We start from the raw sequence: 60,948 nt of genomic DNA on the forward strand, positions 1-60,948 counted from the left end.
GTCCACAGCCCATGAAGCTGGATGACATTCAGTCCAGGAATCCGGGGCTTGCCAAGGAGGCAAGGAGCCAAGGAGGTCCTCTGGAACCTGTGTGCACCAGCTCAGAGTGGGGGCTCCCTTGGGAACCTGTGTGCACCAGCTCAGAGTTTGCAATGGGGACCCCTTGGGAGGGGTCTGGAGCCCCTACCCCACCCTGTCTTGCTCAGTTCAGGGACAGCCAGCTTGCAGCCTGAGTAGACCTGCATCTGCTGGGACTGGCAGTAAACCTTGGAGTGGTAAGTCAGGAAAACATCTGTTTATTCCAAAAAATGCCAAGTTGTAGTGGCTCCTCCTCTGTCCTCACCAGGGGCAAGCTGGGAGAGGGGCCAGGGCTGTGGAGGGTCTTCCTCTCTCTGTAACCCCCCAGCTCCACCATGGCCTTTCAGCCAGAGAGAGTGCAAGGGGGCTCCCGCGTGTGTGCTGCACGGTGGCTTGTGTGTTAAGAGGCAGGGCCCAGCTCTGGAAGCATAGAGGGGGCACAGGGGTGGCACCTGCGTGTGGCTCCACCCTCAGACCTCTCGCACTATGGCTTGTTTGAGCGAGGGGCTTCAGGCCCCGGGCTCAGGCATTCTATGCTGAGTGAGGGCTGGGCTGGGTCTCCAGGGACGAGGAGCCCAGACTGCAAGAATAAATGGAGGGGCATAAGAAGGCCAGAAGGCAGTGAGCCCTCAACCGGGAGGCTGGAAAAAGCCTAGCGCTGGGTGGGGTGGTGAGCAGCCAGGGCCCCTGGCTCCCCTTGGGGGCAGAGGATCACCTGTGCCTAGCGCCCTGGCTAAGGGGGCTCCGGGGCGAGGCTGTAAGCACTGGGGTGGAACTAGCGTGGGGTGGGGCAGGGCCCCCAACAAGACAGGATGAACTACAGTGCCAGTAACAGGAAGACATGAGAGGGAGGGGTGGCCTGGGGGAGGGAGAGGCCCCCACCTTGCCTGGAGGCTAGGGCAGGGGCGTGTAGCCCTTTAAGAGTAGGGGAGCGGCCACCCCACAGCATGGCTATGTACAGACGGTTCTGGGGTAGGTGGTGGTGCGCCTCTGGGCCCCAGGCACTAACAGGGGCTGCTCACGGCTGTGCCTGGGCCAGTCCAGGGGTCAGGGAGGCCCCCAGAGGGGTGTGAGCTGTCCGTCCTTCCTGCAGGCCCAGGGTCTCTGAGGGCCTGGGGCAGAGGCATCGGCCAAGGCTGGAAAGCCTCCCTCTGGAGCACATGAGAGGTGGCTGGGTTGACCCTGTAACCGAACAGGTGGCCGGGCCAGGGGCAGCGATATCAGAATGGCCTGGATGACCTCACCAGGGTATGACTGGGAACCAGTCCAGCAGCCTGGAGTGAGGCAGTGACATCAGGAAGGGCCAGAGTGGGAGGGGTCATCAGAGAGGGGACAGCTGACCCACCCTCGTCCACTCTGTGGGTGTTGTGCTCATTCCCTAAGGGAATGGTTGTAAGCGCCGGGCAGCCCCAGGGGACAGTCCAGAAGCTGGGGCCCAGGGGGTGATGGCAGATCACCCGATGGTGATGTGGATCCTGGCAAGTGATGGCATGGTGGGAGTGGGTTCTGGGTGTGACACCATAAGGAGATGGACCCTGGGACGTGCTGGCACCATGGCTGTCATTCCATGGCAGGTGTCCTAGGTCCTTGGGGTGAGGAAGTCACTGGCTCTCAGAGCCCAGATGGGCTGAACTGGGTCCTGGTGGACCCTGGGACATCCAGACACGGGAGTGCAGAGGATCTGGGGGATTGCGGGAGACAGTGGGTTCTGGGTAATGACATCGCTGGTCCTGGTGGAAGCCGGGAAGTGCTGGCTCCACCAGCTGCAGCGCACACTGCGTGATGACTGGGAACTGGAAGACGGTGACATCACGGCTGTGGGAGACGCCGGGGGAAGGTGAGGTTCTGAGTCACGGTGCACCCTGCAAGAGGCCCAGAGCCGAGCGCAGTGGGTGCCAGGCAGTGGCGTAGTTAGCACTCGACCCCAGGCGCTAGGCAGAGAGGAAGGACAGACTGTGGTACTGACTAGGATGTCAACGAGGCCGCTGGCACACCCCCCCCTCCGTCCCCCCTCCGTCCCCCCCAGGAGGCCAGGGTCTGCTGCAGGAGGTGATGGCACACACCCCCCGGGGGCCAGGGTCTGCTGCTGGAGGTGATGTCTCCAATATGGCAGAAAGGAGTGATGCAGGTTGAGGGCTGCTGGAGCCTCATGGGCCAGAGTGGCTTCATGTAGCAGGGCACCCCATTAGTCACTGCACTGCGCTGGACCAAAGGCCCCAGCTTCCTGGAGGGGGTCAGGCGGAGATCCTGGGGACACGAGGCAGTAACTGGTGACGTCCCCCAATGCTGGCCACCCCGACCCTCTGGAGGGGTTCTCAGGGCACTTCCTGGGTCCCTGCCCTCTGCGGGCCGTGCTTTCTCACACTGGCAATACGAGGGAGGGGCCTCCTGACACCCTCTCTGAGCAGGTGGTGTCTGCAGTGACCGAGCAGAAGGGACTCCGCCTGGACCTGGCTGTCAGGGACGAGACGGAGCGCCACGGCCACGGTGGGAAGGGGTCCCGGGGGATGACTGGGAGGACGGAGCAGGGGGAGATTTCCCCTTGGGGACGAGGCCTGGGGGCTACAGGTGCCATCCCAAGGTGAGCCTTGTGTCTGCAGGGCCACGGCAGGGAGGAAGGCCGTGGCGATGTCACGGGCAGACCCTCACAGGCAGGCCCCTTCCTCTGTGATGACCTCATGGGAAGGAGGTTGCGCCTGTGATGAAGTGACAGCACAGCCATTTCGCTAGCGATGACCCCATGGGTGGGCCCCTTCCTCTGTGATGACATCATGGGAAGGCAGCCTTGGCTCCAACAGTGACGTGACGGGAGAGGAGGGGCACGTCCCCGGAAGGCGGCTTTGCTTCCTCAAGCGCCCTGGGCCGTGCGCGCCCGAGTTCTGGGTTCCGGGGATGGGGGCCCGGGAGGCCGCAGCCCCCAGCCCCCGCCCGGCCTCAGACCGTCACCTCGTTCTTGCTGGCGGTGCGCAGGTGCTGGGGCAGGTGGTGGCCTGGGATGAACTGCAGCTGCTCCAGCGTGCCCTGGCGCTGGAAGGGCGGCCTGCGGGCCAGCGTGCCCCCACCCCCGCCGGCGTCCGCCATCCAGGCGGGCTGAGGCGAGCCGTGCAGGGCGTGATGGTGGTGAGCGTGCAGGCCCGGCGGCGGCAGCCCGTGAAGCGGCGTGGGAGGCCCCCCAGGCCCCAGAAGCAGGTTGGTGTGCGAGGCGGCCAGGCTGGCCCGGGCGGTGGGCTCGGGGGGCAGCGCGGGGCTCCGCGGAGGCGACAGCAGGTGTTCGCGACTCTGGCGCAGGGCCTCGGGCGACGAGAGCAGCAGGTGCTCCTGCGACACGAGGCGCGCGCGCGGCAGTGTGAACTCGTAGCGCGAGGCGCGGCCGTCGCCCAGCAGGTGTTCCTGGGACATGACCCGCCGCGGGTTAGGCGCGGGTGCCAGGCCCAGCTCCTCCGGGCTGCCCCAGGCGTCCGTGCGGTAGCCGCCCCCGGTGCCCGGCCGCCGCAGTGCGTGCAGCGGCAGCGTCCCTCGGGGTATCTCAGCCAGGTGCCTGCGGTTCAGGTAGGCCTCGTCCAGGTCCTTCTCGGCTGCGGGGAGAAGGCAGAAGGCCACCAAGGTGGGTGTCCTGCCTCCCCTCTTGCCCAGAACCCCCACGCGAGCTGTCAGCACAGCTCCCAGAGCTTTCGCGGCACCAAAATACAACACGTGTGCTCGGGAGGCCACGCGCTGTGCGGAGGGCCTGGGGTTCGAGTCCTGCCTCCGGGAGGCAGTGGCGGTGAGGGTGCAGGTTGCTGGGTCCCTGGCACCCGCAGGTTGGCGTCCAGGCTCGTGTCTTGGGCTTGACCGGCCCGGCTGTTGCAGACATTTGGAGAGTGTTTTTTGTTTTTATTTTTTTGTTTCTCTCTCTCTCTGCATCTCCTCACCTCAAAAACAAAAAATTATTTGTGTATTTATTTGAGAGTTACGAGGAGGGAAGGAGAAATGAAGACACCTTCTATCCACTCATTCATTCCCCAAGTGGCTGCAACAGCTTTTCTGGGGCTCCCGTGCAGGTGCAGGGTCCCAAGCACGCGGCCATCCTCCACTGCTTTCCCAAGGGCCTTAGCAGGGAGCAGGTGGGACCTGCCTGTGTGGGAGGGTGGGAGCTGGCAGCACCAGCCAGCAGGGGCCAGATGGCCACGCCTGGACACAGCCAGAGAAGCAGCTCAAGTTCAGCCAAGGTCAAGTCAGAAAACACCCGCCAGGGGATTCTGACCCAGCAGTCACCTCAGCTAGCTCTAAAGAAGCTGCTGGAGGAAACCCGGAGACGGACCCTTTTCCGGCCCTGTCCACGGTCCTGACCGCTCGCCCCGGGACTCACCCAGCCGCTTGAGGGAGGAGTACCGGCTCAGCTCCGACTTCACGGCGGCCTCGTAGGACGGGGGCAGGTGCGACAGGTTGTGGAAGGACCGGGAGCAGGACAGTGTGGAGTAGTGCAAGGAGGGGCTGGGTGGGGGCATGGCCCGCCAGTCTGTGGGGGAGAGCAGGTCATTCCCCCGTCCACCACCCCCAGCCAGGGGTCCAGCCCCCCTTCCTTCAGACCAGGGGTCCAGCCCAGCCCCTCCTCCTCACACCCAGGGGTCCAGCCCAGCCTTCCTCCCTCACACCCAGGGGTCCAGCCCAGACCCTCCTCCCTCACACCCAGGGGTCCAGCCCCTCCTCCCTCACACCCAGGGGTCCAGCCCAGACCCTCCTCCCTCACATCCAGGGGTCCAGCCCCTCCTCCCTCACACCCAGGGGTCCAGCCACTCCTCCCTCACACCCAGGGGTCCAGCCCAGCCTTCCTCCCTCACACCCAGGGGTCCAGCCCAGACCCTCCTCCCTCACACCCAGGGGTCCAGCCCCTCCTCCCTCACACCAGGGGTCCAGCCCAGACCCTCCTCCCTCACATCCAGGGGTCCAGCCCCTCCTCCCTCACACCCAGGGGTCCAGCCACTCCTCCCTCACACCCAGGGGTCCAGCCCAGCCTTCCTCCCTCACACCCAGGGGTCCAGCCCAGACCCTCCTCCCTCACACCCAGGGGTCCAGCCCCTCCTCCCTCACACCCAGGGGTCCAGCCCAGACCCTCCTCCCTCACACCCAGGGGTCCAGCCCAGACCCTCCTCCCTCACATCCAGGGGTCCAGCCCAGCCCCTCTGAGTGTTAGACATTTGGCTTCACAATCCTTCAGAATTCCCACAGGAAATTCCCACAGTAGCAGCTTCCTGCTGATGGCAGATCCCAGGGGTGGCAGTGGTGACTCAAGTCACGGGGACCCTGCCACATGAGGGAGTCTCGGACTCAGCCCAGCTGCTGTGGGTATTCGGGTGAGTGGCGCCCTCTTTGGGAACCCTCTCTCTCTTCAGCACCTCAAGCTCCCTCCAGGATGGGGCCACAGGCATGGGTCAGTGCACCAGCGCCCGGTCGTGCTTTCAGCACTAACCTGGGCACCCTCAGACCATGGGGGTCATGAAGACCAGGCCGCCCTGGCACCTGGCCAGGGAGAGGAGTCCTGCTCCCTGGTCCGTGCCCAGCATGGCAGCGTGTGCAGGTTGTCTGGGGGGACCGGGAAGGGGGGAGTCATCACTGGTAGAGAGTGCTCCCACCCTCATGTCTCAGAGGGACCCTGGGGGGCCCCTCAGCCTGGTCCTTCACACTCGGGGCCTCATCAGAGCCTGGAGCTGACCATGATGGCCACCTGAGGAGCTGAGGCTGGGCACCGCAAGGACAGAGGGTGGGTAAGGCTCCTGCCAGGGAAGTGAGCACCCCAGCCCCGGGCAGAGTTCTGCTGCCTCTCCCCACCTGGCCCTACCTGACCCCCGACTGCCTGCTCTGGCCCGGCCTTTCCTTCTCCGATCGTGGATTCAGATTTCAGCCTTGGACCGAACTGTTCCAAGGTCAGCTGTAGCAACGCAGCTGCCTTCTCCCCTGGCTTACCAGCCCCCACAGGTCAGTCACATGGAAGTGACCACAGAGGCTGGTCAGTATCTTCAGCTCATGTCCGTTCCCCGCTCCCACACGGATCCCCCTGCCACACGGATCCCCCTGCCACACGGATCCCCATGCCCCAGCCAGCCCTGGTGGGCCTGCCACAGGACGGTCTTACCTGCTTGTGCCTTGTCTTCCCACAGCACAGAGCTCTTGTCCCCGCTCCCTGACCCCGTCCCCCGCCATGCCCCATCCCGGGGATGCTTCTCCCTCTCACTTCTGTCCAGCACCGGTCCTGGGCAGCGGGAGGCAGGGCTGCCAGGGGAGGGTGTGGCCAGAGGCGGAGGCCCACTCACCAAGGTCGGAGGGTTTCACCGTGCTGTAGAGGTTCTTGGGCGTCCTGGGGGGCATGCTGTCAGCAACCCCGATCCCCGGGGTCAGGGAGCTGCTTCGGGCCCGGTCTGGGCGGGTCCCGGGCCCCGCCTGGTGCCTCAGAATGTCCACCAGAGCCCTGGAGACCACAGACGGATGGTCAGCAGCCGGCCGGGCTCGGCTGGTGTATCTGGCCTCTCCCTTGAGGAGACTCCGACCCCCTTAAGTCAGCTTGCGCCAGTGGCCACGCCCCCTCCACTGCACCTGTCCTGGTTCTGCACTGTCCCTCCACACTCCACACTCCACACTCGCAGCCGGAAGCGCCCACTATCTTGGCTCCTTTGCCCCCTCCACGCCCCTCACCCTGGCCCTGGGACTCCCCATACCCCACCGCCCAGGCCTTTTGGCTTTGGTCCAGGCTGTGCTTAAAGCCGCCGCTCCCCACACCTGTACGCACACCGCACCTGGTGCAAACCGGGCCCCCGCCTGCCCCTCCTGCGCTCCTCGTCCCCCTCGCTCACCGCCCTCGTTCCATCGCAGGGTTAGGGTTAGCCTCACTGCACGTGCCGCACGTGCTGTGCCCTGGCCGGGAGCACACCGCCCCTCCCTGCGCAGCCCGCCCCTCCCTGCGCAGCCCCTGATCCGCAGCAGCCGCCGCCTCGCGCACCTGTTGGTGGGCTTACTGACTCCGCCGCTAACGTTTTGTGAGCATTGAGCCAGGACTCTGCAAGAATCAATGCAGTTAAACTCTCACCACAACCCCGGGTGACGGGGACGCCCCCTCAGCCTCACAGGGAAACTGAGGCAGGGGGCTTCCCTCATGGCCAGCGGCTCAGGCCTGCCCAGCTCTGTCCTCTGGGAGTCCCGCCCTCCCCGAGGACCCCACCTCCCGCGCCCAGGTCCCGCCCCAACGCACACATACCTGGGCACGTTGATCTCCCGGTGCGCCCTGGGTGCGCGCGACGCCTTGCTGAAGGCCACTTTGGCTCCAACGCCCACGGCCAGGGCGAAGCTGATGACCCCGCACACCACGTAGGCCGTGCTGCCCCCGGGGCCCTCGCCCCCACGCACCCCGGCGCCCCCCGTCCGGCCCCCTTCCAGCCACCCAGCCTGGCCGGGCCCCAGTCCCCCACCCGCACCCCCAACGCCCCCGGCGCCCCCGGCTAGCGGCGGCGGCGTGGTGGCCCAGCGCGGCGTGTCGTAGTTTGAGCAGGAGGCCTGCGCCAGGCGCATGTGGCGGTGCTCGCAGCAGAAGCGGTAGTGGCAGGTGCCGCAGCAGAAGCGGTAGGAGCCGGTGCTGCAGTTGAAGGTGGCGTCGTACTGGCCCATGACGTCGTAGTAGCCGTGGCACAGCTCGGCTGGAGGCGGCGCCCGGGCCGCTGCGCCGGGGCTGCCCGCGGGGCTGCTCCTTGTGCCATTGACACCCGTCGCGGCCGCGGCCCCGCCGCCACCTGTCAGCGCCCCGGTCAGGCGTCGCAGGTGCGCCAGCAGCGCGGGCAGCGGGCCCGGCGGCTCGGCGCCAGTGGCGTTGGACGGGCGCGCCCCGGCCTGACCCGAGGCGGAGGCCAGGAGCACCAGGGTCCCGAGGAACAGCAGGGCCGGCATGGCGAGTGCAGGAGGTTGGACTGGTCGCCAGGCTGGGTAGGTGAGCAGGAGAACGGAGGAGTGGAGCGGAGGGCGGAGGGATGGAGAACGAAGGCACAGGGGAGAGGCGCCCGCACGTGGCAGTGCAAGAGCCAGGGACAGCGAGAAAGGGCCAAGGTGAGCGATGGACCCAGGAGGAAGGCCAGAAGCCGTGGAGGACACGGAGGAGGGAAGATGAAGCAGGGGTGGGTGTGATGGCGGGGGGCCGGGAGGAAGGCAGACAGATGGGGGAGGCATCGGATGGGAGGGGGTCAGGCATCGGATGGGAGAGGGAGAGTGAAGAAGGTGAGGGAGGGGAGAGAGAGAGAGAGAGGAGATCCAAGTTGAGACGCAGAGTTTGTGCACCTGCCGGTGGTGGAGCAGACCCACCAGGGTCCTGGCCGTCTTTGGGGGCTAGTCTGACTTTGTTCCCAGGCAGCAGCCCCTCCCGCCAAGTGGCCCAGGGCCTATTTCTTGCAGTTCAGATTCCAGAGTTGAAGGCTCCGGGGTCAGCCTGTCACACACTCTCCCAGTCAGGGGCTACAGTGTCTCCCAGGGTGGCCTGTCCCCTACCTCAGGCTCCTGTGTGTCAGTGCAGGGAAGATGGGGCAGTGACCACATAAGGGCAGGTAGCAGTCACCTGTAACCCCTTGGCTGCTCCCCCAGGGGACACAAGGAAGTGCCCGCCTGCCTCTGCTGTCACTGGGCGGCGTGGGAGGCCCAGCCAGCCTCTCAGAGCATGGAGTGGCAGCCAGCATTGCTATAGCAATTATACACCCAGGCCCCACCCACCCTGCACTGGACGCAGCAGGGGAGGGAGAGGGCCAAGGGTAGCTGGCCTCAGGTCTGGGAGGGGGAGCCACAGCTGAGTGACTTGGAGTGGGCTCTGGGTGGCCCCCGCCCCTGCCCCTACTCTCCCTTCTGCAGGGCAGTGACCCCAGAGAGCTGCCCACAGGACATGGGTTGCTGTGACATGCCCGTCACCAACTTCTGGCCCCATGCTCTGGTCGGGGGAGAGGGGCATTGGGTGCAGACACGGGTGCCACATCTCACAGACCACTGTGGGGAGGTGGGAGCCGTGGGAGACGGGTGGCCGGCGGGATGGGGACTGGGCCTGGAGGCTGACACCTGCAGGGGGCCTCCACTCCTCCCAGCTCCTGCTGGAGTCACCCCACCTGGGTCTCACAACCCCTGCCATCGCCCCCTCCCCAGGCCAGGGCAGTGGAACGCAGAATCCCCCCTCCCAAAATGTCTCAGATGTCATGGAGTCCGAGAGCCCCCTTCCTCGTGGCCCCTGCGGGGGGGGGGGGCACAGACTGTTCTGGAAGTAGATAGCGGGGGTGGCTACGTGTCGTAATGAAAACGGGAGGCTGCTGAGTCACGTCACTTCCTCTTCCCACCCAGCCCTCACCTTCCCCGTGGCCCTCGGTGGAGTGAACCAGCGGACAGGTCCTCGTCTCCCAAACAAATGCATTAAACAGATGGTTTTTCACAGTGGTTAGATAATGAATGCCGTACGTGTTTTCCCACCATTAAGAAAAATGGTTGGGTGTTTGGCACGGCTGCTGAGACAGCACTTGGGGCCCCTGCGTTCCAGGGCTGCACAGTGCCTGGTTCAGCATCAGCTGCTGCCCTGTCGGGGTGGAGGTCCACACCCGAGCCAGCAGCCCCGGCCTGGCTGCTCCCCTCCCTTATGTAGGTGTCGCTCACTGTCCTGGCCGCTGCAGCGGGGTCACGCTGCAGCCCTCAGCTGTTGCTCCAGGAGTCTTCACGGCCTCCCTCCCCCTGCCAGGTCACTGGACGTGACCCTATCGTGTGCCTTCCCTGCCCGTGACACATACTAGGTACTCAGTACTTGCTGGGTGTTCCTCCACCTCTTCCTTCCTTGCTCCAAGGGGAAGGTCCCATCATCTGTGCGAGCCTCTCGCTGCACGGAGGCCCTGCCCTTGGGTGTCCAGGCCTCACTGCCAGTAGGACAGAGTCCACCCGCACACAGACACATCCCAGCACGGAGTGACATGCTCACGAGAGTGCCGTGCACCTGCCAAGCATCACTGCATCGCTGGGGGGCCGGGATCGACCGAGTGGCTCTCCTCTCACCAACAGAAGCCTGTTGCATTGCTCCACCACACAGGTGTGCACGCCTTGGGGAACATGACCCCTGACAGCGCTGGGGATGTGGCCCCCAAGGCCAGAGAGACACACACCCAGTACACACAGGCTGACCACAAGCATAGGCTGGGATGGGCCCAGCCCTGGCCTGGCACAGAGCCATGCCCAGCCACACCAACAGCACAGGACGCCCAGAGGAGGTCCCCAACTCCACACATGAGAGCCCGTGGGGTTTTTCTCCCAGCCTCCCATCACACACAGCCACCTGACACAGGCCACCTCATTCTGCCCTGGGGAGTCCGGGAGCAGCCTTGGCACCCCCACACCCTTCCTGCCTCCACAGCTCAGGAGCCCCAGTTCCTGGTTCCACAGCCACCTGAGCTCAGCACAGATACCAGGGGGAAGCAGAGAGGGGGCCCGGCCTGCACCGGGCCACTGCCCAGCCCTGTGCAACCCTAATCCTGTGCGCTGGGCGAGAATGGCAGCAGGAAGGTGTCCAGGTGCTGATGTCCAAGCAGGGAGACCCAGAGGAAGAGGAGAGGGGAGACCAGACTGGGGGGTAGGAGACCGAGACCCTGTGCGGGGGCAGGCAGGGGTGTGGGTAAGACAGGGCAGAGGGAGGAAGAGAGAGAGGAGGTGCAGAGACCCAGGGAGGGAGATGCAGCAGGTCCGGCGGCAGTCCTGTGTGTGGGGGGTGGGGGCGCGGGGTCTGAGCCCGCAGAATTCCCGCAGCAGGTGCGGGAGCGCAGAAGAGGAAGGGGCGGGCCCGGGGGCGGCGGCACGTGGAGATGCGGAGGCTGCTGCCCTGGGCTGGGAGGGGAAGGAGGAGAGCCTGCATCTTGGGCCTGAGCACCCCTCCCCAGGCCCCCTGCCCGGCTCCATGGGCAGCTGCTCTCGGACTCCGGCCGGGGGCTCTGTGCTCCCTGTGCGGCCAAGACTTAGGGTTTTGGTGTCTGCACTCCGCTGTACACCCGAATGGCCCCCCACAACCCGGCGCGGACCCCACGCCCCCGACCCGACCCCCGTCTCGCTCCGCCCGGTGGGGGCGGGGGCGCTGCGGCGGGAGCTGCGTGTTCCCAGCGCAAAATAGATTCCCGTTGCCATGGCGACTCGAGAGCGGCCTCCGAGACGCTGTGCAGCGGGCTGGGGGGCGACACCTGCATCCGGAAGGCGGGGGCTGGGGGTGCCAACGCCTGGGCCCAGGGGCTCCCGGGGGAAGGGGGCCTGGGCGCGCAGGGTCGGCGTTGGGGGTGCGCTACCTGCCCGAGGCGGGGCGGCCTGGCCCATGAGAGGGGGTCTCTGACACCTGCATCCCTGGGACCCCCCAGGCTAGGGACGCAGCAAGGGCTGGGGGTCGCGGAGCTCCAACTCCCAGCCTTCCGAGGGGGGCTGCAGAAACCTCGGCGCCCCGTGCTGGCCTTCGGACCCTGCCTTCGAGGAAGCGCAGTCTGCGCGCTCCAGCAGCTGTCCATCCTTGCGTCCGTCCACACGCCTCCTCCCCTTCTCCGCATCCCCGTGCCTCAGTTTCCCCCACCCTCCTGCAACCGGGGTGCGGTCGCGCTCACCTCGCTTTCCGGCTGCGGGCCGCTGGGGGAGTCGGGGGCGGCGGCGGAGCGGCTGCGAGCCCGCGGGGCTGGGCGCGCGCGCGGCGCCGGGGGCGGCCGGAGCGAGTCGGGCGACCCCGGCCGGCGGCGCTCCTCGGTGCAGCTGTGGCCGCCGGCTCTCGGCCCAGCCTAGGCGCCGCCCCCTCCCCACCTGCGGGGACCCCCGGTCGCCCCCGGGACACCCCCGCCCAGCCCAAGAATGGTGCGGTCCACGGCCACAGCAGCGTTTATTCTGCGAGATCGGGTCTCGCAGTCGGCCCCTTCCCCACCTGCCCCTCCCTTCCCGCCCCGTGCAGGGGCCCCGGGCCGAGCCCCGCCCCCGCGGCGCTCGCAGCCAACTCCCGGCCGGCTTCCAGGAGCCGCATTTGCATTTCCGGGAGCGTCTGGCCAATGGAAAGGCGGAGCCCCGCCTCCCTCCCCAAGGAGGCGGGACTCCGGGTGGACTGCACCACTCCTGGGATGCAGGGATGGGGGAAGAAAGCGCTTCCACCAGTGCAGACGACTGGAGGGTGGTCTCCTTTGGAGGCAGCGCCAGGAGATCAGCGGAAGAGGGGGTTCTGGCCTTGGAAGAGGCCCAGCAGCCCGCTGTCCGGGGCGGGTTCCTTGATGATCTTTTGGATCTATGGCAGATGACACATCCAATGGACACCTTCCCCAGAGCCTCTGGCCAGCGGCTGACCCAAGCGTCCCTGGGGCTTCCCTTCCACCTGCCTGCCTGGTTCAGCTCCCAGTCAGCTGGCATCCCGGTCTGCCCTGCTGGCCTGGACCAAGGCTGGGGAGCTGTATGATGGGGCTTCCTGGGTTACCTCCCTCCCTCAGCTCCCTGGTCCAACTCAGCTCTGGCCCGTTTCAGGACCGGTGACTGCCAGGTGTCTGCCATGGCCTTACCCTCCCACACCGGCTAGGGGGCCAATGGGTTCCCTCTGCTGGCCGGCAGCCCCTGGGACTGGGGATCCATCTCCGAGCAGCCGTCCCAGCTCCTGAGCCCAGCACTGGGAGTACCCCACTAGACTGGAGGAGCGGGTGCTGCAGCCTGACCTGGCTGAGGAACAGGGGCGGGTGTGGGGTGCTAAGGGCGGCCTTTCTCTTTCCGAGAATCCTTGCTAAAGCCGCCTGCTCCAGGAAGCACCCAGGCCGTTCTCTCTGCAGGGTGTGGGGGTCTCTGTGGGGCTGGGACCTACCTCCTTGAACCGGGGGTGGGCGGCATCCCCCACCAGCTGCAGGATGAGCGCCTCACTCGTGGACAGGAAAGCTCCACTCTGCCGCATGCGGGCCAGTGCCACCAGCCGGTCCACCTGGCTGCGGGCGAGGGGCATGTGTCCGTCATATTTGCCAGGAACGTGGGTGCGCCCACAGGCCCCTCCCCGAGCTCACCTGCGGGAGGAACAGGCATCCACCACCACGTGGACCTGCAGCCCCCGGTCCAGGAGGTCCAGGGCTGTGTTCTGGGGGCACAAGATCAGGACCAACCCCAGGAGGGAGAAGGGAGCCAGGTGAGGAAGCAGCAAGCATGGACTCCGGGTGAGGATGGGGTCGGGGAGCCAGACCTCCGCATGGGGAGCCCCTGGTGCTCACCAGGATGCACGCCTGGGTCTCGATGCCGCAGAGCAGCACGGACTGCACCTGAGGCCGGCTGTCCAGCTCCTGCCGCACCACGGGCACCATGCTGAAGCAGGTTTTTGTCACGGGCTGCAGGCACTCTGCCCCCAACTCTGGCACCGTGTGGCCCAGGCCCTGTGGGTACTGCTCCGTCAGCACAGCTGGCACCTCCAGCAGCTGGGCCACCTGCACAGGGTAGTAAGACAGGCCTGGATCTGTAGGAAGATGGACTTGGACCCCTGGGTGTGAGGGAGGAGGGGCTGGACCCCTGGGTGTGAGGGAGGAGGGCCGGGCCGGACCCCTGGTCTGAGGGAGGAGGGCCGGGCTGGACCCTGGTCTGAGGGAGGAGGGCTGGGCTGGACCCCTGGTCTGAGGGAGGAGGGCCGGGCTGGACCCCTGGTCTGAGGAAGGAGGACCGGGCTGGACCCTGGTCTGAGGGAGGAGGCCCACACCCTGAGCATGCGTGCAGCCACAGCGACGATCTGTGGGAAGTAGCTGACACTGCTGCGGAACTTTTCCTGCATGTCACACAGGAACAGGATGGAGGATCCAGGGAGCACTCGGCCCAGCCCAGGCCTCGCAGCTGCCGCCATCACCTAAGGGGACAGCAGGGAAGCTCCGGGAGGTGTCCCCCTCCGCCCCACTGCATCCCCCACCTGGCCAGGGCCTGTGCACCGGGCACTCCGGCTCCCTGGCCTGGAGCCCGCTCCATCCACTCCATCCCGGGACACTGAGCTGTGCTCCCAGTGTCTGCCTGTCCATCTTGCTGCGTCCCCGGTGGCCGGGTCCATCCGCACTGCCCAGGGATAGCTAGGCCTGAGCACGGGCCTGGAGCCCGCATGTGACATATGTGTGTCCCCCTTGCCCATGGGGACTGCGAAGCCCTGAGGGTCTTCACCACTGAGCCCCCCTTGACTCCTGCACCCACACCTCCACCTGAGCTGCCCGGTCTGGGAGGAACAAGCTCGGGGGGCCCACACCTGCACAGCCACCCGCAGAGGGGACCGTGGTTGGGAATGCACACGTGTGAGCGGATGACAAGAGCGGCAGCAGGCGGGTTTCAGGTGGCAAGGCGTGTGGAGTGCAGGGTTCTCTGGGGGATACTGGGCAAACTGCCATGGAGACCTGTGTTCACACCCCGCCTGCTGTGCACTCGGATTCACTCATGTGAAAGGCAGAGAGGCAGAGAAGCATCTTCCATCCACTGGTTCACTGCCCAGATGCCTCACCAGCTAGGGCCGGGCTGGGCTGCAGTCAGGGTCTCTCACCCAGGGGACTTGGGCATCTCAGGGGTCACACTGGCATGGCGCTGGAGGAACTAGAGCCGGGACTCAAACCCAGGCGCCATGCTGAAGGTGTGCCCTCAAGAGAGTAGATTGCATTGTTTTGTGTCCCAGCAGAAGCAGGCCTGCACCCTGACTGGCCGCTGTTCCCGTGAGCCCTCTTAGAACAGGGCCCAGCACCCACAGGACAGGTCGGCATATCCCGCCCGCCGGAACGGAAGGCTGCAAGGGCGAGTGGACTGTGGGCCGGGCAGAGGAGCAGTCCCAGCACGCGAGCGGGCAGCCCGTGCCCTGATCAGCCCTGCAGCCACAGAACCCCACGGCCGGGCTCTGCTGGCCGTCCCGGGAGCAGGAAGCACTGAAGTGGTGAAGGCCTGTGACGCTCGGTCTTTCTTTTTCAAGTCCACTGGTCAGCCATAAACATTCTTTATAAAGGGCCGATGCCAGCTGGAAACCAGCCGAGCAAATGTGTGGAGTAAGAGCTCAGAGCCCCGGCCAAGTCCAAGCCACTGCCGGCATCCCACATGGTCCCCTGGCTCGTGTCTCGGCTGCCCCACTTCCCACCCAGCTCCCTGCCTGTGGCCTGGGAAAGCAGGACAGGACAATCCCAAAGCCTTGGGCCCCTGCACCCGCACTGGAGACCCGGAAGAGGCTCCGGGCTCCTGGCTTCCGATCGGCTGTTGCAGCCACTTGCAGCAGAGGGAAGATCCTTCTTTGAGTATCGTGCGTGGCGTGTGCGGGGTCCACCGGCCACAGGTCAAAGGGAGCGGGCACGACGGCAGGGCTGGGGTCCCCGAGCCCTGTGTCCGCTCGGGTGCCGGAGCGGGCAGGGGGTGCTCCTCGCGGGGCCGGGGCCAGGGGTCCCACGTCCTTCCCCCTGCGCGGCTCCGGGTCCCGGGCGCGGACTTACCCCGGGGCTCCGGGCGCCGACACGTCCCGCCGAGCGTCCGCACTCCGGAAGCCCGTCCGGCCCTCCCGGGACCGGGCAAGGTCACCGTTAGGCTGCGTGCGGCCACGGCCCACCGAACCCTCCAATCGGCGCTCGCCTCGCTCTGCCCGCCTCGCTCTGCCCTTCCCTCTCGGCCAATCCAGACGCAGAACTGCTTCGCGCTCAGGGTCTGGTCCCGTCCTCCTGGGCAGAGCAACCCAATCAGCGCCTTCCAGTTTTGCCTTCCGGCCAATCGTTCACGCTCTTTCAAAGTGCTTCGCGGGGCTGGCCCGACCGCCCATTCTAAGGACGCGATTGGTCTGCGGCAGGGGGCGGGAGCGCAGTTGACCAATGGGGAGTCGCGCAGGGCGTGACTGGCCGGAGGCAGTGGGTTCAAGCTGGGGACGGCAGGTAGCTCGGGTCCCACGGTGCTGACCGGAAAGGACGTGAGGAAGGGGGCGGGCGGCGTGTCCGCGTCGGGGCAGGGCCTGGGGCCTGAAGCCTGGCGCTGTTCGGATTCTGAGCTTGGAAATGGGGGTGGGGGAGAGAGAGGAAAAGCCCCAAATCCCCCCCCATCTTGGAACAATATCGACACCGGGACCTGCCTTTGACTAACGCCTGGCCCCTGTGCCCGCCTCTGGGCCTCCTTCTGGAACCTTCTCGCGGACGCTTCTTGGCCAGAGAGGCCTGCCCCTGTCCCCGGCTGTCCACGGCCCCTCCAGCAGCTCACGGTGTAATGCCTTCCCAGCTCTCGCTACCATCTGAAACCCTTCATTGTCGTGTACCCCTTTATTGAGTTGCTCTCCCGGCCGACAGTGGTGAGCGCCGCGGGGCTGGTCCCTGCACGGTGCTCAGCCGGCGTGAGGGAGTGGACACTGGGCAGCAGAGCCAGGGTAAGACGGGGGAGATGGGAGCCAGGACGCTGGCCTGGGGGCAGCAGCAGCAGCTGCGGGTGTGCTACCAGCAGGGAGTGGGTGGGCCAGGCCTCCTCCTGGGCCTGGGCTGGGCTGTAACCAGCTATCACGGGGAGCAGGCCCCCCAGCCCTCAGGAGATTCCCGGGCCCAGGGAACTTCCCAGCTGTCCTCCCAGGCCCAGCCAGAAGCCCCGACATCAGGCCCGCTCCCCGGGGCCTGCAGGGCAGGGGTCAGGGCGCTGGGGCAGTGCGCCACCTGCATCAGGTCCGGCTGGCCCAGGGTGCCCTGGGTAGGAGCTGCTGCCAGCAGCCTCGGGGCAGGGGCATTGGCGGGCACCCAGGGATCCTCGGGCGTGAGAGTGATGTCCTCGAAGAGGTCGAGGGTGGAGCTGTCCAATGCAGCGAGGCTCAGGCTGCGGCCGGCGTGGGGCCCCTCCGAGGGCGCCAAGGCGCGGGCCACCCCCAGGAAAGGGGATGGCGGCGGCGGAGGAGGCCTCAGGGGCTGCGGTCTCCGTGGAGGCACCTCCTGTGACAGGATGGACAGGGCCAGGCGCTGGGTGGCCGCTTCGATCTGGGCGAACTGCCTACAGAGACACGGGAGCTGGCTGGGTGACCGTGGAGGGGCACCCCGCTTTGTCCCTTCCCACCTCCGCCTCTGGTCAGGAGTCTGGGTGGCCCGGGTGTGCTCTGTGTCTGCTCTGGCCGGCCGCTGGCGTTGCACCTCAACAGGCTGCACATTTCCGAGGCCACAGGTTGATGGTCATGGCTGGGGAGCTGTGGGTCGGCGGTGGACCTGCATCGTCCACAAGCAACGGGAGCCACTTGTCCGGCTGCTGCGGAGTCTGCCCACCTCTGGGCATCCTTGCTGGCCTTGGCTGCCCTGGGGATGACCTTGAGGGTGACACCTATGGGGCTCCCCAACCCCATACGCCCAGCTTCAGGCGCTCCTGCCCCAGCCAGCAGCATTAAAGAGGAAGTTGGTGGAACTCCGTGTAGAGGCATGCGTGTGTGCGGGTGTGTGTCTGAAGGTATGCATGTGTGTGCGTGTTAATCTCCCAGGAAAGGTACCCTCAGCTGTGCTGTGGGAGAGGGGACAGTTAGGACAGCACCGCCTTCCCAGGCTGGCCAGGTGGAGGGCACAGAGGGGTTTAACCTCAAGGCCAGCCAGTGCTGACGGTGACCCCTGCCGGAGCCCGAGTACAGTGCCTGGCACACACAGGGCGGTCCAGAACACTGGCAGAGAACACGACTGCACGGTGTGCCTTTCCTTATCCGCCTGTTCCACACTCTGAAGGCCCTTCATGTCAAGGGCCCTGTAGCAGTTAGCTTCCTTCGTCACTGTCACACTCACCGCCATCCTTGTGTCCGCTGTCATCCACCCCCACCAATGTCATCCCCTCAGCACAGTCACTGGGCCAACACACCAAACCTCTCTGACCCTCGCCAGCCTGTGGTGGCACCATGCCAGCCTGTCAGGAGCGTCCGGTGACATGCCGATCTGAAGGCCTCAGCAGGTGGCCTGGCCCGATGGGGAGTGAGGACGGGGCCGGGCAGGAGGGAGGCTGGCGTAGGAGGGCACTGGAAGGTCCCAGAGGCCAGTGAGGGATCCTGCCAGTGATGCAGGCCTCTGGCAGGGTGCGGGGGAGCCACAGAGGGTGCTGGCACAAGCCAGGCATTGGTGGGGGCTGCCACCCCGCCTTCCCCATCCACGCACTGCCCCAGGCTCTCTCCCGGCCCCAGGGAAGAGCAGTACTTGGGGCTGGTCTGAGTTTCACTTCGGGGGGCTTCAGGGCGGAACCTGTGGGACCCTCATCACCCACACAACCTGATGGCCCCAAGCACCAAGCCCGGCTGTCTGACTCAGCATGCAGCTCCACTGTTGAGGTCAGACCCCTGTCCCCCAGCTCCTCCCAGCCCTGCCCGCGGGGCCCTCGGAGGCCTGCCCGCGGTGGGGTCCTAGCACTGGCCTCACACCACACACCCTCTGCTTGTGGATCAGGGTTCTGTCTCATCTGACTTGGGTTACAGTGGGCACTGAGGAAATGCTTACAGCTCCACGAGGGCTCACGCACCCCGCCTGGGGGCTCACATACCCCACCTGGGGGTTCACACACACCATCTGGGGGCTCACGCATCCCGCCTGGGGGTTCACACACACCACCTGGGGACTCACACACCCTGCCTGGGGGCTCACACACACCACCTGGGGGCTCAGGCATCCTGCCTGGGGGCTCACGCATCCCGCCTGGGGGCTCACTCACCCCGCCTGGGGACTCACACACACCACCTGGGGACTCACACACACCACCTGGGGACTCACCCCGCCTGGGGGCTCACTCACCCCACCTGGGGGTTCACACACACCACCTGGGGACTCACTCACCCCGCCTGGGGGCTCACACACACCACCCTGGGGTTCTCACACACCACCTGGGGGCTCAGGCATCCTGCCTGGGGGCTCACGCATCCCGCCTGGGGGCTCACACACACCACCCCGGGGTTCACACACACCACGTGGGGGCTCACTCACCCCGCCTGGGGGCTCACACACCCCGCCTGGGGGCTCACACACACCACCTGAAGGCTCACACACACCACCTGGGGACTCACGCACCCCACCTGGGGGCTCACACATCCTGCCTGGGGACTCACGCGCCCCACCTAGGGGTTCACGCACCCCACCTGGGGGCTCCCCCAGACCGAACCCCAGCTTCCCTCTCCCTTCACCTGCAGATCTGGTTGTGCAGGAAGCGCCTGTGGTTGGGTCTCCTCTTGGGGGGCCGGAGGCGCCGGGGGTGCAGGGCCCGCAGCATGTGGGCCGCGGCGCCCCTCACGAAGGCACACAGCTCGTGGGGGCTTGGCTCAGAGACCCCAGGGGCTGTGGGGCTGCCGGGGTGCATGGCTCGGTGATCCCACAGTGCTGCTGCCACGGAGGGCAGCACTGGCCCAAGCCTGTCCCTCTGTCTCCCCCGCCACAGCAGGTGAGGGGCTGATATAGGCAGTCGTGGGGCCGTGAGAGGAGGGCGCTTTCCGCCCCAGGTTGCCTTCCCTCCCTGTGCCCAATTAGCACATAGCTGGACCTGGGATCCACGGTACCTGGGGCTGGTGGGAGGGTGCGCCTGGAGATAGCCAATTAAGGGGACAATGGCCTCGGCTGGCAGGCGAGTGGCAGGCGAGGCTGAGGCCCGCAGAGCCGTGTCAACCGCCGCGATTAGCCCTGAGGGCCTTTAATTGGAGTCCTCAGGAGAGGCTCCCCGGATGGAGTGGACGTCCACCTGCGCCTGTAATTTCCCCTGGCTCCAGACCTGGCATCTCCCTGGGACAAACTGAGTTTCTGTGTAGAGGGGGTGCTGTCATGTCCCCAAGGTCTGTCGTCCAAGGAGAGGAGCTGTGCCAGGAGCCGGGATCGCATTGTCCCCAGGGACACTACAGAGGGACCTGGGCACCCCACCCCACCCCCAGGGTCAGGGGCTGGTGGCAGCAATGTCAGGGACTGCGAGCCACCTCCCGGGGTCTCCAGTACTGTGGTGACTGCGGGACCATCACCCTGGCACCCCTCCTGGACTGCACCCCATCCACTCTTCATGTCCCTCTGGACTCCACCCACTGGCAGGTCTCTCAGGCTCCGTGTGTGTCCTGGACAAACCCCAGACGTCCAAGACCAAGAGAGGGCAGCTGGCTCAGGCTGCCTTGGCACGGGGCCAGAGGAGTGGGCCCCGCAGCGCCCGCCGGCAAGGGCCTGGTGCCCTGTGTGGCTGGAGCACCTGCCACTCCCAGCAAAAGCCCAGAGCCATACTTGGGGGGGGTCCCACAGCCGGTGGGTGCTGACCTCCACCTGCCCCACCAGAGGGCATTGAAACCCTCCTGCAGCCGGGCTGCCAGGCCCTGTGCTGCATGTGCCAACAGGTCACCTGTTCCCCAGGCTCCTGCCACCTCACCCTGCTGTTGCACACTGACTGAGCGCCTGCTGTATTCGGCGGGAGGATGCAGTGGTGGCCAAATCAGCTCAGGCTCTGACGGGGGCAGGGACCCCGAGGGTGCAGCAGGAGCAATGGGGCATCAGGGAGACCCAAGGGAAGGGCCAGTGCCAAACTCCCAGCCTTCTTCCTATTTAAAACAAATTTTAAGGATTCTTTTTTTTTGTTTTTTAAGCAGAGTTGCAGAGTCAGAGAGGAGAGGTATTTTTTTACCCACTGGTGCAATCCCCAAATGGCCACAGTGGCCAGAGCTGGTCCAGTTCGAAGCCAGGAGCTGCTGCTGGGTCTCCCACGGGGGTGCAGCCTGACCACTCGGGCCATCCTAACTCCCTGCGGGATGTTCTGCTATGCCACAGCTCCAGCCCCACCCTTCTTGCAGGCATTTCTGTGTGTTTTTCTGGCCACGGGATCCTGCGAGAAGCCCCCGTGTCCCCGTCCTCCCATGGCAGGGCTGCACACAGGGCCCACGCACACACAGACACCGGGGCCTACACACTCACACACAGGGGCCTACATACACACACACAAGGGCCTACACACTCACACACAGGGGCCTACATACACACACACACACACACACACACACACGCGCGCACGCGCACTCGTGCACTGTCATGGGATCTCTGTCCACATCCCTGGGACTGCTTGGGGCCTGGACTGAGCTGGACACCGTGCTGGCCCGAGGCGTCATCCCAAGGGCCCTGGCACCTGCTTGTCCCCCACTGCCTTGGGGCAAGCTGGGCAGCAGGGGTGCCGCTGTGACAGGAGTGAAGAGGGTCCACCTGCAGGCCAGGGTCTGTCCTACAGGGCAGGGACCTGTGAAAACCGCTGTAAGAACCGCTCACGGGCCAAGGCCTCGGGGTTGGAGGCAGGAGGTCTGGCTGGCAAGGGCAGACCTCCTTCTTGCTGCCCGGAAAGCGGGGTTCCCAGGTCAGTTTATTTTGCTTGCAGCAAAATAAATAAATTATTGCAACCCTCGTGTGCCAGTCTTCCAGGAGCGCGCGGAGCCGGTGAGGGGAAGGCCGCGGGAAGGGGCCGCGCGGTGGGGAGGGCCAGGGCCGCGTCAAGGACGCCCCCCACCCCCGGGTCCCCAGTAAGGCCAGGCGCCTGGGGGGAACACTCAGCCCCGGGCGGGGCGCGCCGGGAAACTACAACTCCCAGGCTGCCCCGCGGCGCCGGCGCCCGCGGCCAGCCCAGGGCGCGGCCCCCGCGTGCGTGCGTGCGTGCGTCCTGACGCACGACGGCGACGCCGGGGTTTGTGTGCGCGAGAGGCCGCCGGTAAAGGTTGGGTGCCGCGCGCCGGGGGCCGCCGGGAGGGAGCGCCCCCGCCCCTCCCCGGCCCCCCGTCCCGCTCCGCCGCACCGGGGCACCGCCTTCCCGCCAGCCCCCGCGGGGACGCCCCGGGCGCCCCGTCCTCGCTCCCCGGGCCGGGGCCGCAGGTGAGACCGAGGGCGGGCTGGGGGAGGGGCGGGGCGGCGACGTCGGGGGACCGGGAGCGTGAGACCGGAAGGGGCGCCTTAAAGGGGAGGGCGCCTTTCCAGCCCCCCGACTTGTGCCCGCCGGGCCGGCTCCGCCCTCTTAAAGGGCAGGACGCGCGGCCCGCCCGCCTCCCGCCTCCCGCCGCAAGGGAACCCGAGTCCCGGGCGCTCCCGAGGGCTCGCCGGTTGAACCCACCCAGGTGCCCCGTCTGAAAGGGGCCGTCAGCCCGCGACGGGGCGTGGGCCGGCTTGGGGGCTGCCTGGGCAGCCCTGGTGGGCGGCCGTGCGCGCCCGAAGTGTGGACACCCGGCCGCGCTCACGCCTAGCCTGCATGCTGCCATGACGCGGGTCGCCGCTCTGGGAGGCGTGCAGAGTCAGTGGGACGGAAGTGCAGGAGGCAGGAGTCCCCGGCGCTGGCAGAACAAGCAGCAGAGCATGGGGGGTGTGGGAAGGCGTGGCAGCGGGTGCCACCGGGTGCCCCCAGGGCGAGGCGGGCGCCCCCGGAAGGCAGGGTGGCACAGTGGTGGAAGCCAGCACAGTCAGGAGGGGGAGCCGCTGGAGGCCTTATTTATTAAAGTTGTAAAAAGGTTCATTTATCATTTATTTGAAAGACGAGGGACTCTTTGATCCACTGCTTCTCCCCGACCCCCCCTATTATAGTCACCATGGCCTGTGCCATGGAACCCCGCGCTGCAGGCAGGGCTCCCCGACAGGTGCAGGGTCCCAGGCTAGGGGCCGTCCTGCACTGCTTTCCCAGGCCACAGGCAGGGAGCTGGATGGAAGTGGAGCAGCCGGGACACGAACCGGTGCCCACATGGGATGTCAGGGCTGGGGTGACCTTGCTGCTGAGGGTCCCTAGAGCTGCACCGTCAGGGACCGCGGGGTTGGGAGAGGGCCGGAGCCGAGGTGGGAGCTGGCAGGCACCGGCTGTCAGGGCGCGGAGGCTGTGGGCCGAGTCCGGCTGGAGTCCAGGTGGCAGGTCCCTGCACGCTGTCTGGCAGGGGCCTCGCGAGTTGAAAGGGAGGTCCCCAGTGGGACCTGGAGCAGGTGCTGGGCAGGCTGGGTGTGGATGGAAGTAGTTGCCCTGTGCTGAGCGGTGGGTAGAGGCCCACGCACAGTGCTTTGTGTTCTAGAAGTGTGGGAATAAGGACCGGTGGGAGCCCCAACGGGGTCAAGCCTGGGTGTATGCAAAGATTGGTGGTGTGGGCAACGGGCCAGGCAGGTGACAGCTCTGAGCCCGAGACTGCCCCACCAGACAAGATCCTGCTCAGCTGTGGGCCTGTCCTGTGCCCCGTGGGCCTGTCCTGTGCCCCGTGGGCCTGTCCTGTGCCCTGTGGGTATGTCCTGTGCCCTGTGGGTCCACCCTGTGGGCCTGTCCTGTGCCCTGTGGGTATGTCCTGTGCCCCGTGGGCCTGTCCTGTGCCCCGTGGGCCTGTCCTGTGCCCTGTGGGTATGTCCTGTGCCCTGTGGGTCCACCCTGTGGGCCTGTCCTGTGCCCTGTGGGTATGTCCTGTGCCCTGTGGGTATGTCCTGTGCCCCGTGGGCCTGTCCTGTGCCCTGTGCGTATGTCCTGTGCCCCGTGGGTCCACCCTGTGGGCCTGTCCTGTGCCCTGTGGGTCTGCCTTGTGCCCCGTGGGTATGTCCTGTGCCCCGTGGGTTCACCCTGTGGGCCTGCCCTTTACCCCGTGGGTCTGCCCCGTGCCCCGTGGGTCTGTCCTGTGGGCCTGCCCTGTGCCCCGTGGGTGGTAGTGAGAAGAGTCCCTGGCCTCTGCCACTGGAGCCTGCCCCCGCAGCTGACCGACACCCCTGGGTTCTCAGCTGAGAGTTCCCTGTGTGGTTGAGTTGCTTTCGTTTTCTCAGGAACTGGCATGATCAGGCCGGAGGGAGGGGCCGCGGGATATTTGGTGGGAAGAGAAACTGCGAGTACCGCAGGGTGGGCGTGCGCAGAGGGGATGCTTGCGGGCCTGTGCACGCTGGGGGAGCGGGCTGCTGGCCCGGGTGTGCGCAGTGGGCCTCCCGGCTCCGGGCACGCAGGGAGGGTGGTCAGCTTTATGCGGAGGGAGACGGGAGCGCGGGCACCGTGCTGGCGGCAGCAGTGCTCGCAGCAAACAGTATTTAGGGTGAGCTAGAAGGCAGGGTGGTGGCGGCCACGGCCCTGAGGGGCTGGAGTCGGAGTCAAGGGTGGGAGGAACGCAGCGTGGGCAGCGCAGGCGGGAAGGAAGCAGGGTCGCAGAGGTCTCTGGCTGGTCTCCGCAAGGAGGGAGCACAGCCCCGAGGGCTCCCGGGAGGAGGCCAGAGCTTCTGAGCAACTAGCCACCTGCCCCGCCCGGCCAGTGGTCCCTTCCCCGGCACAGCTGGCCACTGGAAGCTTGAAATCCGAGGGCGGTGGTCCACCCGGAAAGCTGGCCAGCGAGGTTCTGGGCTGAGCAGCTTGTGGGGGTAGGCGGGCCTGTGCCCCAGCGTCCCCCTGACTCCGGATCCCTCCACCAGGTGTGATGGTCGGCTCCCACGCGGACATGGCGCCTGCCTCTACCACGGAGGGCGCGGGCGAGAAGCCGGGCCCCGCGGCCCCCGCCCCCGCGGCTCAGTATGAGTGCGGGGAGTGCGGCAAGTCGTTCCGGTGGTCCTCCCGCCTCCTGCACCACCAGCGCACGCACACGGGCGAGCGGCCCTACAAATGCCCGGACTGCCCCAAGGCCTTCAAGGGCTCCTCTGCGTTGCTCTACCACCAGCGGGACCACACGGGCGAGCGGCCGTACGCCTGCCCGGACTGCCCCAAGGCCTTCAAGCGCTCCTCGCTGCTGCAGATCCACCGCAGCGTGCACACCGGGCTGCGCGCCTTCACGTGCGCCCAGTGCGGCCTGGCCTTCAAGTGGTCCTCGCACTACCAGTACCACCTGCGGCAGCACACGGGCGAGCGGCCCTACGCGTGCGGGGAGTGCGGCAAGGCCTTCAAGAATTCGTCCAGCCTGCGGCGCCACCGCCACGTGCACACGGGGGAGCGGCCCTACGCCTGCAGCGTGTGCGGCAAGAGCTTCACGCAGAGCACCAACCTGCGGCAGCACCAGCGCGTGCACACGGGCGAGCGGCCCTTCCGCTGCCCGCTCTGCCCCAAGACCTTCACGCACTCCTCCAACCTGCTGCTGCACCAGCGCACGCACGGCCCCGCGCCCGCTGCCCCGGCCCCCGCGCAGCCCCCGCCGCCGCCCCCGCCGCCCTGTGAGCCCTGCGGCGGCAAGGTCTTGGTGACAGACGCTTACCTGCCGCCGTCCCTGCAGCCCCACAGCCCGCCCGTGCCCCCGCCGCCGCCGCCGCCCCCGCCGGTGGTGCCCGAGCTGTTCCTGGCCGCGGCCGAGACCACGGTGGAGCTGGTGTACCGCTGCGCCGGCTGTGAGCAGGCCTTCTGCAGCGAGGAGCTGCTCCTGGAGCACCAGCCGTGCCCGGGGCCCGAGGCGGCGCCGCCACCGCAGGACTCCCCTCCCGAGCCGCCCAAGGCCGACCCGCCCGCGGTGCCCGCGCTGCCCCAGCCGCCCGCCGCCGGCGTCTCTGGCTTCGCCTGTCTGCCCTGCGGGAAGGCCTTCCGGACAGTGGCTGGCCTCTCTCGCCACCAGCACAGCCACGGGACCGCCGCCGGGCAGGCGTTCCGTTGCGGCAGCTGCGATGGCGCCTTCCCCCAGCTTTCCAGCCTCCTGGCGCACCAGCAGTGCCACGTGGAGGAAGCGGCGGCGGGGCGCCCGCCCCCCCAGGCTGAGGCGGCTGAGGTCACTTGTCCCCAGGAGCCGCTGGTCCCTGCCACCCCTGCCCCGCCACAGCCCCCGCCTGCCCCGGCCTCTGCCGAGCGGCCCTACAAGTGTGCCGAGTGCGGCAAGGCCTTCAAGGGCTCCTCGGGGCTGCGGTACCACCTGCGGGACCACACGGGCGAGCGGCCGTACCAGTGTGGCGAGTGCGGCAAGGCCTTCAAGCGCTCCTCGCTGCTGGCCATCCACCAGCGTGTGCACACCGGGCTGCGCGCCTTCACCTGCGGCCAGTGCGGCCTCACCTTCAAGTGGTCCTCGCACTACCAGTACCACCTGCGGCTGCACTCGGGCGAGCGGCCCTACGCGTGCGGGGAGTGCGGCAAGGCCTTCCGCAACACGTCGTGCCTGCGGCGCCACCGCCACGTGCACACGGGGGAGCGGCCCCACGCCTGCAGCGTGTGCGGCAAGAGCTTCGCGCAGACCTCCAACCTGCGGCAGCACCAGCGCGTGCACACGGGCGAGCGGCCCTTCCGCTGCCCGCTCTGCCCCAAGACCTTCACGCACTCCTCCAACCTGCTGCTGCACCAGCGCACGCACTCGGCGGAGCGCCCCTTCGCCTGCCCCGTGTGCGGCCGCGGCTTCGTCATGGCCGCCTACCTGCAGCGCCACATGAGGACGCACGCCCCTGCCAATGCGGCCGCTGGCTCCTCGGCCCCTGCCGCCCCCCACCCGCCTGCCCCGCTGGCCGCCGCCCCGGCCCCGCTCGCCACCCAGGATGTCCATGTTCTCCCACACCTCCAGGCCACGCTGTCCCTGGAGGTGGCCGGCGGCACGGCCCAGGCCCCGGGCCCAGCGGCCCCCAACTCCCAGACTTTCCTGTTGGTGCAGTCGGCCCAGGGCCTACAGCTGATCCCCAGTAGCGTCCAGCCGCCTGCGCCCCCAACGCCGCCGGCGCCCCCCAAACTGCTCCTGCTGCCCTCCAGTGCTGGCGGTGGGGGCAGCCGCGCGAAGCAGTGTCCCCGGGCAGAGGGGAAAACCAGTCAGGGGCCCGGTGTGGTGTGGCTGCCGGGCCCTGGTGGACTCGGGGGACAGGGTGGAAGCGGTGCAGGGACCAGCACGACTGGGCAGAGTCTCATTGTCCTGCAGAACGTGGGGGCCGGGGAGGCAGGGCCACAGGAAGTGAGCGGGGTTCAACTGCAGCCAGCCCAGGAGGTGACCACCGTCCAGCTCCAGCCAGCCCAGGAGGTGACCACCGTCCAGCTCCAGCCTGTGGCAGGACAGCTCTCCAGTGCCAGTGGGGGAACTGTGACCACCGAGGCCCCTAACCTGCTGGTGGTTGAGAGTGGCGCGGCGGAGGAGGCAGGGGCTGGGGAGGCCAGCCCTGGAGTGGTCCAGGATGTGCTGCTGGAGACACTGCAGACGGAGGAGGGGCTGCAGAGTGTGCTGGTGCTGAGCGGGGCCGACGGGGAGCAGACCCGGCTCTGTGTGCAGGACCTGGAGCCCCTGCCCGCCCCCTGCCCGCCTGGCCAGAAACTTCTCATCATTCGCAGCTCCCCCGCCACCGAGCTGCTGGACAGCGGCGGGGCGGCCACGCTGCAGCTCTTGGCCCCGCCGGCCCCGCCCGGCCCGGCACCGGCCCCTGCCGCACTCCCCGCTTCCCAGATGGTACAGGTGGTCCCCACGGGCACGGCCCCGCAGGGCCTGCCCTCCATCCAAATCGTGCAGACTTTGCCCTCGGTGCAGCTGGTGCACACGTTCTGACGCCCCGCGGGCGCCTCTGGGCCGCCCCCCAAACCCCGCTCGCTGGCTGGCTGGGCTAGGGGCGTCGGGTGTGGCAATAAAGACCTAGGATCTGTGCTCTCTCCTCTTCCTTGGGGTGCTAAGGGGGTGCCGGGTGGGAGGAGAGGCGGGGCTCTCAGTCCTGGTCATTGGCGGGCCAGGAGGCCCAGCTGGAGAGAGCGCGGGCTGCGGGCGAGGGCTCCCCGGGGACGGCGGGTGCGCCGGCCAGCCCGGCTGCCACCCCTCCCGCGAGGGCGCGGGCGCCAATGGGCGTGCGCCCGCAGCCGTCACCGCCCTCCCGCGCCCGGTTGCCGGGCGACGCGGGGACGTCGCGCGGGGGCGCACTCGGCCGTGCCGGTCTCTCCGCCGCTGCTTCTCCGCTGGGGGCCGGGGGTCACGCGGCGGGGTCACGGCTCCGGCCTGCGCGTGCCCCCTGCCCGCTGCTCCCGGGGAGCTCGGCCACGGCGGCTCGAGGCCAGGAGCCCGCTCCTCCCCTCACCCCTGCGCGAATCTGACGCCACTTCCGCTCGCGACCCCTGCCCGACCCCGCTGCCCCGCACCTGGTCGCAGCGCGTCGCAGCAGGTGCTCGCGGCTCCGTGACGCTGTGGGGGCGGGAGGCGAGCCGGGGACAGCCCCCGTGCTGGGACTGCCCAGACGCATGCGGGACCCGAGCAGTCGCCCGGGGGAGGGGGCCTCAGCGCCCTGGGGACACGCTGCGATGGCTCTGCACCCCGGGGTGGGACGGGGAGCACGGGCTGCCTCCCCTCTCCCCTCGCGCTGACCTCCATGTGATCTTGCCAGGTGCACGAAACCAGCTCCCTCGTGGGGTGGTGGGCGCTTGGAGGGCTGCCATGGCGCCCGGCCACCTGTCAGTACGAGAGATGAGAGAGGATGAGAAGCCCCTGGTCCTGGAGATGCTGAAGGTGAGCCCTGGGGGCGCGTGCTGGGGACACCGAGGCCTCTGGCACTCCCCAAGAGGTGTCCTGGCTGGGACTTGTCGCACCAGCGGTTGGAGCTGGGTTCCCATGCCCTAGCTTGGCCTAGGCTCCCCGCAGGGCCCAGGCTTCAGGCTGCACCCGTAGCCCTGGCAGCCTGAGCCAGCTCCCATCACGACCTGCTCAGCCTCCTGCAGGGCGGTCACTGTCCCAGCTCTTCCCCTCCTGCTCCTGAATCACCCAGCACCAGGGCCCCCCAGGGCAGGTGCAGTGCTGTGCCTGGCTGAGGAACCCCTCCCTGCAGGCCGGCGTGAAGGACACGGAGAACCGCGTGGCCCTGCACGCTCTGACACGGCCGCCGGCCCTGCTGCTCCTCGCGGCTGCCAGCAGTGGCCTGCGCTTCCTTCTGGCCTCCTTCGCCCTGGCCCTGCTGCTGCCCGTGTCCCTGGCCGTGGCAGCCCTGAAGCTGGGCTTGCGGGCCCGCTGGGGCTCGCTGCCTCCCCCGGGGGGCCTGGGGGGACCGTGGGTGGCCGTGCAGGGGTCAGGGGATGTGTGCGGGGTCCTAGCCCTGGCCCCCAGTGACACCGGTGCTGGCCGTGGAGCCCGGGTCACCCGCCTGTCTGTGTCTCGCTGGCACCGGCGCCAGGGCGTGGGCAGGAGGCTGCTGGCCTTTGCCGAGTCCCGGGCTCAGGCCTGGGCGGGGGGCTCTGGTGAGACACGGGCCAGGCTGGTGGTCCCTGTGGCTGTGGCTGCCTGGGGCCTGGCAGGGATGCTGGAGGGCTGTGGCTACCAGGCCGAGGGCGGCTGGGGCTGCATGGGGTACATGCTGGTGAGGGACTTCAGCAAGGACCTGTGACCCCTGGCCCCCGGAGCGTCCATCGCCTTTGTCAGCACAGCCTTCTGGGGGGGCAGCCTCTGATGAGCACCCACTGTATGCTGGGCAGTGTCCACCACGAGTCCCTCGGCTGGAGTACACGTGTGGACGCATCTAATGAGCACCCACTGTATGCTGGTATCACCCACACCCTCCACAAGCGCCCAGCACACCAGAGGCCAGGAAGAGGGGGTCCCGAGGGCAGGAGCCCTCAGCTGCCCATCCATCTGTCCATCTGCTGCCACTGCTGAGTGAAGTCAGCAGGGAAAGAACCCGCTCCCCTGCTGTCCTCTGTCCCCTGTGCCTGACCCAGCCCAGCCCACCTCGTGTGCTGTCTGCACCGAGAACTTTCCCTGCTCGGCCCGGAAGAGACATGGCGGGAGGGGGTGCTGAGCGGGTGCAGCTGGCCGGCGGGGTTAGGATCGACGTGGAACATGCCCAGAGGGACGAGGCCCCCAAGGAGGGGAGCCCATTGGAGCGCGCCCTGGGGTGGGTGTGTGCTGCCGAGGGCCGTGGGTACCGGGAGGTGGGCTGCCAGGCTGGGCAGAGTCCAGGCGGTGGCTGTGGGCAGCAGGAGCTGGGGGCAGGGTGGAGACGCAGTGTCTGTTTTTGTGCTGTTAATAAAGGCTCAAGCTGCCCAGCAGCCAGTCTCTGATGCCTTTTCCAGTCTGTGTCTGTTCCCCCCGCCGGCTCCACCCCCACCCTGGCTTCTGTCTGGCTCCCCCCACCCCCGAGCTGTGTTTGGGGGAGGCGGTGAGCTCACAGAGCCTCGGCCCCTGCCAGCTCTGAGTCACGCTCCCTGTTACTGAATTTTTTCCACCTCACAGCTGCCTGCTGTGGGGAGTGTGTGTGTGTGTGTGTGCAGCCCCTTCCCTGCTCGCCCCCCACTCCACCGCCCTCTAGGGTCCCCGGTTCGACTCCTCTTGCCTATCCTTGGGTTGGGGGCCTAAAGTTCTCTAGTCTTTGTCTTGGCCTGGCGGTCCCTCCTGGTGTCTGGCTGCAGGCTCTCTTGCTGCTGCCCCTGGACTCCCAGACCAGCCTGCCTGGCCCTTGCTAGGGTCTGACCCCCTCCCACTCCTGGTGCCCTGGTCGGTTCCAGGAGGCGAGAAGGTGAGGGGTCCCATGTGTCCCCCTCCAGAGCCTGCTGTCCATCCGGCTGTCAGCTCCCAGGCCGGCCTGGCGGGCTCGGTGTGGGTGTTTGCTGTTGGCCACCCCCCTCCCGCCCGCCACCCCCCTCCTCCCCATGCCTCAGCCGCGAGCCAGCCCCTCCCGCCCTCCTGTCCCCTGCCGCCTCCCCACAGCCTCTTCCTCCTGGCGAAGCCTCGGGCCCCTGCCTGCTCCTTCCGTGGGTCCCGGGCGGGCCGGTGGGCAGGCGGGAGCCTCTCCTTCCCTCTCCTCTGCTGCCTCCTATCTCTTGTTCCCACGTACCCTCCCCTGGACTCTGCAAACATGAGGGTCCTGGCCTGCCTCGGTGAGTGACCCTACCCCTCGGGGCCCCGCCCCTGACCCCTGAAAGCGTCTAGTTCAGGGCCCCAGAACTTCCGGAGTCGGGAGCTGGTCCTTGGGGCTGCAGGGGTACCTTGGTATGTGGCTGTCCTGCCTGACCCTTCAGAGACTCAGCCTCATCCCACGCAGGTCACCCAGCCAGCTGACCTCTGGCCAAGCAGCCCAGTGCCCAGCCCCACCTGGCTGTGCCCAGGCTGTGGCTCCCCAGTGTGGGGCTTGTGTTTCAGAGATGTGAGTGTGTGCCTGTGATGTGAGTGTGAATGTATGTGGGAATGAGTGAGTGTGTGCGAGTGTTTCGGGGTGACCAGGGTGAGGGCTCACCTTCACACTGCCGCTCCCACCTGTTGCAGTGCTGTTGCTTGGGACCCAGGCAGTGGGTAAGTCCCCTCTTCCTCCCTGCGCACCCTCCTGCTGTCACCCCTGCTGTCTGACCAGCGTCTCGGAGCGCTTGAGTCTGGCTGGACCCCCAGGATGGCCTGTAGCCCCTACCACGCCCCAGGCCTCAGAGATGCCCCTACCTGGGGTCACGGTCTTTCCCTCCTTACCCAGAGCGGCTGCGCCTGGCTGACGGTCCCCACGGCTGCGCCGGCCGTGTGGAAGTGTGGCATGGCGGGCACTGGGGCACCGTGTGCGATGACGGCTGGGACCTGCGCGACGCCGCCGTGGCCTGCCGGGAGCTGGGCTGTGGGGGGGCGCTGGCCGCCCCTGGGGGTGCCTTCTTTGGAGAGGGCGCAGGGCCCGTGTGGCTCAGTGAGCTGGCATGCCGGGGCAGCGAGGGGCAGCTGGGTCTGTGTGCCCACCGCGGCTGGAAAGCCCACATCTGCAGCCATGAGGAGGATGCTGGCGTGGTCTGTGCAGGTGAGGGCGGGCATCGATGTGGGCGCCCTCCAGTCCTCCAACCCCTGCAAAGTCAGTTCTCTCCCTGCCCTGGACTAACATCGCTTCTCCACTCCAGGCCACAACCACACGACCCCTGGGTGTCCCTCTTCCTGCCCCTCTCCCCAGGGACTCCTGGGGGCTCTCCTCTGCCACCTTCCTTCTCTCCTCCCTAGGGCAACGTGTGGTCAGTCCCAGGGAGGAGTCGGCTCCACCCCTGCCCAAGGAACCTTGGCCTGGGCTGCCTGTGGAGCAGAGCCCCAGCTCCGAGGAGCCCCCCATGATTGCTGGTGCGCCCAGGGGACCCCCTCCCTGGCTCTCTTAGCTGCTCTGGCCATGGGGCGAGGGAATGGGCAGGTTCCCACGCTGGCCCTTCCAGACCAGGGGCAGCCCCTGCACAGCAGCCCTGGGAAGGGGCCCTTGGTCCAGCTCCTGACCTTCTACCCTCTCCCCTCCCAGTCCCCCGCCTGGCTGGAAACCCTCAGAATGGCCCCCGGAAAAAGAGCCCCCGGCCCAAACAGATCAAGTCCACCCGGGCCCCCTCACTGACAGCTGGAGCCCCCCGGCAAGGTGGGTACCCTTCTGGACTGGGGACCCTGGGCTCTCCCCATCTCTGCGTTGCCCCATCCCACTTCTTTTCCTTTCTCGCTGTCCGGGTCCGCTCCTGGCTGGGTTCCAGCTACTTCAGTGGGGTCTCTCTCCCTCTAGAGGCTGGGATGGGAGACCTTAGGCCAGTGCCCCACCTGGGCCTCCATTTCCCCAGGTGACAAATGATATGGGGTACCCTGACTCTGCTTCTCCCAAGCCATGGTTGGGCCCCTTGGGCCCCTCACCGCCCTCCCCACTCTGCCCCCAGAGCGCCTACGCCTGGTATCAGGCCCCCACGGCTGCGCCGGCCGCCTGGAGGTGTGGCATGGCGGGCGCTGGGGCACCGTGTGCGATGACGGCTGGGACCTGCGGGACGCCGCTGTGGCCTGCCGGGAGCTGGGCTGTGGGGGGCCGCTGGCCGCCCCTGGGGGCTCCCGATTCGGGCCAGGTGCGGGGCCCGTGTGGATGGACGACGTGGGCTGTGGTGGAGGAGAGCAGGCACTGCGGGACTGTCCACGCAGCCCCTGGGGCCGGAGCAACTGTGACCACAGCGAGGACGCGGGGCTGGTGTGCACGGGTACGTCCACCTGTAGTCACCACGCTGCCTTTGGAGAGAGGCCAGACGGAGACCTGGGCTGCTCTGTGGGGCCAGCCACCGTGTCTCCCTGATGTGGTTGCAAGACTAGGAGTGCCCTGCCTGGGGCTCCAGCTAAGTCCCCAGGGTAACAAGGCAGCCCACCCGTCACTCCCCTACCCTGCCCCATCCCCTGGGAGGGCAGTGATTTAGGGGTGTGGGGAGAAGCAAGGGGCTGGGGCCAGTGGTGGCTGAGACTGCCCCACCTCACCAGGGGGCTCCTCCCCTCTGGGACCCCCCTCATCTGCTCATCCCTCTCCTCTGTTCATGAACCCCATGAACAGCTGCTGGGTTCACAGCGTTCACCGTTGCTGGGGTGGGGAGCTCAGGGCTGCAGGTGCCGAGTGAGTGGTGGGCTAGGCCTTGTACCTCCACCTGAGCTTCCTGGCAGCCCTGCAGGGTACACTCACCCTCTGACTAGCTGCACCCCACCCTGAGATCTTGAGCATGAGGCTACACAGGGACACGGTGGAGCTGGCATGGGGTGGTTTCAGGGTGCTGGGGCACAGTGGAGTTCACCATGGGTAGGGTGGGTGGGAGACCCCCAGTGGATGCAGGGCCAGCAGGTGGCCCGCCCCTTGCAGCTGTCCTTCCTATAGAGACTGGGGGCCTGGGGTGGGGCCTGTGTCTGCACAAGGTGGGTGGGTTGGGGTGTCCCAGCGGAGGGTCCCTGGATGCAGCTCATGGCCTGCTCACCCATCCCAACTTCCTTTCTCTCTCTTGCCCCTCTCCCACCCCACCTCAGGCCCAGCCCCCAGGCTGCGCCTGGCTGATGGCCCCCACGGCTGCGCCGGCCGCCTGGAGGTATGGCACAGTGGGCGCTGGGGCACCGTGTGCGATGATGGCTGGGACCTGCGGGACGCCACCGTGGCCTGTAGGGAGCTGGGCTGTGGGGGGGCGCTGGCCGCTCCCGGCGGCGCCTTCTTTGGAGAGGGGGCCGGCCCCATTATTCTGGACGACCTTCGGTGTCGAGGGAACGAGACGACGTTGCGCTTTTGCCCAGCCCGGCCCTGGGGCCAGCACGACTGTCACCATCGCGAGGATGCTGGGGCTGTGTGTGATGGTGAGGGGGCGAGGGAGTGTGGGGCGTGTGCGGGGTCTTATCCCTAGGCACCCTTCCCCTTCTCCCGACCCTCCTCCTGGTCCCCATTGGCATCAGCAGTTCCCAGCCCTGGGGACAGGCTGGCAGTGTCTGCGGGCCTCCGCTCACTTCACTGGGATGGAGCTACTGATCTCTTGTGGGCGGGGCCAGGGCACAGCAGGTCCCCAGTCCCCGAAGATGGACAGTGCTGGGTTGAGCCCCTGCTGGTAGCAGCCCTGACAGCTGCCTCCACCCTCCACCCTCACCTTGCCTTCAGCACCCCCAAGTCACAGCCTTCTATCTGTTCTGGAAGTGAAGGTCTGGGCTGGGTCAAGGGAGAGGCTTGGTGGTAGGGGGCAGCTGTGTGTACCGGGGAGGATGGGGGAGCCAGCGTGGGGTGGGGTGGGTGGGAGCTCACAGCCTCTCCCTGTGCCCTAGGCATGCCGCTTGGCCACATGCCCCCCACGGCTCCCACGGTGGACAGCAGCAACAGTTCCGTGCCCAGCGAGGCTGCCCCCAGGCCGCTGCCCACCGCGGCAAGCCAGGCCCTGGCAACAGCAGGCATTGCACCTCCTCCACCCTCTTCGGCCAGCCCTCAGGATCCAGGCCCGGATGCTGGTGAGTTTCCCACTGGTCCCTCAGGCAGCGGGGTCCTCGTGTCCCCCGGCTCTGAGATGGTCTCCCAGGGGCCCCTGCTTAGAGGACACACGCCAACTCTGTCTTGATATCCTCAGTGGGGCAGCTGGGACTCGAACCGGTGTCCCTCCGGGACGCTGGTGCTGCAGGTGGAGGCTTAGCAAGGGCTCCTCTTTCCGTGTTTTGGAAAGACTGAACTAAAGATGGCTGTTGGTTTATGTGTTTGTCCAGGTGCAGTGAGGGCGACAGATGGTGAGGTCCCAGCTGTTGGGGTTCTCAGGGGGAAGGGCCGCGCGACACAGGCCATGGGGAACCAGCAGGGAGCCAGCGAGGCCGGTGCACAGGCCAGGGACAGCTTTGAGTGGGCTTTGTGGGCTCCAGGGTGGACCAAATATCCCTCGTCATTTGCTGCCCAGTGCAGCAGGGACCAGGGCAGTGGGTGAGGCCCCGGCGGAGCAGGTGATGTTGGCTAAGGGCTCTGGATTCTGGGCAAGGGGGTCGCAGTGAAAGGCATGGTCACTGTTGACCACCTCTAGGGATTAGCAACCCTGGGAGGGGGGATAATCCTTTGAGCGGCAGCAAGGCCCCCAGGCTGGCATGGCCCCCAGGCTGGCATCCAGCTCAGAAAACAGGCAGCTGTCTAATCTCAAGGCTGGGCAATGGTGGCCACCGTCGTGGGCATGCCGCGTGCCAGTGTCTCAAGTTCTCCTCACGTCTGCCGCCTGCACTGGCTGGTGCTGTCTTTGTCACCGTTCCCCATGCTTTCCACGGGCGGACCAGGCCCTGCTTGTCTTCCGGTGTCTGGTTTATTTCCTCAAGCTGTATCCGTGTTATCCCAAAGACCAGGACCGCCTTCCTCCTCCTAAATGTTAGTTTATATGTGACAAGCAGAGACGGTCGATGGAGCTTCACGGGCTGGTTCACTCCCCAAATGCCGGCGGCAGCCAACGCTTGGCCAGGCGGCAGCCTGGGGCGTGTCAGGTCATCTGGATCTCCCATGTGGATGGCAGGAGCCCAAGGATTACATCATCTCTCGTCCCCTCAGATGCACCGGAACCAGCAGATGGGACGCAGGCACCGCAGACAGAGGCCTAGCATGCTGTGCCGGTGTCTGCCCCAAGCTCTCCTTGCTTTTGTAGGCTGGGTGGTGTTTCACGTGTCTGTGCATACAGACCCCATCTTCTTTATCCATTCCTCTATTCAGGACATTTAGTTAACTTCAACATCCTGGCTGTTACAAATAGTGCTGCCATGGACTTGAAGTGCTACTGTTTCTTCCAGACCCCCTTTCAGTTCGCCCTGCATGTGTGCAGCATGGGTGCAGAGATGGGGCCGCTGACTCATCCTAGTTTGGGTTTTAACTTTGGCCAGAGGCCCCCACTCTGTCTTCCACAGCAGCTGTGCCCCCTCCAGCTCTACCAGGCAAGCCCGAGGCTTCCATCACTCCACATTCTCACCAAAAATTTATTTGGTTTGCCTTTAAATTTTTTTTTTAACTTTTATTGGAAAATCAGATATATAGAGAGAAAGGTTTTCCTTCTGCTGATTCATTCCCCAAGTGAACGCCATGGCTGGACTGATCCAAAGCCAGGAGCCAGGAGCCAGGAGCCTCCTCCAGGTCTCCCACGTGGGTGCAGGGTCCCAAGGCTTTGGGCCGTCCTCGACTGCCTTCCCAGGCCACAGGCAGGGAGCTGGATGGGAAGCAGGCTGTGGGGACAGGAACCAGCAGTTAATGACCATGTCCTTTGCTGTGCCGGAGTTGATTTTAGCTCAGTGTTCCCACTTGCTTCTTTCTGTCTCAATGTCTGTGCTGTTGCGATCACCCCCCTGGGGTCAGTGCCAAGACTAACCATACTTTCGTTCCCCACACACTGACGGACTCCCGGCCGTCTCCTCCACCTGGCTCCTACAAGGAATGCTGACAGCCGAGCCGCGAGCCTGGCACCTTCCCTGCTCCTCATGTTTTGGCCTCTTTTCTACCCCAGGGTCCCCGCAGCTGCGCCTGGTGGCAGGGCCCAGCAGGTGCTCCGGCCGCCTGGAGGTGTGGCACAGTGGGCGCTGGGGGACAGTGTGCGATGATGGCTGGGACTTGCGCGACTCGGCTGTGGTCTGCAGGGAGCTGGGCTGCGGGGGACCCCAGCAGCTGGATCCTACGGTGGGCCGCTTCGGGTGGGGTGCCGGCCCCATCTGGCTGGACGATGTGAACTGCGTGGGCACGGAGGTGGCACTGACCGACTGTCCTTCTGCTCCCTGGGGGAAACACAACTGTGCTCACAACGAGGACGTCGGGGTCACCTGCTCTGGTAGGGACACGCCGGACTGACACCCCGCTGGGACTGGGGTGCCTACGGCTGACTGCCCGGGGTCCCCTGGGGCACCTACGGCTGCCTGCCTGGGCTCCTCTGGGGGTACCTACGGCTGACTGCCCGGGGTCCCCTGGGGCACCTATGGCTGCCTGCCTGGGCTCCTCTGGGGGCACCTACGGCTGACTGCCCACAGCCGTGCTGGGTACCCATGGCTAACTGTCCGTGGCCATCCCAGGCACCAACGTGCCTCCTAAGCCGTCCTCCCGCCCTCTCTTGGGCATTCTGTCACCGTGTGACCACACTCAAGCAACAGGAGACAGCTGAGGCATGCAGAGTACCAGTTATTCAGAGCAGGGTGCTTCATCCCCCAGGGGCGCACGGCTGTGACAGCAGTCAAGCCGTGGGCCTGTTTGCTCCCACACCAGCCCTCCTGGGGCCCCGAGCTGGGGCAGGCCAGGATGGACAGGGTCACATGGGCCTGGTCTCGCCGTCACGGCAGGAAAGAGGCACCCCGGTGCTGTCTGTGGTACCCGTGCAGGGGGTGGAGTCCCCAAGAAACCCCCGGCTACAGTGATCGCAGGGGAAGCACACTGCTTCCGGCCAGGGGAGGACCGGGGCGCGTCTCAGAGTGACCGCTGCCCTCCCACAGTGGACAGCACTTAATTCCCCAGTACTGACAGGTGACAGACACCCTGCTGAGGCCAATCACGTGTGGACACTGTTAGCACTGCCCGCCTGCACGGCCCAAGTCCCCAGACACTTCCAGAATCTCCGCAGTCACGCCGCTAGGAGCCGGGTTAGGCTGCCGCTGCACTCCCAAGAGACCCTTCCCCTTCCAGGTCCCCGACACCAGGGCCGTGGGAGTGGGGGAGGAATGGGACGCGCCTGCAAGCGGTGCCCAGCTCTTCTTTCCTGCCGCCTGCCTTTCAGGGACTCCGGGCCTGGACACCATCTCAGACCCCTTCAGCTGGAGCTGGCTCCCGGGACTGGGCAGAGAGCGGGACGCCTGGCCCCCGGGGGGGTCGGTCACCAAGCCCCCTGCCAGTCGCACCCCTGGCGTTCCGGAGAAAACCACCACCAAGGCCCCGGGGAAGACCCCCAAGAGTACTAAGAAGTGGGTGACCAAAAGCCCCAGGAGACCGACCCCTCACCCCCCTGTGACGCCCACCACGACAGCCTCCAGGGCCCCGCATTCCTCAGCACGGCCCTCAGCCACCCCCGCAGCCCCGCAGGCACAGACCACGCACACCACGCACGCCCCGACGCCCGCACCCCAGGCCCCGGCGGAGACCCCAGGCTGGCCGGCAGCGCCCACCGCGGCCACCAGCACCGCGGGCCCCGCAGGTGAGCGCCGCCGGGGGCCGGGCGGGCCAAGGCCACGGCCTGCACCTGACCCCGGGCCTCGCCCCACAGGCCCCTTCCGCCTGCGGCTGGCCGACGGGCCCGACAGGTGCGCGGGGCGGCTGGAGGTGTGGCACGCGGGGCGCTGGGGCACGGTGTGCGACGACGGCTGGGACCTGCGCGACGCCACGGTGGCCTGCCGGGAGCTGGGCTGCGGCAGCGTCCGGCCCCGAGTGGGCAAGACGCACTACGGCCCGGGCGGCGGGCCCATCTGGCTGGACGACGTGCGCTGCGCGGGCGGCGAGGCGTCGCTGAGCCGCTGTCCCGCGGGGCCGTGGGGCAGGCACAACTGCGACCACGAGGAGGACGTGGGGCTCACGTGCGCCGGTACCCGCGCGCGGGGGGCGGCCCGGGGGACCCTCCCGCCTGCGCGCACGCCGACCGCCCGCGTCCCCGCAGGCCACCCCGAGGACCACGACTACCCGCCCTGGACCTGGGAGCCGGAGGAGGACCGCGCCCGGGGGACCAGCGCCTCCGCCGCGCCCGCCGCCACCACCAGGCGCCCTCCTGACGCAGGTGAGGCTGGAGCCGGCCCGTCCTCGGCCACTCGGGGCTGGCCCGTCCACGGCCACTCGGGGCTGGCCCGTCCTCGGCCACTCGGGGCCGGCCCGTCCACGGCCACTCGGGGCTGGCCCGTCCTCGGCCACTCGGGGCTGGCCCGTCCACGGCCACTCGGGGCTGGCCCTTCGCCTCAGCCTTTTCCCGCCTTTTCCTGGGGCCATGTACGCATGCGCAAGCCGGCTGGTGCAGGCAGACGCTCTGCCCGGCGCCTCATGACGTCACAGGCTCTGTGTATCCTCATAGGCCGGCTGGGCCTGCGGGGGTGGGCGGGCCCTGGAGGCGCTTGGCTGCTCCGGGTGGGGTGAGCCGCCCCGCAGCGCGACGCCGCCCCCTGGTGGCCCGGCCTCCCCTGACCCCAGAACGTGGGCCTCCCGACCCCAGGCCGAGGGACGCCCCTACCCCAGGCCGAGGCTTCCCTGACCCCAGGCCGAGGGACGCCCCGACCCCAGGCCGAGGGACTCCCTACCCCAGGCCGAGGCTTCCCTGACCCCAGGCCGAGGGACTCCCCGACCCCAGAACGTGGGACTCCCCACCCCAGGCTGAGGGACTCCCCTGACCCCAGAACGTGGGACTCCCCACCCCAGGCTGAGGGACGCCCCACCCCAGGCTGAGGGACTCCCCCGACCCCAGAACGTGGGACTCCCCGACCCCAGGCCGAGGGACTCCCCGACCCCAGACTGAGGGACGCCCGACCCCAGGCCAAGGGACTCCCCGACCCCAGGCTGAGGGACACCCCACCCTAGGCTGAGGGACGCCCCGACCCCAGGCTAAGGCTCCCCTGACCCCAGGCCGAGGGACTCCCCACCGCAGGCCGAGGCTTCCCTGACCCCAGGCTGAGGCTTCCCTGACCCCAGGCCGGGGATGCTGTTGGCCCAGGGACCCTCCTGGACCACAGCCACAGTGGCAGAGAGCAGTATGGGAGACGTGAGCTCAGGTATGCGGCCCGCCAGCCTGGGCGGGTGGGGTCCTGGGGGGCCAGCCACGTGGAATATGCCCGGCGTGTACTTGGAAGATGGAGGGGGAGGGCGTGGGGCCCGTGGAAAAGTCACCCCTCCTGGGAGCGTCCGGGTCTCGCTGTGGAAAAAAGGGAGTGTGCCAGGGTGGTTGGCGGGGGCAGGGTGGGCTTGCTGTGTGCACTGCAGCGGGCTACGGGGTGTGTGTGCATGCGTGTGTGTGCGTGTGTGTGCGTGTGTGTGCTCCGTTCCCCTGGAGGCAGTGCCGGGCGAGGGCTGGCCGCTCCCAAGGCATGTGGAATCATTTAAAGCCGCACCCCGCTTGCTGGTCACTTTGGTCACTGAGCGAGCTGCAGGGTCCCTGGGCCGCAGCAACAGGTCAGGGGGACCTGGGCAGCAGGAGGGGGCAGGGTTCCCCAGGGGCACGGCCAGCTGTGGGCCTGGCACGGTCAGCCTCTGCTGGGCACTGATCGGGCTGAGGGATCCACATCTGTGCGGTGGGCTCCGGCCAGCCCGGCGCTGGCCCGCGGGGGACGGGCTTCCCGGCCTGTTCCAGCCCCTGGAGCCCGCCTGCATTCCGCTGCTGCGGCCTCTCTCTGACCCCCTGCTCTCACTGGAGGGGTGAAGGGTTCCCCGGCTTGGAGGATGGGCACGATGGACTCCATCGTGTGTGCAAGCCCCCCATTGCCGGGGAGGCCGGGGAGTCCTGTGGTCCGGGGATCTGAGTGCGGGGCGCAGCAGCACCAGCCCTGGGGTGGACGAGGCTGGCGGGGAGGGGCAGGGCCAGCCAGAGCGAGCTGGGTTCCTGTGGTTTCCGCTGCGCGAGGGGGTGCCGGGACCGGGGACCCCAGGGTGAGTGGCTGGGGACGAGGCGTCGCCGTCAGCTCCCTGGTGCTGGGCACCCCTGGAAGGGCATTCTGTGCTCCGTCTCCCTCCTCCCCATGCCCCCGTACATGCTGCCCCCTCGCTGCTCTGCAGGACAAGAGTTGAGGTGAGGCGAGTGGACGGCAGAGCAGGGACCCGAACCCCAAATCCCGCACCCTGCCGGCTCCTGCCAGCAGCTGGGAAGGGATGCCTTGTCGTCACAGGGAGGCGGACGCCTGGGTAGGGCAGGAGTGGAGCTGCGGGGACCCCAGGGGCACCCCGAGCAGGATCTGACAGGAGTCAGGTCCCCACAGCGGCTGTGTCCATGAGAATGGCACCTGTGGATCCTGTCCGTCTGCCTCCGGCCACCCTGACCCCTCACCAACACGCACGGCTGGGCCAGGTGCTCTCCCAGGTGGGGGTGCGGGGGCCAGCGACTTGGACCATCTTGGGCTGCTTTCCCAGGGGGAGGGAGCTGGTTGGGAAGTGGAGCAGCTGGGACACAAACTGGAACCTGTATGGGATGCCTGCACTGCAGGCAGAGGCTTAATGTACTGTGCCACAGTGCTGGCCCTTATTAAAGAGGGGACACACACAAACACCTCTACACCTTCCGTCCACTGGTTCACTCTCCAGAAGGCCTCTAGCGGGTCGCACCAGGTCAGCTAGAGCCAGGAGCCTGAACTTCCATCTGGGTCTCCCAAGAGCTGCTTTTCCAGCTCCCTGCAGCGAGCCTGGTTGGAAGTGGAGCAGCTGGAGCAACAATTGATGCTGTGCAATGGGGGTGCTGGTGTCGCCAGGGCAGCCCGACCTGTTGCCCCACACTGCTATGGGGGTGCTGGTGTCGCCAGGGCAGGCTGACCTGTTGCCCCACACTGCTGCCTGGCCTGTGTTCCTGTCTATTCTGGAGAATCCAGTCCCTTCCTTGGCCTCATTGGCCTGTCAGTCTGGGGAGGCGGTTCCCCAAGGCACAGGGCTTGCAGGAGGCCTCCAGCAGAGGGCGCCCGAGTGCAGCCTGCTTCAGCCGCCTGGGATGGGTGTCCCCCAGGAGCCTGGGACGGGTGTCCCCCAAGAGCCTGGGACGGGTGTCCCCCAAGAGCCTGGGATGGGTGTCAGCCTGGAGCCTGGGACGGGTGTCAGCCTGGAGCCTGGGACGGGTGTCAGCCTGGAGCCTGGGATGGGTGTCAGCCTGGAGCCTGGGACGGGTGTCAGCCTGAAGCCTGGGACGGGTGTCAGCCTGGAGCCTGGGATGGGTGTCCCCCAAGAGCCTGGGATGGGTGTCAGCCTGGAGCCTGGGATGGGTGTCAGCCTGGAGCCTAGGATGGGTGTCCCCCAAGAGCCTGGGACGGGTGTCCCCCAAGAGCCTGGGACGGGTGTCCCCCAAGAGCCTGGGACGGGTGTCAGCCTGGCAGCCTGGGACGGGTGTCAGCCTGGAGCCTGGGACGGGTGTCAGCCTGGAGCCTGGGACGGGTGTCAGCCTGGAGCCTGGGATGGGTGTCAGCCTGGAGCCTGGGACGGGTGTCAGCCTGGAGCCTGGGATGGGTGTCAGCCTGGAGCCTGGGATGGGTGTCAGCCTGGAGCCCTGTATGCTCTGCCTGGCTCTCCTGGCAGCCTGGCTCCCCTGGTAATCTGGTCGTAGGGCCAGGTGGTGCCATGGTTGTAGGGACTTGGGGAATTTGGGGTCTGTGGGGCCTGGGACAGTTGCAGGAGGCAGGGTCCTCTGCCTGTGTGAGCTGCTGTAGCCAGAACCTGACCAGGCAGGGCTGTCTGGGTGCCCTCTGCAGAGGGCTATTTGCTGCCCAGTGTGTGTGGCATGCGGTGTGTGTGCTCAGTTGGATGAGGTCGTGGTCACTGCCGCACCCCTGGGTCGCGTCGGCTGTCTTGTCTCCGGCTGAACTAAATGCTTGCTGCAAAGAACGCAGAGGTGAGCCAGCCAGGCGGCCTCAGGTGCCCGTGCCCGGAGGGCCGTGCCAGAGGGCAGCAGCAGGGGCTGGCTTCAGCAGAGGGGTGACAGTCGCCGTCCACAGGGCTGGCTGTGCCGTGGCCTCTGCAGACCTCGCCTGGAGCGCTTGTGGGGTCCCCAGGACCAAGTTGGGGGGCGAGGACGGGGAAGGGGATGGGAAGCCATGCCACCTTCCCGACACGGATTCATTCAAGTGACGCAGCCACGCAGTCGTAGCAGTAGACCATACTTTACATCAAAAGTAATGCAGGAAAAAAGGAAAACCGGGATAAGCTACAGGACTGCGAGGAAGGCAGGGTCAACGTTTTAGTTGCTCGCTCTGGGTCTCCGGCTCCGCCCTCTGCCGAGCCGTGCGGTGCGCAGCCGCGGACGCCAGGTGGCGCCCGACACCCCGAGCGGCGGGAGTAGGGCACTAGGGCCGGGCGAAGTCTGCCGGCGACCCGTGACGTCACGAGGGCCTGCGCCTCCCATTGGCAGGTCCCGGGGCGGGGCGGGGCGGGGCAGGCTGACCTCCGCGGGACCTCTACCCTCTCCTCCTCTCCCTCCTCCTCCTCCTCCTCTCCCTCCTCCCCCTCCTCCTCCTCTCCTCTCCTTCCTTCTCTCCCTCCTCCTCCTCCTCCTCCCCTCCCTCCTCCTCCCCTCCCTCCTCCTCCTCCTCTCCCTCCTCCCCTCCCCTCCTTCTCCTCTCCCTCCTCCTCCTCCTCCCCCTCTCCCTCCTCCTCCCCTCCCTCCTCCCCTCCTCCCCTCCTCTCCCTCCTCCCCTCCCTCCTCCCCTCCTCTCTCTCCTCCCCTCCCTCCTCCTCTCCCCTCCTCTCCCTCCTCTCCCTCCTCCCCTCCCCTCCCTCCTCTCCCTCCTCTCCTCCCTCCTCCCTCCTCTCCCTCCTCCCTCCCCTCATCCTCTTGCTCCTCCTTTGTCCCTCCCCTTGCTTTTCCCCTTCTTCCTCCTCTCTCTCTCCTTCCTCCAGGCTCCCCAAGGAAACCGGGCTTCAAGCAGCGGCTGCTGCGCCCCACCCCGTCCCCGGCTCCCTCCACCTCACCGGGCACCCTGCTGACCTCTGCCACCCCTGACCCTGAACCCACGGCAGAGGCGACCTCTGACCCCAGCACGACATCACCACCTACCACCGAGCCGGCCTCCTCGATGAGCCCCGACTTGGCTTCAGCCGCCCCTGACCTTCCTTGGCCGACCTCCACCTCCAGTGCCACTCTGGGAGGCACGGCGGCACCCTCCCCCCCCGACACCCCACTGCCCAGCCTGCCCGCGGAGCTGACCTCTGACTGCTCTGCCCAGGCGGATGTGACCAGTCTTGCCCCTACCTCGGAGCTGATCCCAAAGTTAGACACCACTCCAGACACTAGCACCGCTTCATACCCCAGGACTGACCCAGGACCTCCTGGACCCACCGACACCCCCATCCCCCCACCTCCCACTGCGCCCCCTCGGACCCCCACCACCCTCCATCCCACTCTCCCTGCTGTCCCCACCACAACCCCTGCCCCCACCACCCTGCAGACGGCCACCAGTGCGCACGCCACCACCCCTCCTCTCGGCACGTCCAGTCCCACTGGCCTCACTGCCCCCACAACTCCGGCTCCTACCTCCACACTCGGCACCACTAAGCCCCTGCCCACCTCCTTGGGGACAGAACTTCCCTCCCCCACCCCAGCGTCAGCCCGGCCGCCCAGCCTGGCCTCCACCCCTTCCCTGGGTGCTCCCACCTCACACACGCAGCCCCCTGCGGCCTCCGAACCCAGACCCTCGGCAGCCCCAAGCGTGGACCCGGAATCCCTTGAGGACTCCAAAACCCAGAGAAGCCAGGGCCCTGAACTGACCCCTCCCACCACCCAGACCCCACACTCGACCTCTGACCCCAGCGTGACCCCACCCCGCCCCCTCCCCACAGCGGCCCACCCGTTAGATCTACCTCCTCCTGATCCGCACACCCTTGGGCCGACACCTGGCCCAAGCCCGGGTCCCCTGGGCCCATGTGTGGCCCCAACGCCGGCCGTGCGGGTCATGGCTTGCGAGCCCCCCGCCCTGGTAGAGTTGGTGGCCGCCGTGAGGGACGTGGGCGGCCAGCTGCAGAGGCTGACCCAGGTCCTGGAGCAGGAGCGGCAGGAGCGCCGGGCCCAGTGGCTGGGACTCAGCCAGCTGGTGGAGGCTGCTCAAGGGCTGGGACAACTGAGTGAGGTCCTGAAGAGGCTGGTGGAGGTGGCCTGGCCTCCCAGCACGCCTGTGCCTGTGCCAACCACCACGGAGCGGCCTCTGCGGGGAGACGTGTAACCACTGCTGGACTCGGGTGGGGCGTCCCCGCGCCCCAGACACACGAGAAAACCAAAGAACCTGATTAGACACAAGGTGTGGCTTGTGATTCTTGGGGATCCAGACAGCCTGGGGGAGACGATCATGGGGTCGATGTTGATTTGTGAATGAATGGCACATGGACTGCTGCCCAAGGTGGAGGCCATGCGAGTGCCAGTGACGACAGTGATGGTGGAGGTGGTTGTGTTTGTTTAAACGGTGGTGGAGGTGGTGATGGTGTTGATGGTGGTGGTGGTGGTAATGGTTGTGTTAACAATGGTGATGATGGTGGTGGTGGTTGTGTTAACGTGGTGGTGGTGGTTAGTGGTTTTGACCACTCCGTGGTTCTGATGGTGGTGGTGCTGGTGGAGATGGTGTTGATGGTGGTGGATGGGTGTGGTGATGCTGGCCGAGCTAGCGAGGTTTGTGTTAACACTGATAGTATTGGCAGTGGTGATGAGCATGGTCAATAGTATTGATAGTGACCTGGAGGTGGTGATGGCCTCTTGGTCCCGTGCTGCTGGTGACCTTGATGGCAGGCATGACAGCAAAGATCCAGCTCCCTGGGGGCAGAGATCTGCTCGGTCCTGGCGCCAGTGCCAGCCTTCCGGCCCGAGGCTAACGCAGAGTCATGGTAGTGAGCCCCTTCTGAGGCCATGGGTGTGTCACCCTGCTGGTGACTCATGTGGCACGGCGCTTCCAGGGGCTTTGTGTGGGCTGTGTCATGGGGCCTGACAACACCCCCCAGGAGGGGCCGTCTACAGTTACCAGGGCTCAGCAGATGACCTGGCCGAGCCTTGCCGGGTAGGGCCTGAGCAGTCCCAGCTCTGAACAGTGGGTACTCATGCCCGCCTCTGGGGGTGGGGGGTGGGGCAGGTGAGAGCATACCAGCACGCCTTCACCCCGCCTGCAGACCTGGCACCAAGGCATGAGCCCTCGGTGGGCACGGGGGAGCCATGACCTCAGGGCAGTGTCCCACGGCCACGTCACATGGCCAGGACCTGGCTCGGCCGTGTCCCCACAGGAAATCTAGTGGCTTGTCTTTTTCACTGAGCCTCAATTTTGCTGTAAAATGGGGGTGACCTAGCGCTTGTTGAGGCACGAGAGGTGATGGTTGTGGAGAGGAAAGCCAGAGATAGGGTGAGAGAGATCTTTCATCTGGTGGCTGCACTGGCCGGAGCTGGGCCTGTCTGAAGCTGGGAGCCAGGTCTCCCATGTGGGTGTGGGGGCCCAAGCCCTGGAGTCCCCTCCGCTGCTTGCCCAGGCTCGTGAGCTGGGAGCTGGGTTAGAAGCAGAGCGACCTGGACTGAGACCTGCATCACCCCGGGAGCCCCAGGCGGCGGCTTTGACCATGGACTCCTGACTGGACCCCTCCCACGGCCCTCTGTGGACCAGAGAGGGCAAGGCCTTATCTAAGGCCGCACAGCGGGACCAGGACTCGTCAAGCCCTGCCCGGCCACCCACCGGGTCGGCTCTTCTGCCTCTCTCCTGGTGACCTTCGGCAGGAGCGACAGGTGGCCACGCTGTAAACCAGGACCAGCAGCACGGCACCCCCTCCTCCCTGGCTCAGTCACTGGAGGAGAGGGGGCCTGCAGGGGCTGGGCCAGCAGGCCAGTACGGGGCAGGTACTCGTGTCTGGGGGTCTCCGGGTGGGCTGTTTGTTCCTGCCAACAGGCAAAGGGGCACACCAACAATTCTCCTTTCCCTGGCTCTCATTAAGCCTGAGACCTAAATAACTGCTGACTGGTCCCTCAGGGCTTGCCGAGGGCCAGGCGGGCGAGCCAGTGACAGGATGGCGCCCGGCTTGGGCGTAAGCCGCCTTTCTGCTTCCCCAGGAGTGGCTGAACCCTGCCCCAGGCTCCTCACTGCAGCCGGCCCAGTTCGGGGGTCAGGCTCTGGGCAAACAGAGCTCTCTCCAGCCCCACCAGCCTCTGGCAGCCCCGCAGAAGCGAGTGCCCAATTACCCAGTCACCCTCTGCTTGCTGGGCCAGTGGCTAAGCGCAGACATCTGGCCCCTGGGCCCAAGGCCAGGATGGGTGGCCAAGTTCCCCCCACCCCCGCCCCAGCCCTGACCCTGGCACCTCCCACGGGACAGCTGAGTTCTGCCACCACCTTGCACCAGGCCCAGAACAGTAGCTGCCCAGACCTAGCAGGCTCAGCCGAAGCAGGAGGAGCCTGGCAGGTTTAGCAGCAGTCCCCCTCACAAGCCTCTGCCTGGGGCCCAGCGGAGTGGCCAGCCCCCCGCGCCTGCTGCCCGGTGCTGGGCCAACACTCCACGAACAGGCCTCGTGTTCCCACCAAGGCCGCCTCACCTAGCGGCAGGCATGGAGTGAACCCCTTGCTGCAGGCTCGGGGTGCCGCAGTACCCAGGAGCTGAGCGTTGGCTCTGCCGGCACTGGTGGGTGGTTAGAGTGGGGTCTTTTCCTGATCTGCTGGATTTGAAACAGGAGGCCGGGCCTGAGGTTTCCCCTAGGATCCCTGCCCCTCCGTTGGTAGCCAGTCCTGCTTGCTCAGGGTCGTGTGGCCAGGGGAGCTGGGCGGTGGGCTGGTGCCCACCTCTTTCTGGCTTTGTGACACTGTAGGACAAAAGTTCCCGTGGGGCCACAATGATCTTAGCGGCAAGGCGGGGAGAGCCATTGCTTCATTTGAGAGGCAGAATTAAAAACAGGAGACAGATCTTCCATCCGCTGGTCTCCTCCCCACATGGCAGCCATGCTGGAGCTGGGCTGATCTGAAGCCAGGAGCCAGCAGCTCCCTCTGGGTCTCCCACGTGGCTGACAGGGGTCCAAGCATTTGGCCAGCCTCCTCAGCTTTCCCAGGTGCATTAGCAAGGAGCTGCATGGGAAGTGAAGCAGCTGGGACTGGAGCTGGAGTTCGTATGGGATGCTTGGTGCAGCAAGCGGTGGGCTCTACCAGCTGTGCCACCACACAGGCCCCAGGGAGCTTGACTTCGAGGGTTAGGGTCTGGGAGCTTGATTGGGCGAGCAGGTGCCCATACTGAGTCCTCCGCACCCGTGCCTCCTTCCTTTGCCCCAGTCTTAGGGGCGCTGAGGGGCTGAGCGCCCTCTCACCCCCGGTCCTCCGCCGCCGCCTGCGAGCTTCTCCCACCACAGATGACGCAGTGCCCTCCACCCAGGCTGGCTGCTTCCGCTCGCGGGTAGCTCAGGGCGCAAGGGTTTCAGAGCACACCCGCGCCAGGCCGTGTGTGAGCCCCCTGCGTGGGCGCGGGCGTCTCTCCTCGGGTGGGACAGTGGTGGGGATGCTTCAGTGTCTTCCTGTGGGCTTTCCTCTGGGTGTGGATTTTGTTTCGCCTGGGGAGCTCACTCAGGCAGGAGCCTCGGGTCTCCAGGGCAGCTTCCTATCCCATCGCACCAGCAGCACCCTACAGCGCAGTTCCAGGCAAGCTCAGGGGCTCCCTGCAGGGACACAGCCTCCATCACTCCCCCTGACCCAGCACCCATGGCACCACAGGGACCCCGCACGTAGCAGGCTTGGGTTCCAGTCCCGTCCTGCTGCTGGCGGCTCTGTGAGCAGGGGCAGGTGCTTGGCTACGGCAGCCAAGCCGCCCGAGCCTCAGGCAGGAGCCCTGCAGCCGGGGGCGCCTGAGCAGCTGGCACTGCCTCCTTAGCGCCCCTGCGGGTCAGGCTGCCCGGTTACCTCCTTGTCACCTTCCCTGGATCCTCAGCTGCCACCACCGGTTAACACCAAGCTCCCCCGCCGCACCTCCAGCTTTTACGAGACACATTCTTGAACTAATTGCTGGAGCTGTTTCAGATCCGTGGTGTGCCCCTCTGGCTTCTCCACCAGGAAGGTCCACCAAGGAACTCACCTTCCAGGAAGCCAGTCCCCGCCCCCGCAGGCCAGACTGCCCAGGGCAGGGGCTTGTGTCCCCACTTCTCTGGATTTGGACCCAGACCCAGAGGGTCCTGCAGGGGCTCCCCGAGGTGCAGACACACGCGCGGCCCTCTGCCAGGTGACACCTTGTGGTCCCAGCAGGGAGCCGGCAGCGGGTGACACAGGATCTGCCCCGCAGTGGCTGCAGCCCTGTCTTGGGCCTAGGGCCAGGCCTGGTACGGAGAGGAAGAGGGAGTGTCCACAGCGGGGTGGCTGCCAGCAGGGGCCCAGGGAGGGGAAGGTGCCGACAGGCTTCGGCACCCGCCTGACCTTTCTTGCCCCGCTAGGCGCACACACACGCCCAAAGCCTTGCAGATACATAAACACGGATCCAGTGTCCGCCTGCAGACCGCCAAGAGTCCTCCCAGCCCCTGCCCCCAGTGCACGAGCCAGAGTCTGTCCACTCGAGCCACAAGTGCGTGTGTGTGTATGTGTGCCTGCGTCGTGGGTTCCCAGAATCCGCCTTTGGTATCGACAATCCGCATCTCCGTGGTGCCACACAAGCTTTGGGTTGGTGAAATAAAAAGGGTTCTGGGAGCTCAGCTCTCTCCTCCCCTTTCCCACAGACAGGTGTCAGTCTCAGAGCCTTTGCGGGACCACACTGGCTTTATTCGCAGGGAGCTGGAGGGAGGGGGTGGCACCCAGCATCCCACAGGCAGACGGGACCACCCAGCCGGGGAGAGGAGGCCCCGAGGGCTCTTCGCCAGGAGCTGGTGTGGCTGGCAGCCCCATCCCTGCCCCTTGCTCCAATGGTCTGCGAGTTGTACTAGTTCTTGCTGTTGGAGGGACAGACGTATAGCAGGAAGCGCCACAGGGAGGACCCCCCACCCGAGCTCCTGCAGGGGGGGCCACTGCCCCCTCCTCAGAGCCGCACGGCAAGCTTAGACGGCTGAAGGGGCTGAGCGGCCAGAAAGGGGATCCGGTGAGGGTCGGCAGGTGCAAAGCTGGAGACCCCGCCCCGGGTGCGCAGGTCCAGTGGGGCGGGACCTGCTGCTCTCCTGTCCTCTCACTCCCCACCTCGGCCCTCGGCTTCCTCCAGCTTCCCCATTTCTCGCTCCTCCACCTCGTCCACCTCGTCCACCTCCTCCGCCTCGTCCACCTCCTCCACCTCCTCCACCTCCTCCCCCTTCCGCTGCCTCCAGGGGCGCCCCAGGTAGCCCCGCACGGCGCTCACGGGACTCCTCTTCCGCGGCCGAGGGTCCAGCAGCCCCCACAGGAGGGCGTCCGCAGCAGGTGCCAGGCCGAACCAGGGCTGGGGCCTGTCCTGGGGTTGACCCGAGGCCTGCCACACCAGGAAGTCCTCGTAGAAGGGGTCGGTCTCCGCTAGGGGCTGGTCCCAGGGGAAGTAGCCGGTGAGGAGGCAGAAGACCAGGACACCCAGCGCCCAGGCATCCAGGGCGGGCTGGATGGGGAGGCCGTCGGGGAGCGGCGGCGGCGCGCACAGCTCCGGGGCTGTATAGGGAATGGGTGGCCCGGCCAGGCGCAGCATCGTGCCGCGGGGCCGCGTGTGGCCGAAGTCCGCGAGCTTGACGCGTCGCACGCCCGGGTCACACACCAGCACGTTTTCAGGCTTCAGGTCCCGGTACACGAGGCCATGCGCGTGGATGTGCTCCAGGGCTGAGGCCAGCTGCGCGGCACAGCGCTGTGCTGCGGGCTGCGTAAGACCCACCTGCAGGGAAGAGGCCCTGGGAGTCCCTCTGCCCACCCCAGGGAGGCAGGTGCGCGGAGAGGGAGAGGCCAGCGGCAGGAACTCCCCCCGCCGGATGGTGGCCAGGCGGCCACGGCATCGGTCACCCACCTTGGGCTGGATGAAGGCGATGAGGTCACCGTGTAGAACTGGCTCACTCAGGAAACTGTAGGAAGCGGCAGACTCAATGCCAATGCCGTAGGCCTCGACGATGGCCGGATGCGTGCCCAGCGCCAGGCCCACGCAGAACTCATACAGGAAGCCCCGGAGGGAGGTGGAGGACTTGGGAAGCTGCTTCAGGGCCAGGGACGTGCCTGGGGCAGGAGAGCAGAGGGACAGGGGGCCAGCTGCCATCACCCGCTCCACCCTGTCGCAGTCACTCCCTTCCCAAGCCCACCCTGAGCTGGATCCCACCCTGAGCTGGATCCCACCCTGAGCTGGATCTCATCCTGAGCTGGATCCCACCCTGAGCCGCATCCCACCCTGAGCTGGATCCCATCCTGAGCCAGATCCCACCCTGAGCCGGATCCCACCCTGAGCCGGATCCCACCCTGAGCTGGATCCCACCCTGAGCCGCATCCCACCCTGAGCTGGATCCCATCCTGAGCCAGATCCCACCCTGAGCCGGATCCCACCCTGAGCCGGATCCCACCCTGAGCTGGATCCCACCCTGAGCCGGATCCCACCCTGAGCCGGATCCCACCCTGAGCTGGATCCCAGTGCAAGTGGCATGGGAGATGGCGAGTTGCTGCAGGCCAGAGCTTGGGACGTCTGACTTGAGGCAGTTGCCAGCCACGGGGGCCGGCACTCGGAAGCTGGGCCCTAGCTGAGCTCTGCTTCCTGGTGCTTCTCAGTCGTCCTTGCTTCTGTGCTTGGTGTCCAGCGGCCCCTGGGTTTGCCTGTGCTAGGTGACCCCCAGATGGACTGGTGCCTCGGTCCCTGTGTTAAGTGACCCTTCTGTTATTAACAGAGGCTCCGAAGCAGCAGAGTGGAGTTGCTGGCTGCTCCACCCTGGGCTGTGACTGTCATGGCTCTACTTGGGTGGGTGTCCTTGCTCCTCAGTGTCCAGTCCATCTACAGTTACAAGCCGTAGGAATGGCGGGTGGGAGAAAGCCCGGTGCACTGAGGACTACCCCCTACACCAGGCATGGTGGGGCCCAAGGCAGGGAGGTTCGGGCCGTCCCCAGGACACAGCCTGGAGGGGGCAGAGGCGACAGCCCTCCCTGGGTCATGCCCACGCCCCCAATGCACCCTGGTCCTGGTACCTTTCTGCCGATGGGTGACCAGCAGGACCCGGCCAAAGCGGCCCTGGCCCAGGACACGCACTTCCTGGTAGAGCTCGTCCAACTCCACACGGACCAGGGTCTGTGTACTCAGGGCCATCATGTCCTCCAGGGCCCGGGCCGCCTCCTGGCCCTGCTGGAGTTCTTCCATGGTGAGGCCCCCCAGGCCCTCCACAGCTCCATCTTCGGCCTCGGCAGCCTCGGCCTCCACTGCTGCTTCTGGCTGCTTGCCTGGCATCTGTGTGAAGATGGGCAGGACAGCGCTAGGGCTCAGGCTGCCAAGCCCAGGTGGAGGAGGGGCTGGACCCTGGGTGTGAGGGAGGAGGGGCTGGGCTGGACCCCTGGGTGTGAGGGAGGAGGGGCTGGGCTGGACCCCTGATCTGAAAGGGCGGGTCTAGGAGGACCCTGGTCCAAAGAGGTGGGGCTGGGGGCTCCAGCTTCTTGCCTAACTTGGTCTCCCTCCTGGCACGCGGCCGTGGGAGCTGAGAGCCTGGCTGCTGGTGCGAGATGAGGTCAGGAGACAGGTCCCAGATGTCCTCCGCCATCACACCCTGGCCACCCCGTGGCCCGAGGGTGAAAGATGAGCCAGATCGCTGGGACACCCCCCACCTTGTTTCCAAAGCAAACAGACTTGGGCCCAGGGGCAGGCAGGGGAGCGGGCTGGGTCTCCTGAGAGCAAACAGGTGCGGTCCCCCCAGGGCTGCAGGAGGAGGCGGGGCTGCGCAGGCCGCGCCTGGTCCCTGTCAGCCCACCGGCCTGTCTGACCGTCCGCCGGCCCGCCTCACGTCCATCCCTCCGAGCCCACCTTCCTCCCTCAGATCGGGGAGCCCTGCTTTCACAGCCCACCCTCCTTTCCGGCCTGGTGTCTGGACTCCAGCCTCTCCTTCAGGCCTAGGTTCCCAGCCACCCTGTCTCCTGGAGCCCTGAAAAGGCCACACACCTACATACCCCCGAATCTGTTTCCGAAACACTGAACTACTGCTCTCCGGTCGCGGGGTGCAGCCGAGCCCCCCCAGAGGACCTAAGTGGCCAGCTGGTGATTTCCAGTCCCAGGTCCTGCGGGCCTCAGGCTGTGTAACTTTGCCCTGTTCCCACCTGTGCCCAGACCTGCAGCCCTCACCTCCTCCACGGCTTGCCCGACCCTCCGGCTGCCTGCTCTGCTCAGTGCCTGGCACTTAGGGCCCTGCTAGTACAGGCCTGCCCAGGGGCAAGACCCCGCCCCTACTTGGGGGTCGTAAGGCCCCGCCCCTGGCCCCGCCCATTCTGCCCCCCACTGGGGGCAGAGCGACATCATGCGTTGGCTCTTAGAACTGAAGGTGCTAAACAAGTGCTGGGCACCCAGAACTCAGCTTCTCCCTCAGACCTTGGCCCAATCCCCAAAACCCCCTCCCTCCCTCACACCCAGGGGTCCAGCCCCTCCTCCCTCACACCCAGGGGTCCAGCCCAGCCCCTCCTCCCTCACACCCAGGGGTCCAGCCCAGTCCCTCCTCCCTCACACCCAGGGGTGCAGCCCAGTCCCTCCTCCCTCACACCCAGGGGTCCAGCTCAGACCCTCCTCCTTCACACCCAGGGGAGTCACTAAGCTGCCTCTGGCCTGACCCTCCCAGCTGTCCACCCCCTGAGAGGTCAAACAGGAGTGTCAGTGGAGGGCATCCCTGGCACCAGATGCCAGGCTGCTGTTTGGGGGAAAGGATGAGACAAGGAGATTCCAGAGCGATGTGGTGAGAGGTGACCTCACCCTTTGCCGGAGCAGGTGGTGGAGCAACTGTGAGGCTGATGGGGGTCTGGCCCTTTGCTGTAGGGCAGCTGCACCTGCCCCTCAGGTTTATGGTGACCCAAGGTCCGCAGAAGCACCGACATGGGGAGACCCTGACTCCCCCACTGTCTCCATTACAGTGGCCTTGTGATGCTGATCCAGCCTGGGGCCCCTGAGGTGCCAGACACTTCTTTTTGTCATGGAGAAAATGTCACTAGCTGCCCCAGGGGCATGCTAGTGGGCTCCAGTCCACCCCACCCCTGTTCTGCGCACTGGGGAGTTCCATGCGGGCAGAGGCCCCGGGGTGAGGCCAGCTCTGGAGGCTGACAGGGCTCTGGCAGAGCTCCGGGACCGTGCTCAGTGCCAGGAGGGGATGCCAGGTCCACCCTGATGGTCTGAGAGGAGAGGCGGAAAAGGCAGAAACTCAGGGGGCTCTGACGTGAGCCGTGGGAGGAGAGGGCTTGTGTGACAAGCAGGAGGTGCGTGTGGGCATGTGCATGAGGTCCCAAGCCCACGCCCGACTCCCCTAACGTCGCCCGGACACGAAGGGGCGGTTGTGAGACGGACACGTCTCGGTCCCAGATTCAGGTTCTGCGCCATAGGGGATGGGAGCCGCTCAGAGCCTGAAAAGGCAGGGGTTCCTGCAGGATTCCACAACAGGCGTTTATTTAGCCTCAGCCCCAACAGCGTGGAGACACAGACTTCAAGAGATGCAGTGCCTCTTTCAGGGGGAAAATTGCACAGAGAGGGTGAGGACGACAAGTTCAGAACCCCTGGGTGTGAGGGAGGAGGGGCTGGACCCCTGGGTGTGAGGGAGGAGGGGCTGGACCCCTGGGTGTGAGGGAGGAGGGTCTGGGCTGGACCCCTGGGTGTGAGGGAGGAGGGACTGGACCCCTGGTCTGAGGGAGGAGGGGCTGGGCTGGACCCCTGGTCTGAGGGAGGAGGGGCTGGACCCCTGGGTGTGAGGGAGGAGGGGCTGGACCCCTGGGTGTGAGGGAGGAGCGACTGGACCCCTGGGTGTGAGGGAGGAGGGTCTGGGCTGGACCCCTGGGTGTGAGGGAGGAGGGGCTGGGCTGGACCCCTGGGTGTGAAGTGGAGGGGAGGAATTTGCCTGTCCTGGCCCAGCCCTGCAGCAGGCACAGTGCAGGGTGTTCCTCTCTGTGCTCTCGGGAGCAGCTGTCTGTTGTCCAGGTGGCCGTGGCACTGGGGGAAGGGCCTTTGGCTCAGACTCTGCCACCTGTCCCTGTCACCTGGTCAGGAAGCTCCCCCACCTGTCACCATCCCTCTGCCGTCCTCCTCCTCCTCTTCCTCCTCTTCCTCCTCCTCTTTCTCCTCCTCTTCCTTGTCTGTCCATTCCTCCAAGCTGGATCCCCCCTCTCCTTCCTCTTCCTCCTCATCCTCACAGCACACAGCCCCTGGGCCGCTGACTTCCTCCCTGTCTCCGTCCAGCCCCCAGTCGTCCCCCAGGGCATCCAGGACAGCCAATGGTGGGCTCCTCGTCTCTGGATCCAGGTCCAGAAGCCCCCGGAATAGGGTTAGAGCTGGTGGCGCAAACTGGTCCCAAGGCGGTGGGGGTCGAGGAGGCCGGGGCCTGGCAGCTGCCCAGCCAACAAAGGCCTCAAACTCAGGGTCAGGGGCCAGGGCCACATCCCAGGGGAAGCAGGCGGTGGCTGTACAAAAGAGCAGCACCCCAAGGCCCCAGGAGTCCAGGGCTGGCCGCAGAGGCAGGGTGTCAGGTGGCAGTAGCAGGCAGAGCTCAGGTGGTGCAGTGGGCAGGGGCACCGTTGGGGCAGGTGTTGGGCTGCCCTCGGGCCGGGTCAGGCCCAGGTCACCCAGGGCCACACGGTTGCAGCTAGAGTCAAACACCAGCACATTGTCCGGCTTGACATCTGCGTGGACCAGCCCCCGACCATGGAGGAAGTCCAGGGCTCCGGCCAGCTGGGCTGCCACCCGCTTCACCAACAGCTCCGGGAGGCCCTGTGGGCAGGAAGGGAGCAGGGGGTCAGAGGCTCCCACTGGGATTCAGTGTCCAGACCTTTCACCTTTGGTATCCCCATAGCACCCCCTCTCAGCCTCAGCCTTCACCCTGCTTCCCAGGGACCACCAGGACCCCAATGCTAACCAGATATCTAACATTCAGCTGCATTCCACTTGCCCCACACAACTCCGTTGCCTGGACCCCAAATGCTACCCAGGGATTTCCTCTGGTGAAGCTGAAGCCCCATACCACATGTCCAGCTTGGTGGCATCTGAGCCCAGCCCCCCAGCTCAGACTCAGCACTGCTCATCAACCCCACTCACTTCATCAGCCTTCCGTGTAGTCAGTAATTGTTCCCACAGGGTTCAGCAGTGTGTGTGTCCCCTCCGCAGCCATTGCTCCAGTTCTCAGCAAATCAGTAACTTATTACTTAATATCCAACATTCATTCATTCACTTGTCCATCCATGCATCCTTCCATCCATCCACCCACCAATCCATCCTTCTGTCCATCCACCTATCCATCCATCTATCCACTCATCCATCCACCAACCCAGCCAACCATTCAGCCATCCATCCATGCATCCTTCCATCCATCCATCCATCCATCCATCCATCCATCCATCCATCCGTCCATCCTCTCATCCATCCTCTCATCCATCCATCCATCCGTCCATCCACTCTTCTACCCACCTGCCCACAGATGCATCCACCCATCGACACATCCACCCATCTGTCCACTCATCCATCCATCCACCTACTCATCCATCCATCCACCCACCCACCAATCCATCCTTCTGTCCATCCACCTATCCATCCATCTATCCACTCATCCATCCACCAACCCAGCCAACCATTCAGCCATCCATCCATCCATCCATCCATCCATCCATCCATCCATCGATCCACCCATCCCTTCATTCTTCCATTCATTCTTCCATTCATCCACCCATCCATCCATCGATCCACCCATTCCTTTCATTCTTCCGTTCATCCATCCATCCACCCACCCATCCATCCATCCATCCACCCATCCATCCATCCATCCATTCATCCTACTTTCTTTTCTTCCTTTAATCATCCTTTCTCGATCAAGCCTATCTCAAATCCAAAATCTATTCCTAAAGCACCCATGTCCCTAGCCCTCAAACTCCAGAGACCCCAGAACCTCATAGATTCACTTCTGGTCCAGTCTCTTTCTGGAAGAGAGCCCAGCTAGCTCAATCTGAGCTCATCCTCCGCTTCTCTGCCTTCCTCTCACTCCCCTCTGTGTCAGTCACCAGCCTCTGATCAAATCTAAACTCAGCCAGCCCCGGCTGGGTCCACAACCCTACTCGCCGTGGCAGCTCTACCTGCACCTCACCACGGTGCTCGCTGCCTTACCAGAGCGTCAGCACTTGCTCGGAGGTTGGGGAGTGGACACCTTGCAGGATGGGAAGGGGGGTTTGGGGAGATGCTGGGACTGGAGATAGAAGTTGAAGCGTTGGGCAGAGGCGAGCTGGGGTTAGCAGCACCTGCTTGGCCCTCCCTGTCCACCCCCACCCCTCACTCTGCACCTCACCCTCTCCTGGAGCATCCCGCTGAGGTCTCCACAGGGTGCATACTCCTGGCTGAAGGCGAAATGTTGGGGTGTCTGCAGGGGCCCGGCGAAGGTGCGCAGCAGGCCTGGGTGTGAAGAGACACAACGGCCCACGCAGAACTCCCGCAAGAAGCTTGTCCTGAGCACCATGTCCCTCCGCAGCAGCTTCAGGGCCACCAGGGGACCTGCAGGGCAGGGCAGGAACACATGGCGCAGGACAGGAGGGACCTCAGTGCCTGGGGTCTGGCATAAGCCCGGCAGCCCTCCAGGACCCCATGGTGACAGGCGGTGGACTCACCCCCGAGGCGAGGCCTTGCCAGGAGCACGCGCCCATAGCAGCCCGAGCCCAGCTTCCGGATGAGGCGGTACTGGGTGCTCAGGCTCCGCAGAGGAGTCACCCTGGTGGCCGTCAGCTCCACCAGCCTCTGTAGGGCTGTGGCGGTGTCCTCCTGCGGGAAGGGAGGGCATGAAGTTGGGGCCCCTGCAAGGGGCAGAGGCTCAGCAGGAACAAGGGTCGCTGTCCCCGGGGAGGAGGATGAGTCACGGTGAGTCACCACAGGCTCAGGCCACCTGTTTGAATGTCCTGCCAGGGGCTGGGGAGCATTGCCCACGGGCACTGGAGCCCCCAGCCACACCTGGAGCTGCGCCTCCCCCTTCTCTGGGTCCTGGGGCACACAGAGGCCTCCTTGCTGAGCCCTGAACTGCGCCCCCCAAGCTCACAGCCCCTTTCTTTCTGCCGTGTCCCTGCCCCACTCCATTGCTCACCTCTGAATCCCCGTCCTCGGGGGTCTCAGAATCCCTGAACTCCATCTTAGGGGGTCCCCTGCTACAGCTAGGGGGCCTTTGGCTGGCACCCCTTGTGTAGGTTCCTCTCAACAGCAACCAACTTCTGAGTGAGCCCCCCACAGCTCCTCTGCCAGGTGCCGCTGAGCCGAGGGCAGAAAGGGTAAGTGGGGTGGCCCCACAAGCCCTGCCCCCTGCGCAGCACCCTTGGGTGGGCGGGTGTGTGGTGCTCTGCGTACCCTTGCTCCCACAGGGCCAGGGTCTCTCTCCTGGTCCCCCTCCTGTTCCTCTCTCTTGCTGCCCGGGTCTCTGTTCTCTTCTGCCACCCCTCTGAGCAGCCCCTGGACACGGGCTGGGTCTGCCTCTCCCTGCCCTGTCTCAGGGTCCCCTGGCCCTTGCTGTCTCCCCTCTCTTGGTTCCCTTCTGCTCCCCGAGCCCCTGTCTCCGTCGTGGTGTCTCCACTCACTCCCTGAGTCTCTGCCTGCCTCTCTTTCCTCCTCTTTGTTCCGGACTTTCCCTGATCCTTTGTCCCTCCCTTGCTCTGGGCTGGGGTGTGTGTGACGGCGACAGACAGAGACATCCTGTCCCCCGCATGTCTCCCATGCCCCCTCTGACCGCTGCCCCTCCTCCCCCGTCCAAACTTAGACCAGCTTGGACTCTGGGCGCCGATCCCAGGACAGAGGGGACAAACGTGCCGTGAACCCCCAAGGGCCAGGCTCGGCTGGGAGAGACCCCTTCAGACCCACGGGGAATGAGGGCAGCCCGTACTGGGAGTTCCCATTCTCCTGTTACTGTCAGTGCCCTGTTGTAGAACACACACGCAGACCCAGACCCCAGCGTCTCTGCCCTCATATACAGGGTCCAGCCCCTCCTCCCTCACACCCAGGGGTCCAGCCCCTCCTCCCTCACACCCGGGGGGCCAGCCCCTCCTCCCTCACACCCAGGGGTCCAGCCCAGACCCTCCTCCCTCACAGCCAGGGGTCCAGCCCCTCCTCCCTCACACCCAGGGGTCCAGCCCAGCCCCTCCTCCCTCACACCCAGGGGTCCAGCCCCTCCTCCCTCACACCCAGGGGGCCAGCTCCTCCTCCCTCACACCCAGGGGTCCAGCCCAGCCCCTCCTCCCTCACTCCCAGGGGTCCAGCCCAGCCCCTCCTCCCTCACACCCCAGGGGTCCAGCCCCTCCTCCCTCACACCCAGGGGGCCAGCCCCTCCTCCCTCACACCCAGGGGGCCAGCCCCTCCTCCCTCACACCCAGGGGTCCAGCCCAGACCCTCCTCCCTCACAGCCAGGGGTCCAGCCCCTCCTCCCTCACACCCAGGGGTCCAGCCCAGCCCCTCCTCCCTCACACCCCAGGGGTCCAGCCCCTCCTCCCTCACACCCAGGGGTCCAGCCCCTGCTCCCTCACACCCAGGGGTCCAGTTCACAGAGCAGGAAACAGGCCATCCAAGCGGTGGGGCGGGACAGGAGCCAGCGTGGCACTCACGTGTGATGCCCATCGCACGTGCCCCTGCTCGGCTGCCCACAGCCCTCCTGTTAATGAGGGGAGGTGTGGACAGGTGTGGGCAGGAGCAGCAGAGGGTCTGACCACCCCATGTCCTGTGCTCCTTGGGCGACAGGAACTATTTTGAAGCGAGGGTCACCCTAAGATCCTTCTTTGTGGGATTGGGCGGGGGGATACGTGGCCTGCTATTTGCCTAATAAAAAAGTTCTGGGAAGAGCTGCATCCTGCCCTGGGGATGCCCCTATGCACTGAGAGCCCTCAGGATACCGCCCACTGCTCCCTGCACCCAGCCTGGGAAGAGTGGGCAGGGTGCCCCAGGCCCCCAGAAGCCCTCTGTGGCTGCCGAGGCTGCACTGAGAATCAGCCCCTCAGGACTGAGAAAACTTTGTGTTTAATCCTGTCCTTGTGCCCCTCAACCTGCACTCCACAACTTGAAAGCAGCTGAGAAGACGCCATAGTAAGCATTTACTTACTGCCTGTGAAGCGTCGGGTTCTGGAGACCCCAGCCCCAGCTCCCCTTCTCGACTCCCTCTTTCCCTCTCATTTATCCATCTAAGACTTTATGGAGCCCTCCCAGCCGGCCCAGGTGAGAACTGTGACAGTGCTGGCTGGGTTGCTGCTAGGGAAACTGAGGCATGAGGCAGCAGAGCCGGGGAGTCTGGCACTCCAAGCGAGCTCTGCACCCACCTGCCCTGGCTGCTCCCTGGAGACTCTCCCAGGGCCCGTGGATGAGGAGGTCAGCCACAGGAGCTGCCACCTGGGCCCCCGGGCGGGGGCAGGGACGCCGGCCAGGAGCCCTCCCCGTCCCGCCCGAGCTCACGGATGATCCCAGAGCTTTGCACCTCTCCATTTAGCAACGGCTGCCCGGGGTCACCTGGAGTGCCCTCTGCACACGTGTGGGGGTGGGGGACTGCACACGCCCTCCTCTGAGGCTGCCCTCAGCCGCCGCTGCGGCAGGCCCTCGTGCCCCTGCAGGCTGCCCAAGGCTCCCTGGGCCGTGCCGAGGTGCCCTCTTGGTCAAAAGGAGGGCAGAGCACGGTTGTTACAAACTTTGTGCTGTCTGAAGCCCGGGGTGCCTCCCGAGTGTCCTGAGCATGCTGTGTGTGGCATTCAGGAGCTGCTGCAGCAGATGAACCTTCCCAGGGCACTGACCTCGTCCACTCGCAAGGCGGAGCAAGTCAGAGATAGACAAAGAGGCGGGTCTTGCAGTTCCTCGTTCACTCGCCAGATGCCCGCGCCAGCCAGGGCTGGGCCAGGCTGGAGCCATGAGCTGCTCTGGGTCTCCCACGTGGGTGGCAGCGGCCCAAAGCCTTGGACCATCTCTGCTCCCCAGTTGTTAGCAGGCAGCTGGATGGGAAGTGGAGTAGCTGCTGTTGTAGGCGGCAGCTTGGCCGCTGTGCCGTCAGGCTGGCCCCCACACGCCTCTCTCTTCATTGCATTTTCTCATGAACTTTGTGACACCCCTTGTATGTTGTGCATGTAGTATGTGAGTGATCTTTGTAAGTGGATTTGGTGGCCGACCATGAGCTCATCAAGACCCGTTTGCGCTTCACAACCTGTGCAGCTCACGCCCGTAACCCGTCTTCCCT

General features: G+C 66.3%; 8 protein-coding genes across 8 annotated transcripts; 3 read left to right on the forward strand and 5 right to left on the reverse strand.

Moving 5' to 3' along the window:
* Positions 1-3,012: 3,012 nt before the first annotated feature.
* Positions 3,013-7,989, reverse strand: SHISA7 (shisa family member 7). The gene is made up of 4 exons (XM_040978358.1): positions 7,307-7,989; positions 6,369-6,523; positions 4,427-4,576; positions 3,013-3,653 (listed from the first exon to the last, which is right to left on the reverse strand). The coding sequence occupies exons 1-4, from the start codon at positions 7,987-7,989 to the stop codon at positions 3,013-3,015; spliced, it is 1,629 nt and encodes a 542-aa protein (XP_040834292.1).
* A 4,004-nt stretch (positions 7,990-11,993) lies between these two features.
* ISOC2 (isochorismatase domain containing 2) lies at positions 11,994-15,584 on the reverse strand. Its single transcript, XM_040978360.1, has 6 exons — positions 15,516-15,584; positions 13,775-13,918; positions 13,299-13,508; positions 13,098-13,168; positions 12,905-13,022; positions 11,994-12,343 (listed from the first exon to the last, which is right to left on the reverse strand). The coding sequence occupies exons 2-6, from the start codon at positions 13,913-13,915 to the stop codon at positions 12,263-12,265; spliced, it is 621 nt and encodes a 206-aa protein (XP_040834294.1). The 5' UTR covers positions 13,916-13,918; positions 15,516-15,584; the 3' UTR covers positions 11,994-12,262.
* Positions 15,585-16,553: 969 nt separating this feature from the next.
* CUNH19orf85 (chromosome unknown C19orf85 homolog) lies at positions 16,554-19,347 on the reverse strand. The gene is made up of 2 exons (XM_040978243.1): positions 19,175-19,347; positions 16,554-17,031 (listed from the first exon to the last, which is right to left on the reverse strand). Exons 1-2 carry the CDS (start codon positions 19,345-19,347, stop codon positions 16,554-16,556), a joined length of 651 nt encoding a protein of 216 aa, XP_040834177.1.
* Positions 19,348-24,373: 5,026 nt separating this feature from the next.
* Positions 24,374-27,496, forward strand: ZNF628 (zinc finger protein 628; the record flags this gene model as incomplete). The annotated part of the gene is made up of 1 exon (XM_040978244.1): positions 24,374-27,496. A coding segment is annotated over one exon (3,027 nt), but the record flags the coding sequence as incomplete, so codon positions are not given.
* A 423-nt stretch (positions 27,497-27,919) lies between these two features.
* Positions 27,920-29,868, forward strand: NAT14 (N-acetyltransferase 14 (putative)). Its single transcript, XM_040978361.1, has 3 exons — positions 27,920-28,001; positions 28,221-28,342; positions 28,659-29,868. Exons 2-3 carry the CDS (start codon positions 28,271-28,273, stop codon positions 29,208-29,210), a joined length of 624 nt encoding a protein of 207 aa, XP_040834295.1. The 5' UTR covers positions 27,920-28,001; positions 28,221-28,270; the 3' UTR covers positions 29,211-29,868.
* An 809-nt stretch (positions 29,869-30,677) lies between these two features.
* On the forward strand, positions 30,678-44,881 carry SSC5D (scavenger receptor cysteine rich family member with 5 domains). Its single transcript, XM_040978245.1, has 12 exons — positions 30,678-30,699; positions 31,085-31,111; positions 31,284-31,592; positions 31,787-31,900; positions 32,070-32,180; positions 32,467-32,775; positions 33,578-33,895; positions 34,352-34,531; positions 36,535-36,852; positions 37,786-38,583; positions 38,656-38,772; positions 43,563-44,881. Exons 1-12 carry the CDS (start codon positions 30,678-30,680, stop codon positions 44,879-44,881), a joined length of 3,942 nt encoding a protein of 1,313 aa, XP_040834179.1.
* Positions 44,882-49,799: 4,918 nt separating this feature from the next.
* SBK2 (SH3 domain binding kinase family member 2) lies at positions 49,800-52,001 on the reverse strand. The gene is made up of 3 exons (XM_040978246.1): positions 51,746-52,001; positions 50,592-50,794; positions 49,800-50,462 (listed from the first exon to the last, which is right to left on the reverse strand). The coding sequence occupies exons 1-3, from the start codon at positions 51,999-52,001 to the stop codon at positions 49,800-49,802; spliced, it is 1,122 nt and encodes a 373-aa protein (XP_040834180.1).
* Positions 52,002-54,837: 2,836 nt separating this feature from the next.
* On the reverse strand, positions 54,838-57,885 carry SBK3 (SH3 domain binding kinase family member 3; the record flags this gene model as incomplete). Its single annotated transcript, XM_040978362.1, is given in 5 exon segments — positions 54,838-54,843; positions 54,846-55,496; positions 57,058-57,260; positions 57,374-57,524; positions 57,841-57,885. Coding segments are annotated over 5 exon segments (1,056 nt in total), but the record flags the coding sequence as incomplete, so codon positions are not given.
* Positions 57,886-60,948: the final 3,063 nt, after the last annotated feature.

Source organism: Ochotona curzoniae, unplaced genomic scaffold (genome assembly GCF_017591425.1).
Source record: "Ochotona curzoniae isolate NIBS_2020 unplaced genomic scaffold, NIBS_Ocur_1.0 contig_2861, whole genome shotgun sequence".
Taxonomy (NCBI): domain Eukaryota; kingdom Metazoa; phylum Chordata; class Mammalia; order Lagomorpha; family Ochotonidae; genus Ochotona; species Ochotona curzoniae.

Bases quoted from the DNA above. Each gene is read 5' to 3' on its own strand.
- SHISA7 (XM_040978358.1), bottom strand. From the start codon at position 7,989: ATGCCGGCCCTGCTGTTCCTCGGGACCCTGGTGCTCCTGGCCTCCGCC. The intron at 4,577-6,368 runs GTGAGTGGGCCT...TCTCCCCCACAG, and splicing joins GGTGAAACCCTCCGACCTTG to ACTGGCGGGCCATGCCCCCA. The intron at 3,654-4,426 runs GTGAGTCCCGGG...TTCTCCCCGCAG, and splicing joins CTCCTCCCTCAAGCGGCTGG to CCGAGAAGGACCTGGACGAG.
- ISOC2 (XM_040978360.1), bottom strand. From the start codon at position 13,915: ATGGCGGCAGCTGCGAGGCCTGGGCTGGGCCGAGTGCTCCCTGGATCC. The intron at 13,509-13,774 runs GTGTGGGCCTCC...TACCCTGTGCAG, and splicing joins TGGCTGCACGCATGCTCAGG to GTGGCCCAGCTGCTGGAGGT. The intron at 12,344-12,904 runs GTAGGTCCCAGC...CATCTGCCATAG, and splicing joins CCCACCCCCGGTTCAAGGAG to ATCCAAAAGATCATCAAGGA.
- CUNH19orf85 (XM_040978243.1), bottom strand. From the start codon at position 19,347: ATGCACCCCGGCAGCCCCACAGCCCCTGGGGTCTCTGAGCCAAGCCCC. The intron at 17,032-19,174 runs GTGAAGGGAGAG...GTGTCTCTGTAG, and splicing joins CTGCACAACCAGATCTGCAG to GCAGTTCGCCCAGATCGAAG.
- NAT14 (XM_040978361.1), top strand. From the start codon at position 28,271: ATGGCGCCCGGCCACCTGTCAGTACGAGAGATGAGAGAGGATGAGAAG. The intron at 28,343-28,658 runs GTGAGCCCTGGG...CCCTCCCTGCAG, and splicing joins TGGTCCTGGAGATGCTGAAG to GCCGGCGTGAAGGACACGGA.
- SSC5D (XM_040978245.1), top strand. From the start codon at position 30,678: ATGAGGGTCCTGGCCTGCCTCG. The intron at 31,112-31,283 runs GTAAGTCCCCTC...CTCCTTACCCAG, and splicing joins GCTTGGGACCCAGGCAGTGG to AGCGGCTGCGCCTGGCTGAC. The intron at 32,181-32,466 runs GTGGGTACCCTT...CTCTGCCCCCAG, and splicing joins AGCTGGAGCCCCCCGGCAAG to AGCGCCTACGCCTGGTATCA.
- SBK2 (XM_040978246.1), bottom strand. From the start codon at position 52,001: ATGCCAGGCAAGCAGCCAGAAGCAGCAGTGGAGGCCGAGGCTGCCGAG. The intron at 50,795-51,745 runs GTACCAGGACCA...CTCCTGCCCCAG, and splicing joins GGTCACCCATCGGCAGAAAG to GCACGTCCCTGGCCCTGAAG. The intron at 50,463-50,591 runs GTGGGTGACCGA...TCTTCCCTGCAG, and splicing joins TCGCCTTCATCCAGCCCAAG to GTGGGTCTTACGCAGCCCGC.